Consider the following 72,089-nt stretch of genomic DNA (forward strand, 5'->3'; position numbering starts at 1 on the left):
GGAGAGGCAGAGATGTAGTGAAATGGGCCTTCAAGATGAAATAGTCAAATTCCATCAGGTGAGAAGGGGCTGGCAATAATGAATTCATGGTGGGATATTTTTGGAACTTTTTTCAGGTAAATGGTACCTACTCAGAGGTTGAGGAATCAAAAGTCAAGGCTCTTCTGGCCCGAGATGGGGGTACTGGAAGGGAATGGAGTTGGAACTTGGATATAGGGGTCAGGAAGGAGCCTTGACTGAGCCAATGGCAGGGGCTGGAGGGTTGAGGGTGATTTGAGGTCCATCAATGTGGGACAGTTATCCTTGCGATTCTGTTCCTTGCTCTAACTGACAAAAGGGCATTTGGGGAGCAACCTGGAATCATACATCTTATCATTGGCATGCCGATCTTGAGTCCTGGAGAGATGACTATTATAATCTGCGCTTATATCATTGGCCTTGAATTGGATCAGTCTGTGACTGAGATGAGGTAAGATTTTAGGAACACATATTATTGAGCCCAGCTGTGGTCAGCCAACAGGGCTACAGAGAAAGAGGGGGACACATGTCTGGGATTTGTGAAGGGCAACACGGACCTATCTAGAGGGTCCCTAGTCCAGAAAAATAGGCCAGTGCCAGCGGGTACACTGGGAAGTACCTGGTGGGCCCTCAGATAACATGTGAATTAATTCCATAGCTGCTCCTTTTTTCCATTTGTCCTCTATCTTTTGCTTTTCTTATTTTTAATGCCATTCCCCCTCTAATCTTGCTTCTGTCCCTTTCTTTTCCCAGAACCCTTTTTGACTTTTGATTTTTGACCTTTCCCCTGGTGAGTCATCTTCATTAACTAGATGTAGATCTAAGACCTACATCTTCATTAACTATTTGATGTGGATCCAAGACCTCCCGTAAACATTTACTGTTTTCTCATGCAGACCCAGGAGGCGGGACCCAATTCTGTAAATGGACTTGGAAAGGTAGTGGTCATTGATACTGGTACTTCTAAAATGATCCCATTGTCTCTGGGCCATTCCCATCCTGGCTTACACCCAATATACTTGACAGAGCAACATTTCCTGAAGTGTGCTCCTAGAATGCTAGTTCCATGAGATGTTCTGTGAAAAGGGCTCTGTGACATTGGGAGTATGTTGTATCCTCCTCTTGGAGACCTACCATGAATATTAGCACACTAAAGGCTCTGAGACATCCTGCAGCAAATGAAACCCTTCAAAAACAAAAAGTGTCCCAAAGTTACTTGTTTTAACCTATAAAAGTTATGTGGACATAGTGTTCCAAAGAACTAATTTTGGGAAATACTGTCACAGAACACAGCTCATGTTAGGTTTTCTGTTTGTTAGGCTCAGATTTACTGATCAGTCATCAGGTCTAGCAGAGAATAAAATGTACTTTGCAAACAAACATTTTCTCTTGATAGTGCACTCCCATGACCACAAAATCCCTCTTGCATCTGTAAGGGATACTTCCTAAAGTCCTTTTTTGTGAAGTTTATTTATTTATTTTGAGAGAGACAGTGCCATCGGGGGAGGGGCAGAGAAGAAGGAGACAGAGAATCCCAAGCAGGCCCCACACCTTCAGCATGGAGCCTGATGCAGGGCTTGAACCCAAGAACCGTGAGATCATGACCTGGGCTGAAACCAAGAGTCGGCCGCTTAAACCGCCTGAGCCACCCAGGGGCCCCAAGATTTCCTAAAGTGCAATTTGTGATTATTTCACATTAGGAGGAGAAGAAATGAAAGGAAGCACCTTCAGAACACTATTCAAAGATGATTTCGTCACAGGAGAGGAGAGGGAGAACACGTGCTGAATTTATTTTAATTAGAAATAGATAATTAGAAATAAAATAAAGTAGAAGCAATAAAGTAGAAGTTATCATGACCTGGTCATAAAAATGCTGACTCTTAGAACTGGTGGCTTCAGCCACTGCTAATTAGGTGCCACTTCTATCGGAGGGTCATTGGAGGCCAGGGAGAAGGAAGCAGTTCAGGGGAGGGAGAATATTGGGGCTCTGGTGGGCAATAATGCAGGATGTCTGGGGAGCACTGTAAAATACCTGAGCGGCATCTTGTAAGCTTTTAACTCTTAGGTATCCAACCAAACTCAGCAAGCAATCTGAAAGTGGGAGGAAGTAGGGCTCAGGAGAAACACGGTTTCAGTGTTGGTGATTCTGCTGTCCATGGTGCTCACTGAGTATATGTCCAGGCGAAAGAATGAATGGAAGACATGAATCTACTTTTCCCTCGCCTCCTCCTCTTCTTCTTTTTCTCCTCCTCCTCCTCTTTCTCCTTTTTTAAATGTTTTTATGTTTATTTATTTTTTAAAGGAGAGAGACACAGAGCCTGAGGGGGGCGGGTAGGGGTGGAGGGGTAGAGAAAGAGGGAGACACAGAATCCAAAGGAGGCTCCAGGCTCTGAGTTGTCAGTGCAGAGAGCCTGACGCGGGGCTTGAACCCATGAACCACGAGATCCTGACCTGAGCTGAAGTCGGACGCTCAACTGACGGAGCCACCCAGGCCCCCCACCAAGTGCCTCTTCTGGCATGAGTGTGCCACTGTGTGGAGAGGGATTCTCCTGTCCAGTGGTTTGCATTCCTTTCAAATGTGCCTGCAAACACAACCCAATGACTTTAACTGGAGCTGGGCTGAGGGATCAGTGATTTGTTCTGTTGGACTTAAGAAGAGATTGTACATCAACAGGGTAATGCCTTTACAATGGATTTTCAAGGGCAATTTGACGATACACAATTTTTACCCCGTGAATGGGCTTCAGGACCGAACTCCACAGGAGAGGACACCCTGTTGAATTCAGGTATCTCATTCTTTTGCTCCAAGTCTTGATCCTATGTCCCTGACTCCCCTTCTTGAGCAGGAGCCTTGTGGGGGGAAACGGAGTTAGGTTTCAGGAAGGGTTGTGAAAGATACATTTGTTACCAGCCCTGTAGATTTCTTTAAGTTTATTTATTTTATGAGAGCAAGCGAGACGGGAGGGGCAGAGAGAGAGGGAGAGAGAGAGAATCCCAAGCAGGCTCCACACTGTCAGTGTGTAGCCCGAGATGGGGCTTGAACTCACAAACTGTGAGATCATGACCTGAACTGAAACCAAGAGTCTGAGGCTTAACCGACTGAGCCACCCAGGTACCCCACCAGCCATGTACATTCTAAGGAAGAGAATGTCCTGTCTGTACAGGGACCCTTTTCTGGGACAAGGGTGGAGTTATGGTGAACATGGGAAGTTGGTCTCACTTTCTTCTTTGTTTATTACACATGACACATGAGAATACTATTCTTTATAAACTGCTCAATTCAGTTATGAGGCTTGGATTAGGAGGAATGTGGTAGACGGTTTTCACTATAATAATTCTTCCAGCTAACTTAAGTGCCATTAAACAAGAGCTGGCAGTATAAGCCCATTCATTTTTGTGTAGAACTCTTTATGGGAACTAAAATAAAATTTTAATCCTATTAATAAAAACAAACAACAAATGATAACATATTTGTCCAGCACTTTGAAAATGTCAAGTTGATTCATAGCTATAGCCTTAATGTAATTCACCCTGGCAGTGTCTGCTTATAATAGTAAAACAAATTACAGCAACCTGAAATAGATGGTTATGTGGGTCTGCATATAACCACAGCCATGGGCACAGATTGTTGTATCATTGTGTGTAAAATGCAGCCATCTCTTCTGATTATTAAATGCTTTAAAGTATAAAGTTTCTCTGTACAGATGCATAAGGAACCGTGGTGATTTCTGGGGAGGAAAACCAGGAGGATTGGGGGAATATTTTAGTTTTTTTATTATATGTACCTTAGTTAAAAAAAAAAAAAAACCAAGAGAAAAAAAAAGAGAACTATGGATGGAGCCAAACTTTCTGTGGTGCTAAGCCACCACCATAGGGAGGGGAGGTGCAGAACCTGGACGCCAAACAATTAGATGATTCCTAGAGAAACAGACACAGCCCATCATGGCTGTCAGAGCCCGGAGAAGCTTAAGTGGGCCAGAGAAATGTGATGTCAGAAGGCCTATGAACAACGGGTGACAGGGCTCTCTGCTCCTGGACTCCACCAAGCAGAAGATCGGAGGACTACCAGGAGGGAAACCCCTTTCTCTTGGCTTTGCCTTTGTCCTGGTTAACTGGAAGTTTGGTCCTTGCCTAAAACTGCATTGAAGGACTCAAATTTTTTTTCAGCCCTTTTATCGCCTCTTTCCTTTCCTTGTTCTTTTTGAGATGGAGCGTTAGCATCTAATGGGTGCTGTGTAGTCGGGGAAAGAAGCACGAAGCGAAAAAAACAAGGCGCCCAGGCATTCCTTGTGCCGGGGGAGCTGGGTGATCCCTCCCTGGTCGGGCAGCTCTCTTGGCCAGTCTGCTTGTATTCATTGCTTCTGGAAGAATAGAATCTCGCTCACTTTTCACCTTGATAGATTTTTCTTTCTGCCATTTCTGCATGTCTACCTTCACTGAATGTCTGTGATATTAACTCTATTATTTCTTCAGACACATTATTTTTTTTTTTTTCAAGACTTCAGGCAGAAATACAGGCAGCTGCAATTTTGACTCTGGCCTTTTTGATGATTGATGGAACTTGTCTTCAGATTCCACTCTTGGTTTCCCATCTATTCTCTTGAAGGCTTTGGGGGTGTTTCAAGGAGAAGAGTGTGAAAGATATGTCTATGTATTTTATGGACTGAATTGTGTCCTCCTGTTTCTCTGCCGAACCCTGACTGACACAGGCTCTTACCAGCCCACAGACACCAGGAGATAGGGGTGCTAGCTCTTTCCATGATTCCATTCCAAAGGGATTGGCTCCCAGGTTCTTGAGAAAGATATTCCTGGGTTGTAAAACTGGCAACAGGCTGGGAGAAGATATATATCTCAAAGAGCCAGAAAAAGAATTTACAATTGCAAGTTCACCAAAGTCAGTGCCCTAAGAAAAAGGAAGTTAAGGGCCTGCAGTCATGAAAAAACCTAAAGGTTAGTCAAGGTTGTGCCTGGGTGGCTCAGTCAGTTAAGCCTCCGACTTCGGCTCAGGTCATGATTTCACGGTTCGTGAGTTCGTGAGTTCAGGCCCCACATAGGGCTCTCTGCTGTCAGCATGGAGCCTGTTTTGGATCCTCTGTCCCCCTCTCTCTGCCCCTCTCCTTCTCTGTCTCTCTATCACAAAGAAATAAACATTAAAAAATAAAAAAAAAAAGTTTTGTCAAGCTGAGGGGAGTAAATCCGTCCTTGTCTTGTGCCAGGCACTATTCTGTGCCTTGAGATTCAGAACTATATCTGGGCATAAATAACAGAGGCATATAATTTTTTTAATACGATATTTTAAAAATACCTCACACTTAAGAATGTTGTTACATACTGCCATGAACAAGAGCTTAGTTTCTCCTTAGCAAGAATAATTAACCTAAATGAGAGGATAAAAGATTTTATTAACACCTACTGAGAACCAGGCCTTGTTTATAAAACTGACCGGACTGGCTTGCCCTGGGTATCAAGATCTCAGTTTGTGGCTCAGACAATGTGATAGTGAGTAAGCAGATGAGCTGTGTGGCTTCACAGTGGGATTATAGGACATAGTGCATATGAAAACATCTGGCACAGTGTCTAATATGAGGTGTCCTCAAAACTGTTAAAGTAGAAATTGGACTTGTTCCCATTTCCTGGTCCCAGTCCACCTGCCTAACAGTACCTCTCCCTTTGGGTGTTGCTGCCAGAGGTTTGTAAGCCTGTGTTTTTCCTCTGAGCATCTTCAGATGAGACCCTGCTGTTCCTCCTGTGCCATCAGATCTGCAGAGGGTCCGTGTCACTAGGAAGAACTCAAGGACATTTGGCTACTGCCGGCAACTTGTGGGCAGGGTGGGGATGAGGGGACATGTGAGGGAGTAAAGATTTGATGGGACAGCAGAAGGTGTGAAGGTCAAAGTTGCCAAGAGTAGGACTCATGAGGACAACAGGAATGACATCAGCTACCCGTCCAATGTGCAGAGAGCTAGTTGCTGTGTCTGAGGGTGTGGGGGTGAGGCTGAATCTTTCCATTCCAGGCCCTGGGGGACCAAATGCTACTGAAATCACAGAGGGAGAGCCTCTGACTATTCAGGTTTGCACAGTGATTAGAAGCAGGGGCTTCTGGGAGTCTGGTTGGAACCATTTATTTGCATTCTGACCCCATCAGCTGGCTGTGTGACTTTGGGCAGATTACCGAGCCTGAGTCTCACTGTTGACGAAAAGATAATTATATATATCTCATTTGTGGGAATTAAATGGGGGTGTGTGTAAAGTCCTGAGCCCAGTGGCAGGTACAGTTGTTGGGCCAAAAACACACGACAGGGACAGAGCAGGGACACAGGTAGGAAAGCCCAGCTCTCCCCTTCAGGTTTTCAAGGGCTTCCCTGCCAAGCCCTATGCTGCTTCTACTTCCAGGCTCTGGGCTAAGAATAAAGCTCATTAAAGCCAATTCTCTTGCGACGGTGGGGAGAGGAAAGTGTTTTGAGCCAGCTAGTTGACAGTGTTATGAGAAAGCAGGAAGTGTCGCCTGCTGCAGCCAAGGACTGGCGGAGAGTTTGTTTTGCACCTCTTGCTTATTCATTTTCTGTGATCCAGAAATTGCCTAAATGTTTTAATTATGTTCCTTTCATTGTATTTTAATGAGCTAATGAATTCCTTTCACTCACTTTTTTCCTACAACGGGCCAATAATTATAACACCCAGAAAATCTTTTTAAATTGCCAGGAATCAAAATTCAATGGAGCTCTTTCTTGGGTAGTAAAATGAATGTGCTAATTTTGTTAGCTAACAGGCATCTTTGAACACCCACGGTGCATAGAGCCCCTGCGCAGGATGGGAGGGAAGTGAGATACAAAAGTACCAGAAGTCTACCTTAGCCTTAGTTTTATTTTAGAATGAAAGTAAATAATCTCCTCTAGTCTCATTTATTCCTTCATTTACTTACTCAGTAACCACTGGGAGAGCGCATACCGCATGCCAGGCACTGTGCCAGGCATGTTGTATTTGGATGCTTCTGGAGCACAAAATGGAGGCCAGGATTAGCAAGAGAAGAGCTTACGGTAAGTGGGACCAGATCACAGAGACTTCATCTAGAATTAGGGGAAGGGGAGCCATCAAATGGTTTTCCACAGAAATGACAGGGTCCGATTTACGTGTTACATATGTGACTCTGGCTGTAGTGAGGAAAATGGGTAGAGAAAGAGTTACTGGCTATGATGAGACTACTGTGGTTTTGCGGGAGAAAATGAAGACAGTGGGAGTAGGGATGGACAGTGGACACCTGAGGGTTTCTCTTTTCCTTCTTCCCCTTTTCCAGGAGACTTTGATTTCACCTGGGATCTATTTGGTTCTGGGGAAGCTGACTCCACCTGTGACTCCATGGGGGTAGAGCATGTGATTTTAGTTAAGCCAATCACACTGGGTGTAGGAGGATGACGTGTACTGATGAGCGTAGACAAGTCACATGCATTACTTATAAAGCTGGGGGCTGGTTTAGAGGTGAACATGTTACCTAAAAGAGTCCAAATACGGTAAATCTCAACTTTTCTGGGAATTCTGTGACCAGATACTCTTGTTCTAGAAAGAGTAGTACACAGATACAAGACGGGATGCACCAGAGATTTGGAAGACAGAAGAGAAGAGGTCATTACTTCCCAGAGCCAATTGCAGGCAGATGTTAGAGGAGATGTGAGGTTCAAAACAGCCCCCGGAGAGCTCTTTAGAACTACTCACTCAGGTCAAAATAGCCAAAATGACCACTGAGAACATCTGTGGTGGCTTATCTGAATTTCACCACCCATAGCCCTTCCGAGATTCATTATTTCCTATATTTAAGCCCTTTAGATTTGACATACACAAAGCGGTTTCTTTTTTCCTATCCAAAGCCTGATACAAGATGGTAGTTAAATGGATGAGAGAAATTGATATTGCTCGAGGAAATTATCTCCAGTTGCAAGGAGATATGGTTACATGCGAAATGTCAAAAAATACCAATCCTTGGGGCTCAGTGGAGGAAGATCAAAAAGGAGACCAAGAAGGAATTGTCTGATACAAAGAAAGGGAACTAGTCAAGTATAAGGTCATGGAAACTGAAGCACTAAGTTTCAGAGAGGAGCAGGAATTACCCGAGTAAAGTGAGAGGACTGGGCAAGATAAAGGCTAAAACGTGGCCAGTAGATTTGGTGGATATAAGGGCAAGTGGGACCTTAGTAAGAATAGTTTCAGTTGAGTGGTAAAATATGAAGCCATATTGTAGGGTCACCTGGGAGAACTAGCCAGCCAATTTAGTCATATGAAATGATAGCATGAGTTTTGGCCAGCTGGGACTTTTTAAACACATTTCTACATTGGGAAATTCCCCCCCACCCCCTTACCCCCATATATCTCAGTGTCTCAAGGTAGAAACTAGACAGTCACTTCTCCAACTTTCCTTGCTACTACAGCAAAGACATGTAATTTGGGCTCTTCTAATGAAAGGCACTCATTTGAGATTTCAATTCAAAAGATCTGAAGAAGGAAGCACAGTGCAACTCCGGTACAGGTAGTTGAGGTCCCCATTGAAAATATTTATGGTACTATTTCTTTTTTTTTTTCAATTTTTTTAACGTTTATTTATTTTTGAGAGACAGATCATGAGCGGGAGAGGGGCAGAGAGAGAGGGAGACACATAATCCAAAGCAGGCTCCAGGCTCCAAGCTGTTAGCACAGAGCCTGATGCAGGGCTTGAACTCAGGAGCTGTGAGATCATGATCTGAGCTGAAGGTGGATGCTCAACCGACTGAGCCACCCAGACACCCCTTATGATACTATTTCCTAAGAGCCTTCAGATTATCCTTATCCATTGACCCAGAAATCTCACTACTCAAAATTGGAACTAATTATCAGAAGCCAAAAGCCATACTTATGAAGGTGATAACTGCAGCATCTTTAATCTATAAAAGGAAAAAATGGAAAAGAACTAAACACCCATTCTTAGTGGAATGGTTGAGCAAACCATGATATACTTAATTGATGGAATATTAGTCAATTTGTAGCTTTCACATTAGTGCTTATCACATAGTAGGTATTTATTAAAAGAATATGTTATTAAAATGAAGAGTACGGAAAAACTTCTATGGTTTGTTGTGATAATGTTAAGACAAAGCGACAATTTGTATATATGGTTACAGTGATGAAAAATAAGAACGCATGGGTACCTGGATTCTAAATAAACTCAAAACTCAAAATGAAAATATTTGAGGTAGAGAAAAGGTACTTTTTCCTTCACCCTTTTAATATCATTCCTACATTTGTTACTTATACCAAAATAAGTTAACTTTAAAAAAAACGTCAAGTAAGTCCAGTGTGATTCCTGTTTTGCTCTGGGCTGTGACTGTCCTCATGCCATTCTTTTTTTTTAATTTTTTTTAATGTTTATTTATTTTTGAGAGAGACAGAGACAGAATGCAAGTGGGTTGGGGCAGAGAGAGAGGGAGGCACAGAATCTGAAGCAGGCTCCAGGCTCCGAGCTGTCAGCACAGAGCCTGACGCGGGGCTCGAATTCACGAGCTATGAGATCATGACCTGAGCCGAAGTCAGATGCTCAACTGACTGAGCCACCCTCATGCCACGTCCTCATGCCATTCTGCCATCTTAAGTGATCTCATCAACAGGCTTCAAAAGGAAGTTTCTATTGATTAGCCCACCAACCCAGGGAAATTATGACTCATGTCGCAGGAAGTTGGCTACTTCTGTGACACTGCAATCCACCAATACTTTCTTGGGAGACTCCCACCTTTATGCACCTTCAGAGAGAAATATGAAAGAACATCTACAAGGGAGAAATCTGTGCTTGGAACCATGCTCTGCCTCTTGACAGTTTTAATTGGGCACCTGAGAAGCAACAGGATCTGGGAAAAAGAAGGGGCTTGGAGCCTGTATCAGCTGGGTTGTGTTCAAGTCTGTGCAATAGTAAATCTTACTAGAGTAGCTTATGTATTTTTAAACACTTTTATTTTCCTTACTTAACAAGAAGTCTGGAGGTAGACAGTCCTGAATGGCTTGGTGGCTCACTAAGAAGGTCTGCGATCCAGGCTTTTTCCAGCCTTCATTCTCTGTGTGCGGCTTGTATGTTCCTTATGCTAAGAAGGCTGCAGCACGTCTATGTTCCTGGTAGAAGGAAGTGCCTGCAGACTTTTGTTTACATCTTCTTGGCCAGAACTGTGTCACTGAATCACCCATAGCTTCAAGGAATTCTGGGAAATTGTTTCTTATTCTGTTTCAGGCTCTGAATTTCCCTATTTGAAAGGAGAAATTCAGTGAACTTGCTCATATGGTTGTTGTGAGGGTCCAATGAGTGAATGTCAGGAAAGTATCTCGTCCAGCACCAGGAGCATGGGGCATGTTTAGGATACAACTGATGAAGCTGGGACTCCAAGGAGGCAAAGGGTGGAGTCACGTTCAAATGAGACACATATGTGATTCCTAAACTGCTGAAGAATAATATGTATGTGTTTTTACTTAAAAAAAAATTAGAGTTTCTTTTAAAGAGAAATAAATGCATATACAAAGCCGAGAGACAAATAGTCCTATTTGACTAGAAGACATAATGGAACCAGGGGCGCTTGGCTGGCTGAGTTGGTTGAGCGTCGGAGTCTTGATTTCAGCCCAGGTCATGATCTCACAGTTGTGGGATTGAGCCCCATGTCAGGCTCTGTGCTGGGCATGGAGCCTGCTTATGATTCTCTCTCTCCCTCTCCCTCTGCTCCCCACTCCCCCCCCAAAAAAAAACCCATAATGAAACCAATAGTCCCTTATCCTCCACATTTCCCTCAATTTTCAGGGGTGATTCCTCGGAAGCAATCGCTATGAAGTCTTTTGGGAGTGTATGTTCTGGAATCTATTATTTCTCAACATCATGTTTCTACTGATATCTATTGATATCAGTATCAGATATCCACTGAGCTCTATTGATATTTCAATGTTATTATCTATTAAAAAACTACTCTGACAAGTGAGAATTTGCTGTCTCATGCTCTACGTGCACCACACACACTTCCCTGACCCCCAGGTAGTGTGTCATCATTTTGGTCAAATCATTATTCAATGTTTACCTTATTATTCAGAGCTGAGTCATGCAGTTCCTGCAATGACTAAACTTTGTTTTGCCTACAGTTACCAGTTGCTTCATTAAAAATTTTTTTTTTTGCTGAGTGGCTACTATCAATCATTCATGCCAAACTTTGCACTGGAAGAGGAAACCCCATCTCTGCATGTTAAAATACCCCCAGTGTCTGGAGCTCTCTGTCATCCTGTTTGAATCTGGGCTCCTGCGTAGTGTTCATCCTGGGATTTTTCCTTCTCTACTGGCCTGGGAATTCTATTTAATACTCTGCTGGTAGAGCACCCGTCTTCTGGGTGCTCGGTCTTTCCCATTGCTGGATTGTACCTTCATTTTGGTGTCATATATCTTGCAGTGGCTTCCTGACAAAGAGTTCTTATGAGGTAAATTATTTGAGACCTCGTATATCTGGAAATGTTTCTTTTCCTACTTCTGCTCGCAATTTATGGTTTAGCTGCATAGAGACATGCAGGGGGCATCTTGTTCCTGAAGCCTCTGAAAGCGTGGCTCCATTGCCTTCTATGTTGTCCTCTACAATCCAGCTTCTTACACGGTGATTGAGAAATCTGATGAAATTCTGATTACTTATCCTTTCAGGTGACTATTTTCCCCTTGCTGAGAGATCTTAGAATCTTCTCTTTACCCTAAGAGTTATAAACTTAAAAAAAAATCTGTTATTCCTTTTTATAGCCTTCTCTTCTCGTTTTATGGAGATGGGATCTTCTTGCATATTATTATTATTATTTTTAATGTTTTTTATTTATTTTTGAGACAGGGAGAGACAGAGCAGGAGCAGGGGAGGGGCAGAGGGAGAGGGAGACACAGAATCCAAAGCAGGCTCCAGGCTCTGTGCTGTCAGCACAGAGCCTGACACGGGCTCGAACTCAGACTATGAGATCACGACCTGAGCCGAAGTCAGACGCTCAACCGAGTCACCCAGGCACCCCTTCTTGCATATTAATTGTGAGTGTGTTGGGGTAAATTTTCTTCTGCTTCATGCTTGTCTCTTCATTATACTTATTTCTGTTTAATATCTGCCTTTCATGTGGAGTATTTTCTTAAACGTCTTCTGATCCTTGGCTGTCGTTTCATGTTTAAGATTGATGTTCTGCTCGAGGAATAGCGCACAAGCATACATGCATGGGGTTAAGTGGTTGGCTTTACTACAGGTTTATCAAGCAAAGACTTGCTGTTTTGTTGGGGATCCTCAAATATCAGTTAAACACATTCTCCTCTGAAAAGGCGACAGCGAAGAAAAGGAACTCAAGTCTCCCTGTGCAGACTTTCAACCAGTGTCTTTCTTCTTCCCTGTGCCTGCCATACTTCAGAGGTCTTTGGAACCTCCAATTTATGAGACTTTTGGTGTTCCATATTATAAATTCTCTTGCTTCTTGGCTTTGCTCTTCATGCAGTTAGCGTTCTACTCCATGATTTGCCAAAACAGTCGCCCCATCTCCATGTGTCTCCAAGTTCTGAGCCTGCTATCTTTGCTGTTTCTGGTTTTTTGTTTTTTGGTTTTGTCCTCATGGCTGTATGTCTTTATCCCTTTTTTGGAATATAGCGGTGGTTTAGGAAAGAGGAGAGGTAAATGTGAGTAGTTAATCTGTAAACATTTTAAACAGAAAGTCCAAAGTGTAGGCTTTTACTAGGTCTCCTCCATTATCCAATTATCTACTTTTACACCTTGGCTTTGATTTCGGAAGAAGCTTTATAGTTCACAGGGCTCTAAAGCAGCAATAGACAAATTTCTGGACAAGAACAGCAAATACTGGTTTTTCCATTTCCAGTTAATCTGGCAGCACCAAAGAATGAGAGCCCAGCTTTTCAAATAAAACACTTTTCACAGAATGGCTGCTCTTCAGCTTTTATACAGAAGGGTTTCTGGAAATTAACCAGCAAGGATTTATTAAGTGCCTAATACTTGTTCAGAATAACAGTGTTAAGGATGTGTAGAGGTAAAAGAACTTGGTCTCAAGTCTCAAGGAGCTTGCTGTTTAGCAAAGGAGACAATAATACATTTGAAATGAAAACAAACTCTACCTGGCAGGTTGGAAAATATATAAAACATTTTTTACATTAAGAAAAAACCCTCCAGAAGTGTTCGATTGAGAAAAATCTGACGTATGGATTAAGTCCAAATTGAGGAATATTTACTGATGTTTGTTATCTTTAATTAAGCTGGTGCATTTTACGAGTAAAGATTAGAAAGAGACACTTTCTCTCATGTTTTCTCCACATCTATTTCATCTAGGTCATTTCTGTCCCACAGAAAGATAGTACAAATCATATCTGTAATTTAAAAAAAGTTTTTTTAATGTTTATTTATTTTTGAGAGAAAGAGTGAGACACAGAATGAGTGAGGGAGGGCCAGAGAGAGGGAGACACAGAATCAGAAGCAAGCTCCAGGCTTTGAACTGTCAGCATGTCAGCACAGAGCCTGACGCGGGGCTCAAACCATGGACTGTGAGAACATGACCTAGGCCAAGGTTGGGTGCCCAACCGACTGAGCCACCCAGGCGCCCCATATGTGTAATTTTAAACTTTCTAAGAGCCACATTAGCAAAAACTAAAATATCACTCTATGTTCATTCAATATACTACTGGAAGTCCTAGATGCAGCAATTAGACAACAAAAAGAAATAGAATGCATCCAAATTGGTAAGGAAGAAGTAAAACTTTCACCACTTACAGATGACATGATACTATATATACAAAACCGTAAAGATTCCATGAAAAAACTAGAACTAAAATATGAATTTAGTAAAATCACAGGATATAAAATCAATATACAGAAATCTACTGCATTTTTTTTTTACCTTTTTAAATGTTTTTTTTTAATTTACTTTTGAGACAGAGAGAGACAGAGCATGAGCAGGGGAGGGGCAGAGAGAGGGGGAGACAGAATCTGAAGCAGGCTCCAGGCTCTGAGCTGTTGGCACAGAGCCCGACGCGGGGCTCAAACTCACGGACTGTGAGATCATGACCTGAGCCAAAGTCGGATGCTTAACTGACTGAGCCACCCAAGCGCCCCTACTGCATTTCTATATACTAATAATGAAGCAGCAGAAAGAGAAATTAAGAAAACAATCCCATTTACAACTACACCAAAAACAATAAAATACCTAGCACTAGACTTAATCAAGAAGGTGAAAGACCTGTACTCTGAAAACTATAAAACACTGATGAGAGAAATTGAAAATGACATAAACAAATGGAAAGATATTCAATGCTCGTGGATTAGAACAAATATTGTTAAGATATCCACACTACCCAAAGCAATCTACAGCAATCCCTATTAAAATACCAACAGCATTTTTCATAGAACTAGAACAAACAATCCTTAAATTTGTAAGGAACCTCAAAAGACCCTGAATAGCCAAAATAATCTTGAAAAAGAACAAAACTGGAGGCATGACAGTCCCAAGTTTCAAGATATACTACAAAGGTGTAGTAATCGAAATAGTAGGATATTGGTATAAAAATAGACACACAGATCAATGGAACAGAACAGAGAGTCCAGAAATAAACCCACAGTTATATGGTCAGTTAATCTTCAACAAAGGAGTCAAGAATATATGATGGCAAAAAGTCTTTTCAACAAATGGTGTAGGGAAAACTGGAAAGCTACGTGCAAAAGAATAAAGCTGGACCACGTGCTAACACCATTCACAAAAATAAACTCAAAATGGATTAAGAGCCTAAATGTGAGAACTGAAACATAATAATCCTAGAAGAGAGCACAGGCAGTAATTTTTCTGACATCAGTTATAGCAACACTTTTCTACATGTCTCCTGAGGCAAGAGAAACAACCAAAAATAAACCATTGGGACTATATCAAAATAAAAAGCTTATGCACAGCAAAGGAAACAATCAACAAAACTAAAAGACAACCTACTGAATGGGAGAAGGTATTTGCAAATGGCTTAAGTGATAAAGGGTTAGTATCCAAAATACATAAAGAACTTACACAACTCAACACACAAATAAACAAATAATCCGATTAAAAAATAGGCAGAAGATGTGAACAGACTTTTCTCCAAGGAAAATATACAGATGGCCAACAGACACATGAAAAGATGCTCATCATCACTCATCATCAGGGAAATGCAAATTAAAACCACAATGAGATGTCACCTCACGCCTGTCAGAATGGCTGAAATAAAAAAGCCACAAGAAACAAGTGTTGGGGAGGCTATGGAGGAAAAGGAACCCTTGTGTACTGTTGGTAGGAATGCAAAGTGATGCAGCCACTGTGGAAAATAGCATGGCAGTCACTCAAAAAATTAAAAATAGAACTACCATATGATCCAGTAATTCCACTACTGAGTATTTGCTAAAAGAAAATGAAAACTCTAATTTGAAAAGATATAGGCTCCTCTATGTTTATTGTAGCATTATTTACAATAGCCAAATTATGGAAGTAGCCCAAGGGTCCACTGCTAGATAACTGGATAAAGAAGATGTGACATATATACACAAAGGAATATTACCCAGCCATAAAAAGAATGCAATTTGCCACTTGCAACAACATGGATGGATCTAGAGAGTATAATACTAAGTGAAATAATTCAGAGAAAGGCAAATACTATATGATTTACTCACATGTGGAATTTAAGAAACAAAACAAACACACAAAATAAAAAGAGACAAACCAAGAAACAGACCCTTAACTGTAGAGAACTGATGGTTACCAGAGGGGAGGTGGGTGGGGGGATGGGTGAAATAGGTAAGAGTACACGTAACATGATGAGCACTGAGTAATGTATAGAACTGTTGAATTACTATATTGTACACCTGAAACTAATATAACACTGTATGTTAACTATACTAGAATTAAAATTTTAAAAAGAAGGAAAAATAACAAAGCAATTCTATACATATATCACAATGGATCAGATTATTCAATAAACCAATTATGTGCAGAAAAATAAAATAAATAGGTATGATTAATTTTAATAATGTGTTACAGAATCCATTATATCTAAAATATTATAATTTCAACATGTAATCAATATATAAATTAATGAGATTTTTACAGTTTTTCCTTTGAAATTGAGTGCGTATCTTATACATACAGTGCATCTCAATTCAGATGCTACATTTTTTATCAGGAATACTTGCTTTGTATTTAGGATTTTTCAATACAAACATTTTATACTTACTTTGTGTTAAAAAAGTAAGTTCACATACCACACACTCATTTTTTCCCTAATAAGTATGTTGAGGATAAGTTTTAAAATTAAATAAAAACTTGAAAACAGTTTCTCAGTTGGCTTACCCATATTTGAAGTACTTAATAGCCATGTTGAAGTGCTCAATAGCCACATGTAGCTAGTGGCTACCATAATGGACAACTCAGGTCAAGGTTATAAGGTCATGCTCAGGAAGCTAATATTTGATATTTTTATAATGTGGATCTAAAAAGAACTTGTGGTTTTGTATAAAACCTGTGGCTTTTACAGGTAATTCAAAAATACTCCTTAAAGTATAAAATATATACAAAAAAGTATATACCTCAATGAATGTTTTCAAAACAAACGCATACATGTAAAACAGGACCCAGACCAAGAACAGAACATTAACGGCACTCCACAAGACATGGGTCAAGATTTATATCCCCTCCCCCCCACTATAAATATCCAATTGACTCAGCACAGTTTATTGGAAGATAATCCTTTCCCCACTCTATTGACATCATTTTTATGATGAATCAAATATCTGTGTATGTGAGGGTCGGTTTCTGGACATTCTATTCTATTCCATTGGTCTGTTTGCTTATTCTTGTGCCAATAACTCACTGCCTTGGTTACTACAGCTTTATAATAAGACTTTCTGGTAGTAGAAGCCCTCAAACTTTCTTCTTTCCAAGATCTCTCCTCATATTATTTCTACAAATTTTATACATAAATGTCCAGCAAGCTTTTTAAAGACATAAAAATAAAATATTTGACTAAAAAAAACCATAGAAACGAAAAGAAATAATTCCAGAAGGCATCCAGATAATGAAGTTCTCTATCATGGGATTTCAAATTATCATGCTTAATATGTACAAAGATATAAAAGATAGAGGAAAACAGGAAACCATAAATATTCTATTTCAAATGGAAATTTGTAGAACAGGAAATATAATAATGGAAATTAAGATTTCAATGGATAGGTTTAATAGGATATTAAGTTTAGCAGCCAAAGAAAAAAAGTTAGTGAACTGAAAGATCAGAAGAAAATATTCAGACTAAAGAAAAGTGAAAGAAAAGGATAGGAAATTCCAAAAAATAGATACAAGGCAGATAGAGTATAGTAGGATGTTCTAGTAAGTGTACAATTATAGTTGCAGAAGAAGAAGTGAAAAAATAAGGCAGAAGCAACAAATGGAGAGGTGAGGACTGGATTTTTTCTAAGTCTAATTATAGACATAAAGTCACAGATCCAGGAACTGTGAACTCAAATAGGATAATAACAAAGAAAATCAAACCTGCACACATTATTGTAAAATTGGTGAAAAGCAAAGACAAAAAGAAAAAAAAATCTTCAAAGCAGCAAGAGAAGAAAGCTATATTATCTTCAAAGGAATTATAGCTAATGTGTTGTTAAAAAGAGTGGAAGATAAAATAATTATGCATCAATATTTTGAAAGAGAAGTAACTGTCAACCTGGGTTCTATGAAAAAAAAAATCAAGCAAGCACAAACTGACAAAAAATGTCATCAGTGGACCTGTAAGAAATAGCAAAGGATGTTCTTAAGGTAGAAGGAAAGTGATGACAGAGAAAGCAAAGACATGCAGGAAGAAATGAAGAATATTGGAAAGGAAAAACATGAGTAAATATAAATGTATGTTGACTGTATAGAAATAGCAATAATGAGAGAGAATTTAAAAACACAACAAAAATGAGAAAAGGTGAGAGAAGTCTTTGAATTGTCTAAAAATGGTAAAAAAAATACTGATTTATATTATACTATAATATGTCAAAATACTGGTTATAATCTCTAGAGTAATCACTAAAAGAATACTAAAAAAGGGGCACCTGGATGGCTCAGTAGGTTAAGCAACTGACTCTTGGTTTCAGCTCAGGTCATGATCTGTGGTTCATGAGATGGAACCTGGTGTTGGGTTCCATGCTCACAGCATGAAGCCTTCTTGGGATTCATTCTCTCTCTCTCTCTCTCTCTCTCTCTCTCTCTCTCTCTCTCTCTCTCTCTCTCTCTCTCCCCCCCCTCCCCTTTTTTAAGTTTTATAAACTTAAAAAAGATAGTAAAATAAAGCATAGTAAACAAGTTGATGGAAGGAGAGGGAGAGTTAAAAAAAAAAAAAAAAAACCTTAGTGCAGGGGCACCTGGGTAACTCAGTTGGTTAAACAGCCGATTTCAGCTCAGGTCATGATCTAGCACTGACAGCTCAGAGTCTGAAGCCTGCTTCAGCTTCTGTGTCTCCCTCTCTCTCTGCCCTTTCCCTGCTCACTCTCTCTCTCTCTCTCCCTCTCTCTCTCAAATAAACATTAAAAATATAAAAAGTTGGTGCAAAAGAAAACAAAAAGAAATATAAATGTAAAGGAAATGGAGAAACAGAGAGCAAATAATAAGATGTTTAAATCCAAAGACTTCAGTAGTTCTATTAAATGTAAATGAACTAAATACTTCAATTTAAAGACTAAGTCTGTCAGACTAGATAAAAGTAACAAAATCTATATTCTGCTTACAGGAAAATACTCTAAGTAAAATCATATAGAAACGTTGAGGGTAAACAAATGGAAAAAGATATCACGTAAACCAAAAGAACGCTGATATAATTATACTAACATCAGAAAACTGTTCTTTAAGGCAGGATGCACTCTCGGACACCCCAAGAAGGGAAGAGAGGTGTCAAAATATCCCTGCTCTGTTCTTTACTAAAAAGTTTCCATTTTGAAAATAATGTTTTTCCTGATTGTAATAAGATTGGTATGTGTTTGTTAAAGAGAGTCAGAATATAGTTCACCTATAAATCCCCAAATTATCTTGGTTAATATTCTGGTGAATATTCTTCTAAATATTTATCCATATCTATATTTATATCTAGCTAGCTAAACACTCATCTATATACATATTTTACAGAACGCAATGCTATTCTTCATAGTCAGGTTTTGAAAAATTATTTTAATCTTTATTTATTTCTGAGACAGAGGGAGACAGAGCACGAGTGGGGGAGGGGCAGAGAGGGAGGGAGACACAGAATCCAAAGCAGGCTCCAGGCTCTGAGCTGTCAGCACAGAGCCCGGCAGGGGGCTCAAACTCATGAACCACAAGATCATGACCTGAGCTGAAGTTGGATGCTCAACTGAGTCACCCAGGCGCCCCTTTCATAGTGAGTTTTAAACCTGCTTTTCCACTTAATACACTGCCATCATTTTTCTAAGTTAGTTTATATAGATTTATAGAGACAAAAGATTTTAGGGCATCAGTAAGAGTATAATTAAAATGATAGACTGTTACTCTAAGTTAATTAAGAAGGGAAAAAGGAAGCGGATAATTAATTGGGGGAAATCAGAAGGACTGATGGACACATAGGGGTCACACATAGGTCACATAGGGGTCAAAGAATGGTCAAAGTGGGAATCATTGTTAAAGCAAAAGAAAGTGGACAAGTGGTGGAATGCATGGTTAACGAATGAGTGGTAAAATAGTTTTTACGAGTCTTGTGGCCATGGGACTGAGTCACTGAAGTCACTGGAGATGAGGAAATCAGGAAATGGGAGAGCAGAATGGGATGTTCAAGTGGTTACTAGACTCAGGATTCCGGAAGGCCTCGATCTGGGAAGAAAGGCACTGACCCAGCTGTTCTGTTCTGTTCTGTTCTGTTTGATTCGATTCGATTCGATTGCATTACGTTAATTATACTATACTATATTTTTTTTACCAGGAAGGAAATAGCCAACCATTATCCTTACACAACTTTACTCAACAATGAAAAAGAACCAACTATTTTGTTCATGTTGTGGAATTCTCATTAGGCTCATGGACTGACCAGCTTGTAGAAGAAAGAATAAGTTGCTACTGGCCTGACAGAAGCAGTGTCAGTGGACTTTGAAGTAAGACAAAACTGAATCTGAATGCTGAAGACATTAGGTAATTTACCTCACCTCTTTGAGCCTGAATTTCCAAATCCCTAGAATGGGATTTTTTTTTTTTTTTTTTTTTTTTTTTGAGAAAGAGAGCAAGGTGCAGAGGGGGAGAGAGAGGGAGATATTCTTTTTTTGTTTGTTTTTAATTTTTTTAATGTTTATTTATTTCTGACAGAGACAGAGCATGAGCAGGGGAGGGGCAGACAGAGAGAGACACACACACACACATAGAATGTGAAGTAGGCTGCAGGCTCTAGGTTCCAAGCTGTCAGCACAAAGCCCGACGCGGGGCTCGAACTCATGAACCACAAGATCACGACCTGAGCCAAAGCCGGACGCCCAATCAACTGAGCCACCCAGGTGCCCCAAGAGAGATACATTCTTAAGCAGGCTCCATGCTCAGCATGGAGCCCAGCTCTGGGCTTGATCTCACAACTGGCAGATCATGACCTGAGTCGAAATCAAGGGTCCAATGCTTCATTGACTGAGTCACCCAGGCATCCCTAGAATGGGATTTTTTTTTTAATTCAATGTTTATTTATTTATTTTGTTTTGAGAGAGGGAGGGAGAGAGGAGAAGAGAGAGACGGACACAGAGGATCCCAAGCGGGCTCTGTAGTGACAGCAGCCAGCCCGACTTGGGGCTCAGACTCACCAACCATGAGATCATGACCTGAGCCGAAATCAGACACTCTACAGACTGAGCCACCCAGATGCCCCCAGAATGGGATTCTTAATGCCAGTTTATGGAGGTGCTGTTAGGAAGAAAGCAGATGAAAGAAGTGACATTAGGATCACAGTGCCTGTAATTTAGCATGGGCTCAAGAAATTGAAATTCTTCCTCTGTGAGGAGTCCTATGTAGGAAAATGCCAGTTTTGAGGGGAAAACCTGGAAGATGTCCCATCGGGTTTTGGTGGAGAATGGTTTTCTAGATTATAATTTTGTGCAAAAAGACAAGCAAATGAATAGTTTGACAAAGGTGTCAAGATGCCTCGCTTCCTAAATTTCTTTCTAATATAGAAATTTAATTCCATTCTGTGGTGATTACAATTCAGTCTCTGGAGATAATTGCACCTGATTGTCATCTTGTTATGAATAACTTTGTAGAGAGAAAAGCAACTAAACAATGAGGTTGATTACCTGAGGTTTACAGCATTCAGAGAAATGACAAAAATAGGCCAGAGCCCTTGGCTGAATATTGAGTAATGAAGGAAATCCAGGATTTCTTTGAGATTCAAGAAGTGTACTTTTCTTCTAGCTCAATTGAGGCCTAGACATGTTAGTGACAAGTGTACGCACTGAAGGGTAGAAAATCTTATTTTTACTCATTAGTAATGTTTAAATACCTGTTATTGAGTGTCTATTATGTGCCCAGAATCTTTCCAAGCGTTGACTGATTGTTACACACACTCCCTGGGTGAGACATAGATTCTCATTCTGCAGATGAGAAAGTTGAGGTTGGGGGATTTGAGGGAGATTTGAAGTGACTCACCCAAGGCTAGTCATGTAGTAAATGGCACAACCAGAATTTTAAACTCACATCTTTAAAAGCCCAAGTCTTCATGCTAGGTCACCCTGCCTCCAGGCAAGGCTCTGGATAGCGAAGTGTTATATATCTGGATTAAAATATATATATTTTTTAATTTAAGAGAGAGAGTGGGGGGAGGGGCGGAGGGAGAGAGAGAGAGAATGAGAGAGAGAGAGAGAGAGAGGAGAGAGAATATCCCATGCTAGGTGTGGAGCCTGACTTGGGGCTTGATCCCCTGACCCTGGGATGATGACCTGAGCTGAAATCAAGAGCCGGACACTCAACTGACTAAGCCCCCCGGGGCACACCTAGATTTTTCTAAAAAGGAACATAGATAACAAAGTTTCTCAGGAGATGATATTGGTGAAGGGTCTCCAGAGAAACAGAACCAATAGGATGTGTATATGTATAGAAAGAGATTTATTATAGGGAAATGCCTCATGTCACCATAGAAGCTGGTAAGTTCAAAGTCCTCAGGGTGGGCTTGTAGGTTGGACACTCAGGAAAGCCAATGGTGCAGTTTCAGTATGAAGACAACCTCCTGGAGAATTCTGTCTTGCTCAGGGAAGCTGGTCTTTTTGTTCTAGTCAGGCTTTTTTTTTTTTTTAAGTAACTTATTTAAATTCAAGTTATTTAACATACAGTGTAGTACTGGTTTCAGGAGTAGAACCCAGTGATTCATCTCTTAAATATAACACCCAGTGCTCATCCCAACAAGTGCCCTCCTTAATGCTCATCACTTAATAGCCCATCCCCCCACCCCCCACCTACCTCGCCTCCAACAACCCTCAGTTTGTTCTCTGTATTTAAGAGTCTCTTATGGTTTGCCACCCTCTGTGTTTGTATCTTATTTTATTTTTCCTACCCTTCCCCTACAGTCATCTCTTTTGTTTCTTGAATTCCACACACGAGGGAAATCATATGATATTTGTCTTTCTCTGCCTGACTTATTTCACTTAGCATAATACATTCTAGCTCCATCCACATTGTTGCAAATGGCAAGATTTCATTCTTTTTGATCTCCAAGTAATAGTCCATTGTGTGTATGTGTATGTAATATTCCCTTGTGTGTATCTTCTTTATTTATTCATCGGTCGATGGATATTTGGGCTCTTTCCATAATTTGGCTATTATTGACAGTGCTGCTATAAACACTGGGGTGCATGTGCCCTTTCAATTAAACATTTTTGTATCCTTTGGATAAATACCCTGAGTAGTGCAATTGCTGGGTCGTAGGGTAGTTCTATTTTTAATTTTTTGAGGCACCTCCATATTGTTTTCCAGAGTGGCTGTACCAGTTTGCATTCCCACCAGCAGTGCAAAAGGGTTCCTCTTTCTCTGCATCCTCCCCAACATACATTGTTTCCTGAATTGTTCATTTCAGCCACTTTGACTCGTGCAAGGTGGTATCTCATTGTGGTTTTGATTTGTATTTCTCTGACGATAAGTGATGTTGAGCATCTTTTCATGTGTCTGGATGTCTTCTTCTTTGGAAAAGTATCTATTCCTGTCTTCTGCCCATTTCCTCACTGGATTATTTGTTTTTTGGGTGTTGAGTTTGATAAGTTCTTTATAGGCTTTGGATACTAATCCTTTATCCAATATGTCAGTTGCAAATATCTTCTCCCATTCTATAGGTTGCCTTTTAGTTTTGTTGATCTGGTCAGGCTTTCAGCTGATTGGATGAGGCCCACCCATGTTATGGAGGGCAATGTGCTACTCAGACTTCACTGATTTAAATTTTAATACCATTCCAAAAAACCCTCCACGTTGATACATAAAATTAAACATGACGAAGACTTCGGCGAGTCTGCATTTTAAACTCATTTCTCCAGGAGGTGGAATTTACTAGGTGGTAACAGAATTTTCGACCTTAATAATTAGCAGAGCCCACTAAATGGGGCTTGTGGCAGATTACAGCAGGTTAGGTAGTGCTGTCACATTTTAAGAATGAACTACGGTGCACAGATTCATAGAAAATAAAATTCTCATTTGCAAAAATTCAGCCCCCGAGATTTGGTTTTAATAAGGATTTAAAAACTGTTTTTTAATGTTTATTTAATTAATTTATTTATTTATTTTTGAGGGGGGGGAGGGGCAGAGAGAGAGGGAGACACAGAATCCAAAGCAGGCCCCAAGCTCTGAGCTGTCAGCACAGAGCCCAACACGGGGCTCAAACCCATGATCCGCGAGATCATGACCTGAGCCAAAGTTGGGTGCTTAACTGACTGAGCCACCAGGCACCCCTGAGATTTACAACTCAAAGCTACGACTGTAGGAATCACCAATAGTCCCTTCAGACTAGCCTTTGTAATTATAATCATCTTCTTCAATACTAATAATTTTAATAAGAGTTAACATTTGCTGACTGCTTCTTGCGTGCTGGGCCCAGTTCTGAGTGTTTTCTGTGTGTTATCTGATGTATCTCAGCACTAGGAGAAGGGTACTATTATTCTTTTATACCTTCCTTTACATGTCTGGAAATAGAGTCTCAGAGAGGCTAGTAAATTGGCCATGGTAACACAGCTAGTAAATGGTGGATCCAGGATTCAAAGGAGGCAGTTGTTTTCAGCACATGCTGTATATAAAAAGGATTTGGGGCACCAAAGCACATATGCCTGAAAAATCTCTCATTATTTGTCATAGTGTCTGAAGTTGTCACTGTTAGAAGAATCAAAACTTCGGAAGACCAAATACTCAACCCTCAGAACTAACGGTTCATCCAGTGCCCATGTAGGTGCCGGCGGCGGCGGCGGCGGGGGGGGGGGGGGGGGGGGGGCGGGGAGGTGGGCAAAAAGAATAAAGTAGACTCCCTACCTATATTCACAGGGTTCCAAGAATCAGGTCGTGGATATCTTTGGCGGGGGCGTTATTCTGCGACCATACCCTAGAAGCATTTTCTGACCCAGATAGGGTTAGGTACCTCTCTCGTCAATGCCCACAATTGCCTGTTGACTTGTCTGTCACATGAGTCAAGATGAGATGTTCCTTAAAGGCAAGTATGTGTCTTCTCTGCCCCTGAGTTCTGACACTAGCACATTGCTGTCCAACATGAATATACTTTGAGCCACATATTTTAACTTAAATTTTCTAGTGGCCACATTAAAAAAAAAAAAAGTAAGAAGAAACTGGTGTAACTCATTTTAATACTGTACTTAACTCGATGCATCCAAAATGTTATCATTTCAACCTGCAATCCATATCAAGTTTACTAATGAGATATTTTACACGCATTTATTTGGACTCAGTCTTCAAAATCCAGTGTGTGTTTTTATACATACAGCACATCTCAGGTAGGACTAGCTACAATCCAAATGATCAGCGGCCACGTGTGACTGGTGGCTGCCCCCATCGGACAGCTCAGCCTCAGCACAACCCCTGGTGTCAGAAGCACAGATGTGTGCATTTCCGAATAACTGGGTGAAGGGACTGGCGAGGAGCCAGCGTGACTGTCGAATCTTAGATGTGAGCGCCAGCTTCAGGGCACTCCATGGTTGTGGCTTGTTTCGTTAGATTTTGCATAGAAACCAGCAACAAAATCAAACGCCTCATGGACAATCTATTTCCGTTTCTGATTTGGCAATGTGCACACTTGGGTGAGGCACTGTCAGTTCCCTGTGAAGAGGGAGCACCCACTGCAGTAAACATTTACCGGGAGCCCTCTCCCTGGGCTCCCATGAGTGGGAGGTAATTAGCTGGTGAGGCGGAAAACATATTTTCACAACATTTCCCAAGGTTTGCCTTTCCTTTCATGTAGAGCTCCTTCAAAATATTATCCTCAAACTGCAGTTTGAAAGCTGACCCTTCTAACTCTGCCTTCCCAGATCTCTTTGAAGTCACAGAACAGTCTGAACACAAAGCATTTACACAGTCCTGCGGCAGAAAAATAAACACACATCCCTCCTGAAGGGAGACCCTGGCTTCCAAGTTTCAGAGCGGAGGTCTGCCAAACAGAAGAGACTGACTGGCATCCAGGGCTCTTGTTTCCATCAGGATTACTCCAGGACGCTTTTTGGTCCTCTGCCTTGCTAGTTCAAAAAAGTCACTGGAATCCCCTTAATGCACGCACTGGTTTCTGTGCAATCGGCACCCACACAAAGTTCCTTGAATTGTGCTTACGTGTAGAGCATTGTGATCTAGCAGGATGTTAAGTAAACTATCATCAGAAACAAGTTTAGGTTCCGCATGCCAAGAGATGGACTGTAAACAGACAATCACATAGCCACAGCATTCTGTGTTGCTTTTCCTCTCTGTACACCCAGCAACCGGGCAAAGAACCAGTCACGTATCAGGTTGCTAAGTGGTGTTGAGTAAATGAATGCATGAACAAACAAATGAATGGCACAAACTCTCCTCTCTCACGCTCAGACTTGCAGAGGGAAGCGGAGGGGAAATCTGCTAGAGCTCATGCCCTCCTCGGAATACACGTGTAGCAAACTCGGAGGAAAAGAAGACTGCATCTCCGGTACAGCCCATTATAAGAGAGGAGAAAGGAACATGCGCCCCACAGGTGAGGATGGAGGCTTTTGCATTGTCTAAAACTGGGACAAGTCTCAGGGTAAACTGGGCACTGCCTAGAGGCTGCAGATCACTTTGTGTTCTCCAGGGCAGGACTGGCGGGTTGCACCTAGAACCCCCCAAAGGCAGTGAAGGCCCGAGGAAGCGGAAGACAAAACTGAACTGATTCAGGCTGTGTCGACATGCACACCGTGTAATAGATTTGGGGGCATTAAAGTTAATAGTTTACAACTTATTTCTGTTGAGCTCGCCTGCATGGCTCAATTTATCCAAGCGTCCTTTGACCCAATGCACTTAAAAACAGGAAAGGAACCCCATTTATTGGAAACATAAAAAAGGAAAGATAGGGATGGAAACAATGCCCGGTGTCAAAGGCTCTCACAGGTGTGGAGGACACATCTTCTTGTGAATGATACAGGCTACGGGAGTCAGAAAGCCAGTGTTTCTTCTAGAAGGGCAGGTGCTCATATTTCCAGTCATGGGGAAGGAGGGTGGTCCTAGGGCATAGCCTTGATAAGAAGCCAGCAAAAGCAACTGTAGAGCCCAACCCATATCTCCCCACCCCAACTTCTGTAGCCCGGCTTCTCACTGGCCCACACTTCCAAGGTTGCCACATCAGGGAGGAAATGTGGGTATGCTCACGTGTGCATGCACAGGCTTTATTTTTCACTGGCTTATCTTCTCTTAAGACCCAGACAGAGGAGAATGTCTGATTACTTTTCATCCGTGATGTGTTTGAGCCACTGTCTAAACTTTAAATTGCATTACGTCCTTTAAATTCTTTCTTTTCTTCTTGTCTAGCGAGAGTGGGGAATCATTAGTGAGAAACAATGTACACACAGTCTCAAACGCATCTTCTTTAAATCCTAACTCTCCAAGTTTGATAATTAAAACAAAACCCAAACTTGGGCACATATGCATTGTAACAGAAAAAAATTGTCGGCCAATTTGTTGAGGCCAGATGGTGGGCAGTGAAGAATAAAATTAGGTTTAGGAATTGGGGGAGGCTGGGATGTAGTAGATTTTGCAAAGTATTCATGAGTAGAGTTATTTATTTTAGGGACATGTAGGCCTATGTGATGTGGGCCAAGTTCAGAGTCCAAGGTTTCTATGCCAACTGGGGGAAAGATCAGGTCGGGAATGGATTTCAATTAAACCAAATGACAGGAATAGCCAGAAAGCAGATTTGGGGCAGAAAGAGGTCAGAAAACTGCCGTGAGATCCGTGAGTAGGGACAGATGGGCCAAAAAGGAGGGGAGAACCACGAGGCTGCTTTCCCGCTTCCTGTGCTGGTTAGCCATTGTCCTTCAGTGTAAGCAGGTTAAGTGTGCAGCTATGTGCTACGAGCTCCAGAGGAAAGCACACTAATAAGTAAGGCTTCTTTTTGGCTACTGGAAGCTGAAATTTTGTTTGTCCAAGTGTTTGTTTGGTTTTTCGTTGTAATCATAAAATTCCACCTACTTGAACACTCCCAAGTTTTGGTAGGAAATTAAATGTTTGGACTGGTGATTCTGAGGTTGACATTTTAAATATTTTCTCTAAAATTAGAAGCTTCCATAACATTGCGATGGCCAAACAAACTTGATTCCCAGGTCTTTACCCTAGACTTATTTTGCTAAGTGCTTGGCTGTGGTATTATCATTTCAGTTTGAGTATACGGCTCAGGAATGAAGAACACCTCTCTCATATCATGTCCCAAATTAGTAAAAATGGTCGATGCTGTAATGAGGTGCGTTGGCATGGGAGTGAAGCAGGAAAGTGCTGGCTGTGTCTTCATCACTTACGGCAAGCCTGCTCCCATGGGCCTGGCACCAGCAGCTTCTAAGCAGATGGTTTTATATTTGTGTTCTTTTAGTGGCTGCACTTCATTTTTTAAAAAATGAACCTCAGGTGCACAAAATTGGGTTACTTGTAATTCTGGGTGTGTGGAAAGCTATCATACATTCATCTATATCTCTTTTTATTTATTTAGCTTCCTTTACTAATCATCCCCGGTTCCAATTTTCATGTCTCCCCATCAAAGGCATCCACTCTCGTGTCTTTACTTACAATAAATGTTATTGTGTTAAACATCTTATTCTGGTTCATATTTTTTTACATTTAGTATTGCGACCCCGTCCATTTACATATATCACATTTTGGTTTTCATGTCCTATCGGTGAACATCTAGGGGATGTCAGACTTTCGATTACAGAGTGCTGCAGTAAATATTTTTAAAATTAATTTTATATTTTTATCATGTCTCTTTGTGCACATGTGTTTTCTTTTCCTGGGAGACATAGGATATAAACATAATGAATTTTCATTAAGTACTTTTAAATGGGTCCTCAAAATGAGCACACAATCCTCCCCGTAACATTTAAAAGAGATCCAGTAAAGGAAGCCATTCAATGAACTGACAGGGTATGCCTCCCCCTACCCCCAGCTTTATTGAGGTATAATTGAAATATAACATTGTGTAAGTTGAAGGTATATAGCATGTTGATTTGATACACTTATATACTGTAAAATGATGACCACAGTAGGGTTTAGTTAACGCCTCCATCACCTCACAAAATTACTATTTTTTGTGTGCGTGCGAACATTTAAGATTTACTTTCTTAGCAACTTTTAGGTATACAATTCAGTATTTTTAACGACAGTCACCATGCTGTTTATTAAATCCTCAGAACCTATTCACTTATAATTGAAAGTTTGTGTCCTTTGACCAACATCTGCTATTCCCCCCCCACCCTCCCCGCCCCAAACCCAGCCTCTGGGAACCACCATTCCACTCTCTGTTTCTATGAGTTTGGCTTTTTTAGATTCCACATATAACTGATATAGCATTTGTCTTTCTCTGATTTATTCCACTTAGCTTAATGCCCTCAAGGTTCATCCGTGTTGTCACAAATGGCAAGACTTCCTTCTTCCTCAGGGCTTAGTAATATTCCAGTGTGTGTGTGTGTGTGTGTGTGTGTGTGTGTGTGTGTGTGTGTGTGTGTAATCTCAGTTTTTTTAAAAAAATACTTTCATCTATAGATAATCACTTAGGTTGTTTTCACACCTTGGCTATTGTGAATTGCAATGAATATGGGAGTGAGTGCAGGAATCTCTTGGAGATACTGATTTCCTACCTTTAGATACCAACCCAGGAGCGGGATTGCTGGATCACATGGTAGTTCTGTATTTAATTTTCTGAGGAACTACCATGCTGTTCCTGATAATGGCTATGCCAATTTACATATCCACCAACAGGGTATAAGGTTTCTTTTTCTCCATGTCCTTGCCAGTTTACCTCTTATCTTTTGCAAAATAACCATTCTAACAGGTGTGAGGTGATACCTTAAAAAAAATAACTTATGTAAAGCAAAAATAGTTGCCTGGTAAGAAGTGTGGGATCTGGGTGAAAGGTATTTGTGAGCTCTTTGTACCTGCAACTTTTCTGTAATTTTGAAATTATTGTAAAATAAAAAGCTAGGCAAGAAAGAATTGACAATCAGGTAAGAAGTCATAAAACATGTTGAGATCAATGTAAGTAGGCATTAATAATAAATAATAACCATTTTCGAAGTTAAAAACAGTGCGACACGAAAGTATTACATATTGCATGGCTTGTATGGCAACAATGACTTTGTATGCATTGAACGGTACATCTTAAAAATATATAAAGCAATATTTAACAGAACTGCAAGACAAAATTAATGTAGCTACCAAGTAGAAGATTTTAGAAACTGAAAGACCAAGATGAGGAAAGACCAAGATGAAATTTTGGTCAACAACCAAATTGAACAACACAATTAGCAAGTTTTACTTAATAGATACAAACACACAGATTCCTTCACCCAACATATAGAAAATTTACATTCATTTTTTAAAGTTTATTTACTTATTTATTTGAGAGAGAGAGAGAGAGAGAGAGAGGGAGGGAGGGAGAGAGAGAGAGAAAGCAGGGGAGGGGGGCAGAGAGAGACAGAGAGAGAATTGCAAGCAGTCTCTGAGCTATCAGCGTAGAGCCCAACACAGGGCTCCATTGCATGAACCGTGGGATCATGACCTGAGCCGAAACCAAGAGTTGGATGCTCAACCGACTGAGCCACCCAGGCGCCCCCACATTCTTCTTAAGCAAACATGAAACAGCTTTTATTTTTTTATTTTTTAGAGGTTTTCTTTTTATGTTTACAAGACACATTAATCCATTAAATTTGAGGATACAGTACAAAAAAACCCCACTTCAACGAATTCATCTGACAATGCTGTTCATATTCATGATGCCATTTTTTGTTGTTTTATTGGGTTTTTTTTGTTTCCTAATATATATATATATTTGGGGATCCCCACTCCCCACCTCACCCATATATTACCAGGGTGAACAGGAGGAGGAGAAGGAAGGCAGGGCCCACAGCAAACATGAAACAGCTTTTAAAAAACTGACCACATTTGGGACACCTGAATGGCTCAGTTGGTTGGTGCCTGACTTCAGCTCACATCATGATCTCATGGTTCGTGGGTTCGAGTCCCGTGTCAGGCTCTTGTGCTGATAGCTAAGAGCCTGGAGCCTGCTTCAGATTCTCTCTCTCTCTCTCTCTCTCTCTCTCTCTCTCTCTCTCTCTCTGCCCCTCCCCCACTCGCTCTCTTTCTCTCTCTCAAAAATACACATTAAAAAACATTTTTTTAAATAAAAAAAACTGACACACATGCTAGGCAACAAAGGAAGTCTCAACAAATTCCAAAGAATATTTTACTTAACTATATATTTAAATCACAACGTAATAAATCAGAGGTCAATTTTAAAAATGGCCAGAGTCAGAACTTTCTCCCTCACTGAAATACAACTGGAAACCCAGCACCCCAGTTCAAAATACTTAATGGGTTAAAGAAAACTAAGTGGAAGTTATAAAATATTTAGCATGGACTGGAATGCGGGCACAGTAAACTGAGAATGCAGCTAAATAGGTATTTTAGGAGACATCATCATAGACTTAAAAGCCCATATTCAGAGATAAGGAAGACGAAAAATTAATGGACCAAGCATCCAACTCAAGATGATGTGAATAATTACAAAATGACCTCAATCAATCAATCAATCAATCAATCAAGGCAAGAGGCATAGAAAAGCGTGAGATGAACGCACTCCCTAGAACTCTGGAAAGATTGGGGCTCACTCCAGCTAGCGAACGTGGTTAGCCAAACTGGAGACTGAACACAGATGGGCAGCAAACACCTGTCTTACACAATAACATCCACAGAGCGCTTTCCCGTGCTTGATTAGATATTGACCTCTGTGACTGCAACTGTCAGGCGAGGGCACTAAAGCTTGTTCCTCAGGAGATCTTCAGGTAGGATCTTAAACTTGGGTGCCCTGCCCAGGTCAGAGCTGCTTCTCAGCTCTGTTTCTCAGCCCTCTGCCAGCACGCTATTGCTGGAGAAATGTTATCAATCATTTGTCATTATTTCCCGCGGGTGTCTTGACTCTGGACTCTAACAAAATAGGAAATTCTTACCTTCTCTGAATAATTATTTCAGAAAAGACACCGTTCTGGTCCCTGCCTCCAGGGCTAACCATAACGTGAACTCAAGGTGTGAGGCTAACCTGATGGCCACGCATGTTTGGTCACCAGAGTCCGAGAATCCCCCTTAACATTTGGAATTCCTGATTTACAAAGCTATCTTGTGACAAACCTACTACACTTTAGATAGTAAATATTTGAAGTTTTGATTCACACTGAGCATCATCTGCTTTGTCAGCTGAGAGCATTATCTTAATAAAATACATCTGGTTTCCAATGGTAAACCTGTATTTCAGGATTGGATTTCTCGCTCATGTCAGTGACTGAGGGAATACAGCAAACCAGATATTAGGTTCAAATCGGTTATTACATTTTGTTGATAGCCTTTTGTGTTTCTAGTGCATAAGGAATAAATAAGTAACTGAATCAATATATATTTATTTAGCAGGGCTATGTTTCCACTACTTTTCAGAAATGTATTATCTAGCACTGTTGCCTAATTTACTCTGAGACTATTGTTTCCCTCTGTGTTTTCTGATATAATCTCAAAAAATAAAAACCAGAAGCAAACGTAATTCTGTCATTCTATTTTTGTTGGAAGCAAGGCGGTTGCTGTTATTCGGTTTGGGGGAAATTAAAGGCGGCACTTGAGATCTGAAAAATTTCCTGGACTTAAAAATAATCTTTGACAGTGTGAACAGCAGGGCCAGTGTGGCATCCTTTGTGTAACAGGCAGAATAAGCCAATTTATTTGCAGTAAGATTTTCTCTCTTTATATAGTCAAATAAATCCCATTCATGTGTGGAGATAATTGCAGGGACATGGAAAACCACTGTCAAAGCACCACATTTTGATGGGAAGCTGCTAGGAATGAGCACTTTAAGAGAACCAAAAGGGTATAGTGATCGGGTTCAGCTTTTGAAGCAGACACACCGGCTTTGAATCATCTCTGATTCTCACCAGCCGTCTGACCTCACTTTTTAAATCTCCGAAAGGAGAATGGTGATAGTATCCGAGTGATTAGCCCGTTGTGAGAATTAAAAGAAGCCAAACTTACGAAGGCCGGCAGCTCCGTGCCTGACCCACGGTGAACCCTTCCCTGTCTCCAAGGAAACTATGAGCACAGCAATTCAAGGAAACAACAAAAAAAACAGGGAGTTTTTCACCATTCATGGGAGGCATCCAGGAGTTGAGAACTATGGTAAGTGTGAAAACAGAAAAGAAAGGCAATGATACTGCTGCTGGTGGGGAAGGAAGCAGAGCTGTCTGGCTTTAAGAAAAAACACTGTTACCGAAAGGAGCAACTGAGGGCAAACCAGGGCCATCCAGGTCTAACAAGGCTTTGAGGATGACTGTGGTCCCCTATAGGCCATTATCACGCAGGATGCTGTGTGCATCTGGGTTACGCCCGGGCTCCTCACTCTTTGCCCTGACATACGGGGCCTCCACATGTAGCTCTAACTTTACCCCCACACTGTCACGGCTGCTCCCCACAGACCACCCAAACTTTCTGCTAGCCAGACCTTCCTGAAAAGATCCTGCACCTTTTCTGACTTCTCCGGCTTTGTTCCCTGCTGTCCCCTCTGGTTAGTTTTTTCCTTTCTTCCCATCTTCGAATTCCTAGCCATCCTCTCTATTCCATTTAAAAGCCACCTTCTCCTTCCCATATTGCAACAATGAGGTACAATATCTGTTGCCTCTTTTGAACTCCTGCAGCACTTCTTCTGTACGTCTTTCACAGCATCCACATTATTCACCTTGGATTATAGCTGCTACAATGGGCTTGTTACTCCTAAACTTGTGAATAGCTTGAGGGAAGAGAGGGTCTTACTTATGCTGGTTTCCCCCTGCACCGTGGGTAGTACATGACAGGCGCTAAATGGCTGTTGACAGGATTAGTAAGACCACAGATGTATTTTGTTATGTTAATTTTTGAGAGAGAGAGAGAGAGAGAGAGAGAGAGAGAGAGCGAGCGAGCATGGGGGTGGGGGGCAGAGAGGGAGGGAGACAGAGGATCCGAAGCAGGCTCTGCACTGACAGCCGTGAGCCCAATGCGGGGCTCAAACTCACAAACCATGAGGTCATGATCTGAGCCAAAGTCGGAGGCTTATCCAACTGAGCCACCCAGGCGCCCCCCACAGATGTATTTTTAAATGGACTGTTAATGTGATCCAGCATTTTTTACCATCACATAATGGTAAAAACCACACCCAAATGTTTAGCAAGCATCTACTGTGTACCAGGCACTGTGCTAGAGTCTATGAACAAGACTGATTTGATTCCAACTCCCTTGTGCCTTATAGTCTAATGAGGAAAACAGATTTTAGACAATTAGAGCTGCAGTAAGTGTGAGGAAAAAGGTAGGAAGAGAAAGGTTCTAAATGAATAGCTCATTTATCACTAAGGAGAAAGCTGTTATGAATACCGAAAAAGTTAAGGGGATTAGTCTCCAAATTGTGAAGGTCCCATACCTGTGACTGATTTAGGTGTGAAGCTACAACATATTCTGGGCCACAGGAGCTGCTCTGTGCTCTAGGAGAAAACTGTTGCCTGTAAATTCAGATTCATTAATGAAGGAGGTAGGCTGGGAAGTCAGGATCATTAGCTGGCTGAAGCAATGCACTAATGTAGCGTAAAATATACTGAGGTCTGCCATTTATGGTCCCCTCAGCTGGCATAAAGTTATTATTGAGTTATTGGCTGTAGCAAAGACGGTAAGGTAACAGGAGGATTATATATTATATACAAATAACAGGCACACACACCCTGAATATATAGACAGACGCTTCCATTTTATCTCATTCTGTTAATTTAACTTGGTGTTAGGATGTAGGACTTAAAGCACAGTAAATCACTGGAATCATTTCAGGACACTTGGCTCGGAGCAAAGCTCTCCCTTTGGCTTAAAACCACTCTGATTACTCCCAATACTTCCTACAGAAAACACTCAACTAGATGTTCCACATTCTCTTGAGAGTCATCTTTCCAAAAGTAGATGACAGAAAAAATTGACTTGGAATAAAATAACAGTGTCTCAGGATTCCAATATTTAATTTCAATATTTCCTCTAAATGAGGACAGAGTTTGTCCTGCAAACAATAATGGCCTTTTGAATCTTGTTTATTTCTATTTGGCCTGAACATATATCAACCTGCAAAAACCTGGGAACCCCTCTGGGCCAAAGTAAGGGACTGCGTATTGGTTGGTTGGTTGGTTGGTTTTTTGTTTGTTTTGGTAGAAGTTAAAGAGAAAGGAATTATGCAGCTAAAGTGCCACCCCAACTCACTGAGGTTCCTTTCCTGGGGGTTGCTACCATACCTACAGAGAACGATTCAAACTTCTTCATATTATTAACACTAGAATGATGGGACCACCGCACACAGGCGCCTTGAGTGCAGTATAAAGTAGTAGTTGGACGCCAAGGCTCTGAAATGAGGAATATCTGTGTTTTAGCTCTACTATTTGTGAGCTGTATGAACTTGAGTAAGTTAGGGAACCTCCCAAAGCCTCAGTTTCCTTATATGTAAAACGTAATTTATAATATTACCTACTTGGCAGAGCTGTGGGGATTCAAATGTGCTAATACATGAAAGTGCTGATCTATGGTAAGTTCTCAACAAATGAAGAGTCATTAGGATTATTAATGTTATCTTGATTAACCTCTACCTCTATACCTAGCAGGTGCATAGGTGAATCTTCCTTCCAATTAGAGAGAACCCACCCTTAGTTCCGTCAGAGTTCGAGAAGCCATGAGATCACTAAAGGATAGGTATGTCCACCAGGATTCTTTTGGTTGTAAGTGACACAGACTGACTTAATCTACTCCAAAGCCAAAATGGGATTTCTAGGAAGGGGTATGTGTCAGGCAAAGGACGTCTGTTGCCTGTTATCAGGAGCAGAAACCCCAATACTGCTACCAACTGCATTTTGGTATTGGAGTCTCCAAGGAAAACAACATCCAGCACCGGATGGAACATCACTTCACTCCCCAGAGAAGAGGCAGAGCGAGATGAGCTCCAATAGTTGGAGCTAGTCCCCCACGGCCAACCCGTCCCCCACGGCCAACGGGGTCCTCCTAGCACCAACACAGGGCAATTGGCTTGTACTCACTCCTGTGCTGTGGTAGAAGGATTCCATCTCCTCCCCAAGGTGGACAGATGTAATAGTGGGGTTGGCCAGGTGCCATTTAACACACATGCTTAAGCAAGACAAAGGAGTACACATTCAGTCTGAAACAGGGTAAGTTATTCCCACACAAAGTGATAAATCCAGCACAGGCTGTGGGGACTCTTTATCTCTTGGCAGGGAAGTGTTCCAGGACCAAGGCCTATTCTTAGGTGGCTGGATTGGAGTTGACAAATGACATGCATGAGACTGCATTTCTCAACACCAGGAGTAGCTTGTGGAGCTGAAGAAAGAAATCAAAGTCATTTCTATCAATAAATAAAACTTAGGCCTTGAAAACCATCAGTTTACCCTTGCCTGTCTCTTCTCTCTGCGTGTTGGTCTGATTTTCTTCTGTTGTCAAATGACTTTCCCTTTGTGGCACTGATCACGGCTACTGGCAACTTCCAGGACCATATTCTAACAGCCTGGAAACCAGTGAGGAAACAGTGCATCTCTCTCTTTCAGCTTCTACTTGAAAAATTTCAGGGAAGGGCTCTGGGATTGGTCAGGTGGCCTCTCCTTGGACTGCTCATGTAATCAGGGATTGGGGTACTATGATTGGCCTAACCTGGGCCATATGCCCACCTCTGTCACCTGAAGTAGGTGTGCTATGTACATATGCTGGGGGTGGGGGGGATGCGCGGTGAGAAGGGGTTGAGGGTAGACTCTCTATAGCACAAATGTGAGCACTTAGGGAAGAGATCTTAGAAAAGAATTTTCCAGACTCCTCATTTCACTGTCAAGAGACTGGAATCCAGCCACAGCCAAAGATTGTTCAAGGTCAGCTGGACATGGCCTTCCTGATGAAGTGTTCTCGGCTGGTTAAAAGGCTTATTATCTTCATTACGGTGGTGGAATGCAATCAGTCTAAAGGGCTCAAAATTTCTTAAGTGTCCATCAGAACTTTAGTGGGAAGTTTTCCTGGTTGAATTAAATACATTTGAATAGGGAGATGGAGCATAAGAGGGCAGGGAGGGTCTTAGATGTTACAACTTGCAGCTTTTGGAATTATTTCCTTCAAACCCCAATGGGACACTATCGGGATTTGTTTCTGAGGACAAGCTGTGTGAACACAAGCTTCAGAGGTGTAAGTGGCTTCCACAGAGGTCCCAGGCGTGAATAAGTGGGAGCTGAAAATAACTTCTCAAACTCCTCATAGGAGAGGACCCAGTTATCACTTTGCCTCTGAGCTTTCCTTTCTGTCCTTATCCCCATGGGATTCTGCCCAGCCTGTGAGTGGCCTAGTCCTATTTCTTCTGGTTGTTGGTTCCCACACTGGGGTACACTGGGGTGCACGGAGAGGTATTCCAGGGGGAGTGCTGGGAGTAGGGGAGCCACAGGATAAACAAAGAGCATTTTCTAGGTTTGACAATTAAAAACATGGCTTATAATTAAGACAAACATCTGAATATTATGGAATGGAATTTTAATGGTATTTCACGGTTTACAACGAATCAGGAGATTCTAAAGTCTTTTTGATTTTACTGCCCTGGCTCTGTGTCCTTGGTTCTCTTTGGGGTGGGCTTTCATTCTTGTCAAGTGCTAGGGGTACCTTAGACGGAAAGTTCAAGGAGCCGTGGGGAACCAGTTGTACCCAGAGCTTAACTCTTCAGTCTGAGGATCAAATAACTGTACTTAGAATTCATTTCTTCCTTGAGCCTACACACTTCAGAAAGCCCACTTTCTTTTGCTATGGTGATTTTGGAAATGGAAGAATGCTATCAAGGACAGTTATCTTACCCTTTCGTCTTCCTATTCCAGGCTAAACAATGTATCAAACAGATTTCCCTCTCTCCTTTCACTTTGCTTATTGCCTTGCTAATAATGTTTCTTAGTTTCCTTTAAATATAGAATTTGGAAATACACCATTTAAGAGCTAGAAGAGATCTAAGAGATTTCCTTACAAGTGAAGAGCCTGAAGCCCAGAGAGGGGAGGTGACCAGCTGAAGATCACACAGCTCAGCAATGTAGCAGAGGCAGAACTGGAACCCAGGTCCTGATTCTCATTCCAGTGCTCCATCCATGACCCCTAACCTACATAGACACTACCCCAAAAAGGGTTTGACTCATGCTAAGGCTTATGAGATTTTATTTCCCTGCACCTTGTATGCCTTGAATGCAACTTAGACTGGGTTTTGTTTTGTCTTGAGAGAGTACTATATTGAGATTCAACTACCTCTCAGAACATATTTGCTCATTTTTCCTTGTATGTGTTGACTTTTGTGACTTCTATGATATCTAGAAGAGTTTTAGATGATTTTGAATTCACTTTTTAATTTCTAAAGTGTCAGCAACCTTTTCTCATCTTGGTGATACCTGCAGAGATCTGTAGTGCTCTCCTCTGATCTGAATTCTAGAACGTATATTCATAGGACACTAATTTGGCAAAGCTTCACCAGCAACACAAAGGTCCTTCATCACCTGTGGAAATAGGTGTTCTCTTTCTTTCTATTAATATTGCCAATTATATTAATGAATTCCCTTATGTCAAAACCTCTTTGTATTCTGAAATTAATTCCACTTGGTAATGACTTATTTTTTTTTATATGAAATTTATTGACAAATTAGTTTCCATACAACACCCAGTGCTCATCCCAAAAGGTGCCCTCCTCAATACCCATCACCCACCCTCTCCTCCCTCCCACCCCCCATCAACCCTCAGTTTGTTCTCAGTTTTTTAAGAGTCTCTTATGCTTTGGCTCTATCCCACTCTAACCTTTTTTTTTTCCTTCCCCTCCCCCATGGGTTCCTGTTAATTTCTCAGGGTCCACATAAGAGTGAAACCATATGGTATCTGTCTTTCTCTGTATGGCTTATTTCACTTAGCATCACACTCTCCAGTTCCATCCACGTTGCCACAAAAGGCCATATTTCATTTTTTCTCATTGCCACGTAATATTCCATTGTGTATATAAACCACAATTTCTTTATCCATTCATCAGTTGATGGACATTTAGGCTCTTTCCATAATTTGGCTATTGTTGAGAGTGCTGCTATGAACATTGGGGTACAAGTGGCCCTATGCATCAGTACTCCTGTATCCCTTGGATAAATTCCTAGCAGTGCTATTGCTGGGTCATAGGGTAGGTCTATTTTTAATTTTCTGAGGAACCTCCACACTGCTTTCCAGAGCGGCTGCACCAATTTGCATTCCCACCAACAGTGCAAGAGGGTTCCCGTTTCTCCACATCCTCTCCAGCATCTATAGTCTCCTGATTTGTTCATTTTGGCCACTCTGACTGGCGTGAGGTGATACCTGAGTGTGGTTTTGATTTGTATTTCCCTGATAAGGAGCGACGCTGAACATCTTTTCATGTGCCTGTTGGCCATCCGGATGTCTTCTTTAGAGAAGTGTCTATTCATGTTTTCTGCCCATTTCTTCACTGGGTTATTTGTTTTTCGGGTGTGGAGTTTGGTGAGCTCTTTATAGATTTTGGATACTAGCCCTTTGTCCGATGTGTCATTTGCGAATATCTTTTCCCATTCCGTTGGTTGCCTTTTAGTTTTGTTGGTTGTTTCCTTTGCTGTGCAGAAGCTTTTTATCTTCATAAGGTCCCAGTAATTCACTTTTGCTTTTAATTCCCTTGCCTTTGGGGATGTGTCGAGTAAGAGATTGCTACGGCTGAGGTCAGAGAGGTCTTTTCCTGCTTTCTCCTCTAAGGTTTTGATGGTTTCCTGTCTCACATTTAGGTCCTTTATCCATTTGGAGTTTATTTTTGTGAATGGTGTGAGAAAGTGGTCTAGTTTCAACCTTCTGCATGTTGCTGTCCAGTTCTCCCAGCACCATTTGTTAAAGAGGCTGTCTTTTTTCCATTGGATGTTCTTTCCTGCTTTGTCAAAGATGAGTTGGCCATACGTTTGTGGGTCTAGTTCTGGGGTTTCTATTCTATTCCATTGGTCTATGTGTCTGTTTCTGTGCCAATACCATGCTGTCTTGATGATGACAGCTTTGTAGTAGAGGCCAAAGTCTGGGATTGTGATGCCTCCTGCTTTGGTCTTCTTCTTCAAAATTCCTTTGGCTATTCGGGGCCTTTTGTGGTTCCATATGAATTTTAGGATTGCTTGTTCTAGTTTCGAGAAGAATGCTGGTGCAATTTTGATTGGGATTGCATTGAATGTGTAGATAGCTTTGGGTAGTATTGACATTTTGACAATATTTATTTTTCCAATCCATGAGCAGGGAATGTCTTTCCATTTCTTTAAATCTTCTTCAATTTCCTTCATAAGCTTTCTATAGTTTTCAGCATACAGATCCTTTACATCTTTGGTTAGATTTATTCCTAGGTATTTTATGCTTCTTGGTGCAAGTGTGAATGGGATCAGTTTCTTTATTTGTCTTTCTGTTGCTTCATTGTTAGTGTATAAGAATGCAACTGATTTCTGTACATTGATTTTGTATCCTGCAACTTTGCTGAATTCATGTATCAGTTCTAGTAGACTTTTGGTGGAGTCTGTCGGATTTTCCATGTATAATATCATGTCATCTGCAAAAAGCGAAAGCTTGACTTCATCTTTGCCAATTTTGATGCCTTTGATTTCCTTTTGTTGTCTGATTGCTGATGCTAGAACTTCCAACACTATGTTAAACAGCAGTGGTGAGAGTGGGATGACTTATTTTTTTTAATTGTAATTTTGGATTCTCTTTGCTAGTATTTTATGTAAGATTTTTTTTTTTTTGTATCAGTATTCATAAGTCAGATTTGCCTAGTGCCATCTTTATCTGGTTTTGGTAGCAGTATTATAGTCACTTGTTTTCTTTTAACGTTTATTTATTTTTTGAGAGAATGAGAGAGAGAGGGAGGGAGAGGTGGGGGAGGGGCAGAGAGAGAGGGAGACACAGTATCTGAAGCAGACTCTGTCTCTGAGCTGTCAGCACAGAGCCTGATGTGAGGCTCGAACTCACCGACCATGAGATCATGACCTGAGCTAAAGTCAGACACTTAACCGACTGAGCTGCCCAGGCACCCCTATATTCACTTCTTAAAAAGAATTTGGGCCCTTTCCCTTTTTCTCCTCTCTAGACTCTAGAACAATTTAAACACCTTTAGGATTAATTTATTCTAATATTTCACAGAATTTTCCTGTGAAACCATTCAGGCCCATGTTTCTTTTTTTCTTTTCTTTTTCCTTCCTTTTTTTTTTTTTTTTTTTTTGGAAAGGAGTTTTTTGAAAACACTCTCATTTTTTAAAAATGAAAATTGGTCTGTAGTTTCTGTCTTTAGTAGAGTTTCATTTGGGATTTTTAAAATACGTATCAGCAGTTGTATCTTTCTGTTTCTTATTTTTGTACATTCTTCACTTTACCATTAAAAAAATCAAGTCAGAAATTGTTACACATTTTGCTGATTTCCCCCTCCTCCAACACTGATTGATTGATTCACCAACTGACTGTCAGTTTTGTTTTCTAGCATTAAATTCTTTTATATTTATTAATTACTTCTTTCTGGTATCTTTTGTTATCATTTGCTGTTCTGTGTATTGTTTTTGAATTATGTGTTTAGCATAATTAAATTTGTTTTAATTAAATTAAATGTGTTTAGCAAAATGTAAATTTTTTTTACATTTATTTAGTTTTGACAGAGTGAGACAGAGCATAAGCAGAGGAGGGGGGGAGAGAAGGAGACACAGAATCTGAAGTAGGCTCCAGGCTCTGAGCAAGCGTTCAGCACAGAGCCTGACACGGGGCTCAAACCCACGAACCATGAGATCATGACCTGAGCGGAAGTCAGTCACTAAGCCGACTGAGCCACCCAGGCGCCCCTCCTCAGCATTTTTTTACAGCTATACCCAACAAGTTCTTTTATTTCTTTAATTATTTTTTTAATTTTTGAGAGAGAGGGGGACAGAGGATCCAAAGCAGGCTCTGTGCTGAGAGCAGAGAGCCTGATGCGGTGCTCAAACTCACCGTGAGACCATGACCTGAGCCAAAGTCAGATGCTTAACCGACTGAGCCACCCAAGGGCCCCTATACCCCACAAGTTCGGATATGTTTTGTTTTGTTTTGTATCTCTCCTTTGTCACAAAGGTTGTTTAACACACATTGTTTATTTATTTATTTATGTAGGCCAGGTGGGAAACCTTTTTGTTTTGGGGTCTTAAATTTTGTTACTGTCTACTAGTTTCATTGTATTGCGTTGAGAGCATGGTAGTATTATTTTTGCTTTTTATATATATATTTTTGCTCTTTTTGCCGCATACCGATATGGGCCTCTGTTTAGCATTATGATTAGTCACCCGAAATTCCACACGCTGAGTCTGTAATTACTTTGTTCCCCACGGTTCCCACCCCACTACACTCAATGTGAAGTAGATTTCTATGTTGTACTCTTACATTATCCTGTGTATTTCATTTTTGATACTTATCACAAATTGCAACTATATAGTAATCTGTATACTGCATTAGTGTCTGGGACAAATGACCTCCACTTTGGTGGCTTAAAACAAGAGCAATTTTTTTGTCACAGTTCTGGAGGCCAGTGTCTGAAAATCAAAATATTGACAGAGTTGCACTCTCTCTGTAGGCTTTGTGGCAGAATCTGATCTGGGTCTCTTCTAGTTTCTTGCAGTTATAGGCATTCCTTTGTGTTCCTTGGCTTGTGGCTGCCAGTCTAATCTTTGCCTCCATCTTTCTTTCTTTTTACTGTTTATTTTTGAGAGAGAGAGAGACAGAACATGAGTAGGGGAGGGGCAGAGAGAGAGGGAGACACAGAATCTGTAGCAGGCTCCAGGCTCTGAGCTGTCAGCACAGAGCCCAACATGGGACTTGAACTCATGGACCGTGAGATCATGACCTGAGCTGAAGTTGGATGCCTAACTGACTGAGCCACCCAGGTGTCCTGTCTCTGCCTCCATCTTTACATTATCTTCTCCTCTGGGTATCTGTTTTCTCTTTCTCCGCCTTGCTTTAATAAGGACATATGTGATTGCATGTAGGCTTGACTTGGGTAATTCAGGGTAAGTTCCTTCTCTCAAGATCTTTAACTTAATCACATCTTTTGCCATAGAAGGTAATATTGACAGGTTCCAAGGATTAGGACCTGGGCATATCTTTGGTGCTACCATTTAGCCCACTATATGTACCATCCCTCCTATCAAATACCTGGCTCTTTTACTGTCTAAGATCCATGAAGTGAAAAATCACGTCTTTTTCTGTCTCTGTGTATCCCTAATTCCCAGTACAGTACCCAGTTCATAGTGGTTAATACGTAAATAGTTGCGAAATACATAAATCCATAAATTATGCATAATTGCTTCTCTATGTTTAGAGTTAGTTTGCAGTCTTAGCCTCAAATGATCTGTTCTACCTATAATTGAATGGAGAATATCTTGTGGATTCTATAGGATCAGACCGACCTTTGTATGAAGATATGACATTATGCATGGAACAGCTCATTTTGAGTTGTTTCAAGTAGTGTCTAGAATTCTGGAAGATTTCTTCATTTTACCACACTTGATAGCTCCATGAATTAATTTCTTACATGACCTATAGCAACTATCTCGGTGTGCTATTTCATCCATTTTTCTTACTTGTTCAGCTTGGTGGAGCTGTACTAAGATGAGTATTGCTTCAGGGCTGATGGATTGACTATCTTAGTGACCAGATCATTCTACCACTTCTGCTGAGCATTTATTTAAAAATGAATGTGTACCCTGCATACCTCCAATGCAATTTTGAAATAACTTCCACGCTTAGTTTGAATAAGCAAGACAATAAAAATATTTTTAAAATACAAGAAATAAGATACAAAAAGGAGAGGTATATATGTAGATACTCAGGATGAGATAATTATTGTAATCATATTCTAAGTTAAGGGATGATATTATTGGTGATGGAAAAAGAAAAAAAATTATTTCATTAACCAATTAAAAGAAAAATATAAGTTCATTAGAGACTGCAAAGTTTTTCTTGACTTTGGGCTCTAGAAGGAGGAATTTAGTGTATATATTTTACTTTCAAACTGTCTTTTGTTATTAATCAAATTCAACAACTCCCCCCCCCCATTCCCTCTGTTCTTTCTTAAGCTACTGTCAACTGTAAATTTCTTTGTGACTTTGTGGTAGTAAATAGGAGTCATGAGGAGGGTGAATGATAGTAGTGGAGTCATTAGGATTTTCCCCAAATTCATTTTGCTTCTAAATAATGTATATTTAAATAACTAGAGTGAGGTTTAAAAATTTTTTTTAAAGACTTTATTGTTAAGTAGTCTCTGCACCCAACATGGGGTCAAACTTACAACCCCGAGATCAAGAGTTGTATGTTCTACCAACTGAGGCAACTGGGCGCCAAGCTCATATTCGTTTTCTCTTTTGTTTTGTTTTGTTTTCTTTCAATATAATTTATTGTCAATTTAGCAGGTTAGTTAACATACAGTGTATAAGGTGTGTTCTTGGTTTTGAGGGTAGATTCCCATGATTCATCACTTACATACAACACCCAGTGCTCATCCCAACAAGCGCCCTCCTCAATGCCCATCACTCATTTTCTATAATCAAGTTTGAAGAGTCCTTTAAAATGTTTGGGGACTGATAGGCTCACTCCACTATTGGTGGAAATCACTAGCACAGTGCTACATCATGTGTACATAGTTGGCACAATGTAGCGATATTGAATGAAAAATCACCGAAGAAATTAGGGAATTTAGAGCTAGAATGCAGGTCTACTTTCTTCCCATATTTTTCATTGTTTCAGGGGATCAGACATCAGACCTCATCCCCCAGTTCTTCCCTCTCTGCTCACAAGCTTATCTCTACCACCCACAGCCTTTCCTTTCTCCTTCGTATGCTACTGGAGATAATTCTCTTTCACAAGGCCAATTCCTTCACCTTGTTTTGGATCCTATCATTCGGATCTCATAAAGAACGTGGCTCTACCCACCCTCCGTTCTCCTTATAATTTCAGTTTCTCTATTAGCTCTTGTCTTTCTGTATATGCTCAAGTGTATTTCATTTTGGTAAATAAAAATGTAAAAAATCTCACAAATTGATGTCACTTTCACAGTTAAACTTTGTAAAGGTCAGCTTACATTCCTTGTTTCCTTTGTTCACCACTCACTCCTTCAATCAGTTGGTTATTCAACATTCATTGACTCCTAATTAGTAAGATACAGCAATGACCAGGACACCAAAAACAGCGATACCCTGAAAGAGGTGATAGTGTAATAGGAAAGAAGTTCAAGTAAACAAGCAATTGTAATACAAAGTACCAAGTGTTTTGATAGGTATAAAAGAAAATGTTACAGGTTCTTTGCTATCCCTTCATCTAGGTAGAGTCTAGATGAAGGGTAGAGTCTAGCTAGGTAGAGTCTAATTTCTCTACCTGTGGATATAGGCTGGCCTTAGTGACTTACTTGGCCAACAGAACATAATGGGAATGATGTTCGGGGATTTCAGCTTAGGGCTTAAGAAACTGAAGGGGTTCAGAACAAGTCTTCCCAAAATTTGCCACTTTGGCATGAGGATTATTTTGAGCTAAAGGTAACCAACACCCAGCAGACTCAGGAGAAGCTCTTTACCTCTTGCTTAACTGCTATTACAAAGGAAATTTACATTAAAAAGGGGGCCTGTGCCAGAAAGACACTTAATACCAGAAATAACTTTTTACTTAGGAAACTTATCTGTGTAATTGGGAACCAGAGATGTTTTCCAAACATTTCCTCCCCTTGCCTTCCTGTGAATGGCCTTCCTTCCATTTGCGGCTCCAGAGCCCTATCCCTTTTCTTAGCTCAAGATTTTAGATAAGCCTCAACTGCCCGGCTCCTTTTGAGCCTCATAACTTTGTGGGGGATTTCGGAAGTATGTACATAATTCAATTTGTTTTTCTCCTGGTACTCTGTCTCACGTTATTTTAATGGTTAGACCAGTCACAAAACCTAGAAGGGTAGAAGGAAAATGTTTCCTCCCCTATAAAACCAGCTTCTGGCTGGATTTCTTAGACGATGTTCTCTCACAGATCACAGTCACCGTGCAATGAGAAACCCAAGCCAAGTGGTGAAATTACAGGTAGGTAATCTGGTTGACAGCCCTAGCAGACCTTTCATCTGATGAGTAGCAACTTCCAGTTAACTGAAGGTATCATTTTGGACCTCCACCCAGTCAAGTCTTCAGATGATCCAGCCCCAGCTGCTCTATGACTGCAACAGCATGACAAATCCCAAGAAAGTGCTGCTCAGCAGAGTCCAGTCAACTCCCAGAGCTATCGGATATAGTAAGTTGTTTCCAGCCACTAAATTTGGTGATGATTTGTTATGCAGTGGTAGATACCTCGGCAGGTGTCTCTGCAGAAGAGAACCTATCCCAGGCTTGGGTAAGGGGAACCTGAGTGAGCTCTCTGCAGGGGACGTGACCTGGTGCCATCCTGTGCCCTCGAGACTTCAAATGAAAATAGTATGATCCATGTTAGCCATAACCTTATACACTAACACCACTGTCAAAAGCTCAAGAGTCTATAAGGCAATAATAGCATGTGTCTGGGCAACAATCGCAGTGTTTCCCCAATTGGTGTCCTTAGGATATACATACATACATACATACATACATACATACATACATACATACATACACACACACATAGGCATGTCTTCAAAAAACTGTTCCATGTTCAAATAAGTTGGGAAACTATGTTAATCAAGGTGAACTATGACTTCAATCCTCCTAAATTTATCAAGACTTGTTTTATAGCCTGAGATATGATCTATCTTGAAAAATGTTTCATGTGTACTTGAGAAGAATGTATATTCTTCTGGGCGGAATATTCTGTAACATATGTTAAGTCCATCTGGTCTGATGTGTCAGCTAAGGCCAATATTTTCTTGTTGATTTTCTGTCTGGATGATCCATCCATTGATGTCAGGAATTAAAGTTGCCTACTATTATCATGTTGCTGTCTATTTCTCCTTCTAGGTATGTTGATATTTGCTTTATATAATTAGGTGCTTCAATGTTGGGTTCATAGATATGTACAAATATACATGGATATGTAGATCTTCTTGTTGGATTGACCCCTTTATCATGTTGAGTTAGAAACCTGCCCTTCTAGCCACAGTCATGATGATTACCTAACAGGCCTCCTTCACAGAAAGACTGAGTTCCTGGGTCTGCTGCCTTCTGCTATGCCTTCGGGGTGGTAGCTGTTTGAAAATTCTGTTGGTTACAGTCCTGGGGGGCCCATGGAAGTACGCCCCACTGGCCATTAGAGGCAGGTGATGTGGAGGTGTCCCCTGATAGCAGTTGCAAAAATTGGGGTACCAGACAGGGGTACGAGCTCCTTTCTGGGTGACATTGATTACTGCAGACTCATGGGACCAGAAATGCAAGCTTTCTTGGCCTCCAGAGCCAGGAAGTCAAGAGGCATCCCCTAAATGGAGGCCACACAAATCAGGCCAACAGACGCATGTAAAAGTACCCCCCCCCCCCCACCAACCCCTGCCGGAGTGCTGGCACTCTGGAGCACAGCAAAAGGAGAGCACAGAGATGTTGCCTGCCAACCTCCCTCCCTGAAGAGTGTTCCACCAGGCTTCTAGATGCATGTGTTAAATTAGATGCCTGCCCCTCAGGATAATGTTTTAATATAAGCAGGTGAGCCTCCTTCACTTTAAGCCTGGGAATGATGATCTGCCTCTGAGCCCAGAAGTCCTGTAAGAGCAGTTATGCAGATTGTTAGAGTTTTGTAGGTCTTAGAACACAAGCCTCACTGGTTTTGCAAAGTTAGATGTTTTGGGGGATTGTGTCTCAAGTATATGTCTTAAAAGTTGGGATGCCCCATATGGGGTTCAAACCCTTTGTTCCTTAGGGAAGAGCCTTGTGTTTTGAGATATCAGGAGCCCTTAGTGATGCCTACTTACCCCCATAAAATCTTATAATCTTTCAACAACCAACTGGAGTAGGTATGAACTCAAGGTTGTCTTCAGCAAGCTTGGTCCCAGTGATCGTATGGCCTACAATATGGTAACAATATGTGGGTCCATATACATCATATCAACCATGTATGATGGCGGGGCGGGGGCAGGGGGGTGTGAACTGCTGAAGTGAAGAGAAAACAAATATGGTTCAAGTGAAATTGAACAACCTTGTAGATCTGGAATGGTCTGATGTTACAAGCCAAGGTCTGCTTGTCCTTTAAAGCCATATACCTGCGCCTGCAGAGGCAGGGAGATAGTTTCTCTTCATTTACTTTCCCATCTGCAAAATGAAAGTGGGAATGGATGACAGTCTTCAGGCATTCCCAAGTTTTTAATGCTATAGATGTTTCCTTCTCTTCATTTTGTTTTTCTTTTATATTAGGCCTTCTAAATTCAGCCAGAGTCTCTTTGATGTCACTGTCTTCTGTAATCCCTAACAGCAGAACGACTTCATCATGTTTGCTTTACATAACAGGAGAGGGGGATGAAGGAGCAGTTACTGCAGAGCTGAGAGGGCACTGAGTCCCAAATGCAATTGCTCGTATACAGCATTTCTGTGCCCCTTCCCAGATTCCACACCCCTAGAGACCTGAGACCAGAGATAGCGCATCTGGGCACAGAGCTTGTTTGCAAGATGAGAAATAGTCTACTTGTTTCCTCTGTTCTACTGTAGACATTGACTTGTGAGTTAAGTGACTTCAGATACACACAAACCATCAGTGTACCCTTCGGTTAACATCGGACTGCATGACCTCTCAGACACCTTTGGGCTTCAACAATATATGATTCTAAGTCAACGTCATCCTTTCTTGAACTCTTTTATTCTAGCTGCGTGGGATATGGCAATACTTCTGAGTCCTCAGAGCCAGAGGAAGAAAGGTTCACCCTTTGGGTGATGCTTTTGGGAAATTTGGGCCAAAGGTTTGAAGCAGGCTTATCACAGACCAGTTATAGGGTCAGAAACATCTGCTTTACTCCAATGGATGTGAACTGAGATCAGGAGGGCATTTATTTTTCTGTAAACCCATTTCTCCAAAACCATCACATCCTTCTGTTGGAAAACAGGGTTTTAGATTTTGTTTTGTTTTTGTCTTTATTTTTTTTAAATCAGCTGCCTATATCTGAATGATGTAGGGACAAGTACAAACTAAAAATAAGTTTAATTTCCCCTGTTGAAAAGAGAAGAGACTTTTCCCCCAAACTTGTTACCTGGAGCATTTACTTTTTAAAAAATGTTTATTTACTTATTTTGAGAGAGAGAGAGAGAAAGAGAGAGAGCAAGCGAGCAGGGAACAGGCAGAGAGGGAGAGAGAGAATCCCAAGCAGTCTCATGCCATCAGCACAGAGCCTGACGCAGGGCATAATCTCATGACTGTGAGATCATGACCTGAGCTGAAATCAAAAGAGTAGGACCCTCAACCAACTGAGCTACCCAGGTGCCCCCAGAATATTTAATTTTAAATAAAACACGTAATTAAGTTTTTTCTGTTTCTTTGAAGTATATATAAATCTTTTTAGAAACTAAATAAACCTATTGTCAACTTTGTGATCTAGGAAGTCTTTCTCAAGAATTCAGGACCTAGTTTTTGAAATCTAAACATCAAGGGAAATAGACCCCCCATTTCCCAGTTTCTGTGGGAGGATAGGAGCCTAATTTCAATGAGCACCTTGCACTAAGCTGTAAGGTAGGAGCACATAAAAATAGGAGATGTTTGCTCTCCCTCTGGATAAAGCCAATTAACTAACGTGAATAGTCACTCCAGTTAACAGGTGAATTTAGAATGAACTATTTGTGACCAATGGTGCTGTCAAGACTTCTTACCTGAGGACTAGTTATTATTTGTCTTGAGACCATGTATGTAAAGGGTGGTATCTGCTTGGCTATATCAAAGGCTGAGGTTTCTTTCTGTCTCCGCAATGTCTTAGCAGCCGCCTGTGATGTGCATCATGCCCAGGTTTAATACTTTTTCAACAATAAAATTGTTTTCCTTCTCTTCTACCTTTTGTGGAGAAGTTTCTGGATTCGGAGAAAAAAATTGTTTTGAATTCTATTTCCCTAACAACGGATATTCTAGATCAATGGCTTTCAAACTGTGTTCTCTAGAGAGGCCTCGAGGACTGTGGGGGGCTGAGGAGGACAGAAGACTGCTGGGGGCTTGCTCTCTGGGCTCTGCACTTGCCTCCCCCCCCACAGTATCCTTTCTGATATGTTGATATATGATATTAGTGTTCTAGGTAAATTTTGCCTAAGGTCAAAGTGTCTCTGGTAAAAAATAAAAATGATTAAAAAAACAGGTATCTATTCTGTACATACATTTTCATTCTCTCTTTCCCTCCTTCCTATAGAATGAAAACTCTGTGAGGGCAGAGACTTTGTGTGTCTCAAAACTTCCTCAAAACTTAGCAGAGTCCCTGGGACGGAGTAGGTACACAATTACGTTGAATTCACGGATGGCCATAGATAATGAACAACGAATGCGGGGCAGAAAAAAAGCGGAGAATGGACACACGTGTTTATAACAGAATTGTGGCTTCCTGTGACTCAAAGAATGTGTGTGTACAGGGATATAAAATGCAGTAATAACCAGTCAGGAGCACCTAAGGCAGAAATATTACAAAGCAGCTAAAAGCACAGGCTCCTGGATAACACAGCTGGGATTATAAACCTTGTCTCTGATTAGCGATCTGTGTCACTCTGAACACAATTCTTAATCTTGTGGCTCAAGTTCTTTATCTGCAAAATAGGAGATAACAATATTCCTGAACTCCAAGTCCATCCTTATGCTTGAGCAAGAGGGGCCCCTGCCCTGTGTCCCATGCTCTAAAGGACCCTACAGGTCACAAACACAAAACACATGCAGTGTTTTTATGGAATCCATGGACACCTCTCTTACTGAGAAATCCTGTGCTCCTCCTGGGCACAACACGACCCACGGCCCTAAGTGTCTGCTATGGGATTAAGACAGGTCATACCCCAGGAACACTCTGCTTCATACTCTATGCTTTAGAAACAAAAGAGTTCAAATAACTTCTTCAAAGTGCTCAGAATAGACAGTGACACTTGATAGCTATTATTTTCATTGTCCTTGAAGCCAGGAGCTCTTCCCCTGCTGGACTCAGTCCTGGGGTCCGACTGGATTAGAAAATTCGATTTGTGGATCTGCCCCGCTGAGGACCAGACCCCAAGCTCCAGGGACCTCCACTGAGGCTCAGTCACCCCAGTGGACCCAAAGAAAGCCTGTTCACATCCCTGGCTCTCAGTTCAAACATATTGAAATTAAGAAAAACAGAGTTAAGGCTCCAATGACCTAATTAATCAGACTGTGTTTAGGGAGCTGTATTTTTAAATATCAATGAAATCACACACACAAACTCCTTAAATCTTTATTAGGACTGAGACATTGAAGATGTCTTTTCTGTAAGATGACACAGGTCAACCTTTAGGCGGAGACCTCAGGAACGGTTTTCTGGCTTCTCTTAAGGCCCCTGTCTCACTCAGTGTCAACTTGTCCTCTTTCCGGGGACATCTCAATGAAGTAGTCATTATGGTAACCATAAATTTTATTGTCCAACCAGAACACTTTAGTGTCAAGGGGGCTATAAGTAATGATGCCAAGACAACAGGCATGAGCCCTGACTGGTCTGGGCAGAACAGATATATGATTAGCCCATCCGCTCAGAAGTTTATCTGAGCCATCTGCCAGTTTGGGACACTCCCAGTTCCCATCCCTTGCTGAAGTCCCTGATTCTGGTTCAGTACAAGAGGTGATTTTGTGACATAAAAATACAACAGTCCATCCCACAGGCAAGGGTCATTCTCTATTTCTGTGGCTGCCACGCAATGAACAGATTAATCTATAATTTACTCTTGCCTATTCCCAAAAGATGAAAGGTGGCCTGTGGCCACTTAAAATGGAGTAAGATAGCAAAAATTGCAAGTAAGTAAAAAAAATTGCTAATACTTACAGAGTGGTTACTTTGGGAAAGTTACAATGCCAGACATTTTGTATACATTATCTCAATGAAGCCTCCTAGCACGATAGATGGGGGAAGTAGGGCATGGAGAGATTAAGCCCCTCGCCCAAGGTCACCTATCTTGAAAATGTCAGAACCTGGAAGTGTTTTATTGTGAGGAAAGTGATGTGTTCCCTAACGATAATTTCTAATTTGGTTATCTTTATGTTCTGTTTCATTTTTACCTGTGTATGAAACTGGATGTGCTTTTACTTCTAAATACGTCCTTCTCCTCCTTGAGCTGAGAAACCTTACTATGCTTGAATTAAGCAATCAGGTAACATTTTACTTCTTTCACTGACACAAGGGCCCGTGGGATTTCTGTACTTAAAGATCAGTAATGATCTTTGGTGGCTCCTACGTGACCCATGTTGAAATACCTCAAACTGTTTTAGAAAAAAAGAAATTCCATTAAAAAAATTTCAATTGCACAAGCTGTCCTTAAATTTCGCAAACCTCTCAAATTGCTTTCCTAAGCTTAAGAGCATACTCAGAGGTATGCATGTTCAATTTAAAGAGTTTATATAACATAAATCATAGTCTTCCTTTCTGTTTTCCCGAAAGTCAGTAATTTTGTTGATGTCCATAGTCTCCAAAAATGATGACTTTGCACATCGTGTGTTTATCCCTGTGACACAACCTAATTCATCCACAATACTGAAGAAGAAAAGTCATTAACCTAACGTTGGAAGGATGAAATGGGAAATAGGAAAGGTTAAAAGTATAAATAAACCATCCTTCCTTTCATCAAAGCACCAAACAGTCACATCAGAGATATGCAGAGTCCTCAAGAGCTGTCCTAGCTGTCTGAAAAAAATGACATCCTTTTTCCAAACTCCAGTCTCCTGGAGTTGAAGTGTCACCTCATCCATAAATACCTCAGGTTTCTAATAACCTTCAGTCCTGCCCCTGCAGCCTGGTCAAGGTGATTGTTTTTTCCTCAGCCTCTGAAAGAGTTTATCTGCACCCTGGATGTGTATTAATCTTGTTACAAATGTCATCTGAGTTAGTGAGGCATTGATCTGGGGCTACTTCAACCCTCTTTACCTCAACGTGGCCTAATCAAATTGAACATTTTAAAAGAGGAAAGTGGACAGCGAAAACAAGCAACACCATTCATCTACCTCTCCCTATTCTTTTGTGCTAGTCTCAGTAAAGGATATACCAGTGATCTAGGCCTTCTATTTCTTAAGATGAGGATGGCTGGTGATGGATGCGGTAATGGCCTCTCTAAACTGTGATGAGGCTGTGCTGGGCTCTGCCTCACGAAGCACTTGGTTAGAGAAATGCTGGAAGAATAGGGCCGGGTCTCAGGAAATCAGAGGACAGATTTAGTTGACCTCCAATCACCATCCTATAGTCCTCGCATGATCTAGTCCATGTTCTCTGCCCGCTGGCTCTTTCTATCAGAATAGGCCTAATTCCTTTGTCCATGCCCACTAATGTGAGCAAAACCAAGGTTTACTTCTCAATGACTTCATTTCTCAGTGACTGTTCAAAGAAGGTCTAATGATGATCAGTTCAACTGTTTTACGTTGCTTAGAAAGACCAGGTCTATTAGACAGTGAAACCTAAACCATCTATGGTCATGATTTGCTGACCAGTTAAAATCTGTATTTACTCTAGGTACTCAAAAACGTGTGAGATAAATCCAAATGTATTCAACAAGTAAACCTAAACATATGCAGAGGGATCTCATTTTACGTCTCCTCAAGGTGTGATTAACCCCAACACTTTGGTAGAAATATCCCTCTGTAGACATTTAGGATTTTCTGCTTTATCCTAAAGCTTAAACCACACATATGTATATACAGTGGCATCCTAAATGGACAAAGATGGGATATATATCAATGTTTCTTTTTCCCATGTTCAAAAGCAATGGCTCACAGATGTCCTAGATGTCACTGTGTGGAAGAAGGATGTCCTTCAGATGGAGAGAAGAGTTCGCTGCTTTTCATGAGCTCTGAAAGCTCACATGTGTGCCAGACCCACTGTATAGCTGGAGTCTTTTCATGTCATTTCCCTGCCCTGCCGAGATATTGTGAAAAGCCTGTAGTGATTCATAAGAAAGCCTTTTGATTCTAGGGACGGAGAAGACATGGAGTCCAGCTTTGCCACAACTTTTTGAAACCTTAGTTACCCCATTACTAAAGGGGCTAGATTGTACAACAACAGCTAGAATTCACTAAGTGCTATGTTTTATGGCCAGATCTGATTTTTTCTTGGCATTATCTCAGGTAAGCCTTACAAACAACTCTATGAGGTTGCCCTTACTATGAACCTGTCCTATGATGAAGACGACAAAGACAAGAGGAATTGAACAGCTCATCCCAGGTCACACGGCCAGTAAGTGGGAGAGCTAGGATTGGAACCCAGGTGATCTGAGTCCATGGATGGGCTTTTGAACTCTGTACTCTATGTCAGTAGTGGTTCCTGCTAGCAGAGTCCATCTGAAAGTCTAAAAAAAATATCTGCTATCCTGTGCCTTTAAATCTTGAAATTATTCTCTACATCTTCTATTATCACCAGGTAGGTATTATTTGCCTGCTGATGTTGGTTCTTTGCCCTGCTGACTTCTCTTCCTTGGTCCAGTCCTGCTCACTGACCACATATATGATTGGGATCCCTAGCCTTGGAAAGTCCATGAGCATAGATTTATTGGAACCCAGCAGCACCTCAGAACCCAAAGAAACCTACTTGCTCCCAGGAAAGCTCTATATCCCAAAAGGTTGAAGACCTTCCAGGGAGAATAAGCTTCTCACTCTAGATCTGAAAAGCTTGTACTCCCCCCACCCCCACAGTTCAAATATTTGAAACTGGTTTCGCAGTCTTAATTGCCTCTTACTCCAAGGCAATAGCAAGATTAGTCAAAGAGCTAATTATGCAGATTTCTCTATTAGATTTCTTCAGCCTAACAGATTCTGAAAGCACTTGCCTGTCTACCGTAGAGAAAACATTGATTTCTGTGGCCAGACACTCACTGGGCAGAAATTTCAGATCAGGTCCCACTGTGTTACATGTGGAATTGAATAATAATGCTAGCTGGAATGGACATTGAAAAGTTCTAATCCAAGGCTGTCTGGTGCTGTTTTATTATAGTCATGCAGCTACCTACCCCTTTATCTACTGGCCCACCAGCAGGACCAGAGTATGCTAGTAATAGAACAGAATTCTCACTGGATTGTTTGGCTTTCTTTCTACTTGTTGGTGGAAAAATGGGCTGGTAAAACATTTGGGTGGGTTGAAATGCTTTTATACATAATTATAAAGCAGTAACAACTCAAAGGCCTGTTTCTTTCCAATGTTAAGAAACCGATTTTAAAATCTCAGTATGTGTTTCAGAGTTAGTTGACAGAAGTTTAAAGACCCCCTTATATTCCAAATCTAAATAGTACAAATAAAGGAGTACCATTCGACAGAGACAAGAAGAAACTTAAGACCAGCAACACAACTATGAGTTCACTTTTCATTTATCAGCTGAATTTCTACTTCTTATGATCAGCTGGTTTAAGGATGCCTTGCTTATAGCCCCATCTCTGCTACAAATTAATTGTATGATGTTGACCAAATCACTTAACTGCTGCTTATTCATTAAAAATGACAGAGGCGATTGTAATATCAAAAATATCACTCACCTGAAAACAGAGGCTTAGGTCAATACAGATACGTTTAAACCCTGGCTTCAACATGTATTAGCTTTGTGACTCTGGCCAAGTATAAGCCTCAGTGTTTTCATCTGTGAAGCAGGTACTAATACACACGCCTTATAGGGTATTGTAAAGAATGAACTAGATAATGCACATAAAGGGTGTTACACAGTGGTTCTCACTGGGGATAACTGTGCCCTCTTCCCCAGGGTATATTCAACAATGTCTGAAGACATTATATTGGTTGGCACAACGGGGTGGAGGGATGTGACTGGCATCTAGGGCGTAGAGGCAAAGGATGGTTTCCAACATCCCACACGCACAGAACAGCATCCCACAACAAATCCGTTAATCTTGTAGAGGTTGGGAAACCTTGGACATAACTAATGGCTCACTGTCAGCACTCAATACATGGTGGTGGTGGTGGCTTTGGTGGCTCCAGAGACCGACACGTTGAAGAGAGTACAACAATCTTGGGGCATGTAAGCGCTCTATGAGAATACATTTTTCTCTTGGAAAAGGAAATCGTTTTTCCTTCAGGGCTCTTATCTGATCAGATCAGAAAAGTTCTAGGTCCAGCATGAGGCCTGTGTCTTTACACCCAAGACCTACAGACACCAACAGAATGTTTATCCCACATCTATCTCAAGTCCAGATTCAGCCAAATAACATAAGACCCTGGGATTTTCCACTATTCTATCAACCTAAACAGAAAGGGCTCCAAACTTAATTAATTTGCATTCAAATTCCTCCCTTTCTCACTATTAATTCCAATAATAATTTACTGTAGGTCAACCATAAATCATTTACTCCAAAAAGTCCTAAGCAGTAATTACTCCTTTCCAATTCAGTGCACTAAATTAGATTATAATTATTAGTCACACTTGCAGCTTTTATTTAGACTCCAACTTCAGCCAACACAAAACAAAATGTTTGGAATGTTTATAAGTACTTTCTTTCTTTTTAACTTGACAGGTTTTTTGTTTTTGTTTTTTACATTCAATAGAAACCATGATATAAAAATTGGGTTTGCTTGACATCATGCATATTATAAGAATGAGCAACCTGGCAGACATCCACACACACAGTTCCACAACCTCCATGGACCTGGCAGGCCAGAGGAAGGTGATGTTATCAAAGCATAATAAGAGGTCCACTGGCCCTAGGTGATTTTTCCAAGGGGTCTATAAGGTAGCCTGAAAATCTCATGTATTTTTTAGGGTTTACTGTTAGTGTCCTTCTCACCTACTAGACTTCAAGCTCCAGGAAGAAGCATAGCACAATGACAGGAAAAATGAACTTGGGAGTCAGATTTTGTGAATTCATATACCTGTCCTAACCAGTTCACGTACCAGCACTAGGATTTGGGGAAGGTTCTTTCAAACTCAATTTCTCATTCAAAATTGTATATTCTGTTAATAGTGTCTGTATTACAAAGTTGTGGCGAGAGTAAAACAAAATAATGCCGAGGACCTAGTAGGAGCTTAATAAATATTGCCCATTACTATGTCATCATTAGGGTAAAGACTGTGTCTGTTCTGTTCACCAGTGTAGACTTAATTCCCAGTACACTGCTTGAAGGGATTATTGGCTTAAGAAACAGTTGCCAAATGATTGAAATGTAGACTACTGGCTAGCAGGATAACTTTGGGCAGTTTACTCAACCTCCCTGAACCTTACCATATTGATCTACAGAGCGGAGAGGGTTGTTATGAAAATTAAGTGAGATAATGTTTGTGTCAATGCCTGACATAAAGCATTTGCTTCATAAATGTTGGTTGTTATTATTATTAAGATGGCTCCTATGGTGGGGTGCCTTGCTGGCTCAGTTGGTAGAGCATGTGACTCTTGACCTTGGGGTCATGAGTTCAAGCCCCATGTTGCATGTAGAGCTTACCTAAAAAAAACAAAACAACGAGATTGCTTCCACGGTTAGCTATATGTGCCTTGAACAGATCTCTTAATTCTAAACTCTGGTTTCCATATATGAACACATAGGCATTGATTCAATTTCTTGGCTGAAGTGGAGGGTTTGTTGTAGGCAGTGGTGAGGGTTTACCAGGAAGGTGAGATGGAGAGAGGGTATTTATAATGGACTGATCATAATGGTGAGCCATGAAGAGCACAGATGGAAGTGAGGACATAAGAGGGTAAATGAATAAGGAAAAAACTGCAGACTCACTGGAATGAAGTCCTCCTATTCTCTGCTGGAGCAGAAGTACCAGAATAAAGGAGGCAGCAGTGTGGCAAGACAGAGCAGGAGGTTTGAAAGGACTTTTTGGAAGAGGTGTAGGTATAGGTGTTAACGTCAATTCCTCACATAGCACTTTATGCACATTAACATACAAAAAAATATTTGCAACAGAATGGATACTTTGAGCCTTCTTTTCCCTGGAAGAGGCTTGTGAGGAAAATTTCAACCACAAATGAAACTATTTCCCACATATCCTTTTCCTGTTGTCCTATTGACATGCAGAATCGGTGCTACTCTCTGTCATTCATGCAGTAAATATTCACTGAGGGCCTACCACGTAGCAGGCACTGTTCTGTAATCTTGGGACATAGCACTGTATTAACCTCCCAGAGTGGGAATTTCTTTCTATACAGTTCAACTGAATTTTCATGAACCAAACAAAGATCTCTGATCTCTGCCTGTGTGGAGCTTCCATTCTGATGGAAACACATGATGATGAAAATCAATCCTAAGTCATTAAAAAAAATTTTTTTTTAATGTTTATTTATTATTGAGAGACAGACACAGAGCATGAGCAGGGGAGGGGTAGAGAGAGGGAGGAGACACAGAATCCGAAGTAGGCTCCAGGATATGAGCTGTCAGCACAGAGCCAGACGCGGGGCTTGAACTCACAAACTGTGAGATCACGACCTGAGTCGGTCGGTCGCCCAACTGACTGAGCCACCCAGGCACCCCAATCCTAAGTCATTAATAAGTTAATCGCAATTTGTAGAAAAGATAAGTGCTGTGGGAAAGGGAGAGTGGAGCAAGAAACGGAGGCTCAGGTGTATCAGTGGGTCTGATTTTAAATACTGTGTTCAGGTTAAGCTTAATGAGGTGACCTTTACGTAATATTCAAAGGAACAATCCCCCTCTGTCTTCTCTTGGGGATCAAACCTCCTTTTGCTGAGGTGGCTGAGCAGTTGTCCACTCAGGATGTCCTTCTAGATCCCAGCATTTGAGGGTCTCAGATCATCACCACCTGCTCCCCCATTTCTAAACATGATTTTCTCTCTCCAGCAGGACAAAACCCCATCATGAAGAGGATTTCCCACGATACAACCCATCATCTGATCCCCCAACACTGCTGAAAGACCACCGGCCCTAGTCTGTCAGGGCTTCAGATGGCCAGTTCCCCCTCTCAGACTCCTGGGATGGGATCACGTACCTGGGATGGGCCCAGCAACCCAAAGCTGGTGCCAGTGCAACCAGCAGCTACTGATTATGCCCATCCCTTTTAAAAACCACTGCAGTGTCTCTAGCTCCTAAAAGAAGATAATTAAGGGGGTAGAAGGCCATCAGGTGTGAAAGCATACTTTTCAGGAAGACACCTGGGTCAGTTTCTCATCTAATCGTATCGACCATAGAGGAGACAGGAAATAGGTGACTGTTATCCCTGTGGTTCCCATTGGGCCTCTGCGGGAATAAATGCAGTCTATTTTCTGGGAGATCAATAAAAGTAAGATCCCGTAGCTTCACCTGAAAGGGATATCAGTAACCGCTACTAGCTCAGTGGAATGTTAAGATCAAGAAAGGAGTGGAGGACCTGAAACAAAAAGTGATAAACAGTGGTGTCAGGAATATACACGAATCCATAATGCTGTCTGGTATGTGGACACTCTGATCCTGTGTACTGGCTACTCAACTGGATGACAGAGAAGTAACGGTCAGAAGCCTCCAAAAATGACCCCTCTGGCCAGAGCCTAACAAATGAAGAACTTGAGTTTCCATAGAGAAATATTTCTCTACCCAATCAATATAGCTTATCTGTAAATGGTTAGAAGAAACATCTGTAAAAGTATCTATGTTAAGGTCATTGCCATGAAAGAGTAAGGTAGAGAGCAACTATTTATTTGTCTGATTTAACCAGGACAAACAACCCAACCAGACAATTTGAGCCCCTAAAGAAGAAATCATTTTTGTCCAGTGCGTAATGAAGACAAGTGTTTTGGTTAGCTAGTTCTTATATATTTACATCATTGCTTCAATCCTTTGCTTTCTGGTCACATTGTGAATGCTTTTTGAGTTGGAAAGATTCTTCACTCATTCAACTTGGTATTCTTCTTCTTAAACAAGGCTTAAAATGAAATCAGCTAAAAACTCAAGAGTAGAATCACTTTCAAATTTTCCATGCAACCTCAATTCTAATTTGAGAATTCAAAATCAATTCTGCACTCATTGAGATAATTGTTTGAGCTTTGAGCTTCCTATTACTCTACCAATCATGCCAAATCTGTTGGGAGGTTTTTAGCATGAAGGAGAAAATGAATTTTATCTTTTTAAAATCTTTTAAAGAAAACAATTAAGTTTTTTCTTTCAATTGAACTATTCATTTAAGCTAGTGGGAGCATATGGCTTAAAAATCAACCAATAAGATAAAAATCAAATAAACCAATTTCTTTTTTGAATGGTTCTGGATTAATATTCACCTGGGCTAGGCTTTGAAATAATCTAGTCTGATAGTTCTTATCCTTTTTTGGGTCAGGGATTCCTTTGAGAATCTAATAGAAGCTATGGATCCTCGCTCCAGAAAATCTGTATGTGTATAATTTCAAGGGCTTTATGGACCTAGTGGCTATATGGAATCTATATTCAAAAATCTGTAATCCAGATCAAGCCTCTCCCTTTTTGGGGCGCCTGGGTGGCGCAGTCGGTTGGGCGTCCGACTTCAGCCAGGTCACGATCTCGCGGTCCGTGAGTTCGAGCCCCGCGTCGGGCTCTGGGCTGATGGCTCAGAGCCTGGAGCCTGTTTCCGATTCTGTGTCTCCCTCTCTCTCTGCCCCTCGCCCGTTTATGCCTTGTCTCTCTCTGTCCCAAAAATAAATAAACATTGAAAAAAAAAATTAAAAAAAAAAAAGCCTCTCCCTTTTTGATTAGAAAAAAATCTATGAAGTCCCAGTTCAAGATGGCAAGTAGGAAGATCCTAAGCTCACCTCCTCCCACAGACACAGCGAATCCACAGCTGCATATGGGACAATTTCCTCTTGACAAGACCTAAGGGCTGGCTGAGTGATAACTGCACATTGGGTGGGCAAATAAGAAGAAAACCATATCAGAACAGGTGGGAGAGGCAGGACACAATCTCACCGTAAACCCTACCACCAGCGCAGGGTCCCAATTAACATTGTTGGTTTTCTCATTTTGTCAGTAATTCATAGTGTGGTCTGCTTCTAGCACACCACATTTGGAAAGCCAAGGGACACTTTTTTCTTCTGTATCCTTCCAGTTTCTTCAATTCACGTATTGGGGAAAATATTGGTTTGCTCCCCCAATTCTTTAGCTGCTGTGTACTGCAATAAGCAAGCTTGCATTTCTCAGGTTGTATTATTTCTTTTTTCTTGCCAAGATAATGGAAGAATATAAGCCCTCCCAGGCACATCACACTGAGAAATACTGGGGGCGGGGACTGGACAAAATAGTTTTTGTGAAGGAATTAATGGCTGACATTTACAGCATACTTACTTTGTGTTTGGCGCATAGATGTATTTTGGGTTTTAACACAAACTTTGCCTCCTCAGTTATTCCACTTCTTTACTCTAGAAATTCATCAAACCTTTCACAAACAAGACTCCTAAAACTTGAATTCTTCTGAGCTACTTTTGAAATTTGCACATCATCTCCTTTTCCTTAACACAGTCTTAAAATCTTCTCCCCTCCCATTTGCTTATGCAGAGTTGAATACCTCCGAAATTCCTGCTGAGTTATTTCTGTTATGGGATCTGACCTGCTGTTGAGCTAGCCGACATCTCTTCTCTTATTTGGGTATTCTCCCTTCCAAATCAGCCCTCCCCTGTTACTGTGTCAGCTTACATGCCCTCTGATCCTCTGAAAGGACCAAGAAAGGGAGAGAGGGAGTAAGGGAGCCCCAGCTGATGTTTATTCTGATCAATCCTGGCAAGCCCTTCTTCCCTAAACATAAAACTCCTTATCACCAGTATTTCCTAAAATGGATCTCAATGTTAATAGTTTAGGAAAAAAAAAAAAGTTCTGGTCCAATAAATTTGGGAACTGCTGACTTAAAATCAAATGAGTTTCTTTATTGCAGAACTTCTTCAAGCTTTTAATATGCTAATATGCCTTGCGAATCTCTTAGAGGGTGATATAGTATACATGTTTCTCAAACTCATTTTACTGCAGAACAGAGTTGCCCCCACCCCGCCCCCATCGGAAGCATATTTTGAAACTAATGTTTTATGGAACATAATTTGTTAAAACTCATTTTAATTTTTTCTCTTCTCTTTAGCTCAGTATTTCCCAAACTTCAGCCATTCAGTTATGACCTTCATAATTTCTGCCAACAATTTTAAATCAACTCACTTTTTTACTTAAATTTGAAGAGGAAATGAATGTAAATGGAAAATAAGAATCACTTGCCATAAATGGAAAATAACCATGAAATTAAGTAGAATGAAGCAATGTTAAGAAATTTTAAAAGTGTAATCAAAACAGTATGGAATTGGCAGAAAAATAGACACATAGAACAATAGAACAGAGACCCAAGAAACAAACCCATAATTATATGTTCAATTAATCTAAGACAAGGAGGGCAAGAATATACAATGGGGAAAAGACAGTCTTTTCAATAAATGGTAGTGGGAACACTGGACAGCTATATGCAAAAGAATGAAACTGAACCACTAACACCATACACAAAAAGAAGCTCAAAATGGATTAAAGGGCTAAATGTGAGACCTGAAACCATAAAAATCTTGAGGGGAACACAGGTAGTAATTTCTCTGACATTGGCTGTAGCAATATTTTTCTAGATATGTCTCCTGAGGCAAGGGAAACAAAAGCTAAAATAAACTATTGAGACTATATTCAAATAAAAAGCTTCTGCACAGCAAAGAAAACAATCAACAAAGCAAAAAGACAACCTACTTAATAGGAAAAGATGTTTGCAAATGACAGATCTGGTAAGGCATTAATATCCATAATATATAAAGAACTTTACAACTCAACACCAAAAAAGCCAAACATCCCATTAAAATATTGGGAGAGGACTTGAATAGACATTTTTCCAAAGAAGACATCCAGATGCCCAACAGACACATGAAAAGATGCTCAACATCACTAACCGTAAGGGAAATGCAAATCAAAGCCATGGTGAGTATCACCTTACACCAGTTAAAATGGTTAGAATCAAAATGACAAGAAGTAACAAGTGTTGGCAAGGATGTGAGAAAAGGGAATCCTTGCACACTATTATTGGGAATGTGCAAAAATTAAAAAATTAAAAATAGAAATACCATATGATCCAAGAATGTTTGCACTAATTCAAAAAGGTATATGCACTCCAAGTTTATTGCAGCATTATTTACAATAGCCAAGATATGGAAGCATGTCCATCAATAGGTGAATAGATAACAGAAATGTGGTACACACACACACATGAACATTACACAGCCATAAAAAAGGATGACATCGTGCCATTTGAGACAACATGGATGGACCTAGAGGGTATTATGCTAAGTGAAATAAGTCAGACTGAGAAAGACAACTATCATATGATTCCACTCATAAGTGGAAACTAAAACCTAGCAAATAAACAAAAAGCACAATCAGACCTATAAGCACAGAGAATAAACTGATGCAAGTTGCCAGGAGGCAGGGGTGGGAGAATGGGCAAACTGGGTGATGGGGGGAGGGAGGTACGGGCTTCCAGTTATGGAATGAAAAATCATGAGAATAAAAGATACAACATAAGAAATATAGTCAATGATATTGTAATAGCGATATAATAATGGTATAGATGGTGACTACACTTGTGGTGAACATTGCATCATGTATAAACTTGTCAAATCACTAAGTTGTGTACCTGAAACTAATGTAACAACATGCGTTAACCATATTCAAATTATTATTATTATTTTACTATTTATTTTTGAGAGAGAGAGAGAGAGAGAGAGAGAGAGAGAGAGAGAGAGAGAGAGACAGAAAATACAAGTGGGTGAGGGGCAGAGAGGAGACACAGAATCCAAAGCAGGATCCAGGCTCTGAGCTGTCAGCACAGAGCTGGATGCGGGGCTCGAATTCATGAACTGCAAGATTATGACCTGAGCCAAAGTCAGATGTTTGACTGAGCCACCCAGACACCCCAAGCATATTCAAATTAAAACAATAAATTAAAAAAATACATTAAAAACAAAGTGGTATTCAGGCAATAATGAAACAAATTGGTTTATAAAAATACACGCTTGAGAGAGAATAAGTCTCTCTCGAGAAGAATGGAACCAATAATAATTGAGTAATAATGGAGGCAATCTGGTCACTGTTGCTTATTTTCAATGATTATGAAGATTCACCATTTAGAGGACTCTGTTTTTTGGTTGACAGAGAATCTTGATTTCTCTGTGCATATAAAACAGGCCAAAGTTGTTTAAACACTTTCTGAGATAGGGTTGGAAGCTAAGGGCTGATTTCTTTTTATTTTTCTTTTTACTAGGCACTCGGTTTCTTACCTTATTTTTTTTGTTGGTTAATGAAAAATTTCAAAACAGGGTATCTATCTCCTACAGCCAACAAACACTAGCAGTTTTTACATAATCATTTCCAGGCTGACTTATTTTTATGTAAACTTTTAACATGATATACATGTTAAAACTTTTGACACGATATACCCTATTGCTTAAAAGTAAATTAATGATATCATGATACTTCATCCCCAAATTTTTCAGCATGCATCTCCAAAAATGTTTCCTGCATACCCACCATATCTGTCATACCTAACACAAAATAGTAATTTCTTAACATCATCTAATATCTACCTCATATAAGCACTTTTGTTCAAGAAAATTTTAGTTTCAAGGAGCTGTTGAATGATCTTCAGATGGTCTTCTTTTGAGAATCTCAGGTTATTTTGTAGTGTCCAGAAAGTGACGAAAAATATATTCTTTATCAATTTTCCACTGCCATTTAATTTGGGGAAATTCTGATGAAATCCTCTTATAAATATTTCCAGTTTTATTTTATGACATTCAGAATATTTTCAGTGAGTTTTTTAGATGAGCTGATAAATAAAACCTTCCACTTATAGGAAGGTTTTCAGTATTTGTTCATTGATGAAATGGAGGAACGAGATGAGAGAAGATAGAGAATAGGGCAATGCTTTGTCTGACGGATAGAAATAATAAAATAAGTAACTATACGTTGAGTGCTTGCCATAAACCAGCCACTGGGCTCTATCTGGTATTTTATATCTGTTACCTTATTTCACGCTCAACGCATCCTATAAAGCACTATATTGTCTTCAGGATGGCTGCTACAGTTAGGCAAGAAGTAAGGAAAGCCTGGAACCCAGCTTTGCGCCACTCCCCAGACTGTCCACCAGGAAGTTTGAGGATCTTTCCCCAATTCACGATGGTCTCCAGCGGGGGCTGGTGTAGCCATGCCAGGTTTTATAGAGGAGACATCCGAGGTGCAAGGAAAAACCCAAATCCAGGTCTTTTTGTAACTAGAATTATACTCCTAACAGCCTCCTGCTGCCTTCCACATAACAGAACTGGAATCAAAATTGTTTATGAGGGCAATGGGAAGAAAGATCACGAAAAAGATCGGGGGAAATACAGTGGGCCATGCTCCTAAATATAGCTGTAGCAAAATGAGCTTCTCTGTCATGGTGGGCAAAGGGCCTTTTACGTGCACCATAGCCAGGATGTCATGCAATGAGAGGTGAACAGTTTTAGCAAAGAAGAGATCCATCTTTGTCTTTGCTCTACGACAAAGGACATGAAGGCTTGGGACAAATGGGATCACCCACGTGGATCTGAGAACAGCCTAGCGGATGAAGAAATGGCAGTCTCCTCTGTCAAGCGGCTTCAGAAAGGGAGGAAGAGGATCTGAGGGACGGGGGAGACAGACGTTCACACCACGAAGCATGCTGTGTGGAGTAGTCAAGAAGTGTTGGCACTGCTCTCTGACTTCCTGGGATCATGACCAATGAAGTCAGGGCGCTTTCAGTGGAAGGCAGATGTTTTGCACTTTCTTGGCCAGGGCAGAACACATCACAATCTAATTTATTTTGGTCAAAACTCCAAAACACTCAGAAGTGTTACATTCTGTTGTACTCCAACAGGATGGGATGCTGTTTTTGCTTACTTTTAAGTTTTTGTTCTTGTTCATTTAAACAATGTCTGTTACTCTTTAACACAGCCCATGGGCCAGGCATTCCATTGAGAGCTTTACTAACATTATCTGAGTTTATTTGCTCTTCCTGATAGTTACACGAGAGAGATAGCATCACCTCAATTCCCAGAGGAACCTCAATTCTTCAAGGTCATATAATTGGGAAGTAATAAGAGCCTGAGTACAACTCAGATCAGCCTGACTCAAGTCTACCTTCATGCCTGCCATGTTACATTGCCTTCCTTTGGGATATCTAGGGGAAAAGCACTCTGTGGTTTTCGTTGGCAGTGTGGTGGTGGTGGTGGGGGCTCTGAAGCTCAGGAAGGCTGTGAAATTGCCTACAATCATGGTCTGTTGATTAAGAAGCAGGTAGGAGGCGGCAAGTCAGGACTGTCTCTTTTTAAAGGGAAATATAAAGAGGAGGGTCATTGTGACTGGAGAATTCTACAAATGATATGTGAGCCTTGCAACTGAAATAACACTTCTATTAATAGAGTCCAGTAGGAGAAAGACCCAAGAAAAGGCATTCTGACCTGCGTGAACAGATGTTTAGCAGGCAGGAGGTGTCTGGAGGATTTATATTTTAATTTTAACCTAGAAGGAAAAGCAGACAAGTCATGAAAGGCTCTCCCTCCCTCCTTCCTCCACTGTCTTTTCTGTATTTTAAAAATTCTTTATTGAAGTATAATTGGCATATAAAATTGTAAGGTATTTAAAGTGTACATCGTGGTGGTTTGATACATTGTGAAAGGACCCTTCCACATCCTGTTAATTAACACATCCATCACCTCTCATATTTATCTTTTTGCCCCCTTGGTGAGAACATTTAAGTTCTACGATCCTAGCAAATTTTAATGATATAATCCAGTGTTCTCAACTCTAGACAGAAATCATGTTTTACATGAGATGCTCAGACCTCATCTTCGAGCTGAAAGTTTAAACCCTTTTACTAAACTCTTTCTATTCCTTTCACCCCCGACCACTGGAAACCACCTTTCCACTGTTTCTGTGAGTTTCACTTTAAAAAAAAAAAAAGATTCCACAAAGAAATGACATCATGCAGTTTTCATCTGTCTGGCTTTTTTCTAGCATAACGTCCTCAGGGGCCATCCATGTTGTTGCAAATGGCGGGAGCTCCTTCTTTCTCATGACTGGGTATCTCCTCCCCTCCATTTTCAACTGTGGCATGAAATAAGCCTCAGGAGGAGTTTAAATCAACTTTTTGTTTGGGGGGGACCGCTTGACACCCTATTAAAAGCATTAGAGTTATAGGAGTCAGAGTAGGCAGTTATAAGAAGCATTCTCTAAAAAAGAGAATAAGTCTCAGACAGAATTCCAACCAAATCTTAGTACCCATTCTTTTGACCTTGGGAAATTGCCTGACTGGAAACCTCGTTGCATCAACTTTAAATGTTATAACGATGGTACTTAATTCTTGGGGCTTTTGTGAGAATTAAATGCTAATCAACATGAAGCACCTGCACGACATTTGGCAAATGTTGGCTGTAAGAAAGTTTTCTGGCTTCCACCCTGTGGTCATAAGCAATCCCTCCCCCCACCACTAGATGTCAGCATATCTAAGCGTCCAGGGATGCTTCTTGAGATTTTAAAGGGTTTATAACAGGATTATAAATTCTGGCCAAATTGTACAGGAAGAATTGTTTTATTTGGCTGGCATGTTTTTGTTTAAATAGATTTAAATGTCTTTAGGTTTGGTCTAAAGGCTGTGCTTCACGAACCTCAACACCCACTCCCAGCTTCCTCTTCTCAAATTATTCTCAGCCTAAACATGTTACCTTCCTGGACCTGGCAAACATGTGAGACGGAGACCCCTGGTCTACTAAGGGGTTAAGTGAAGAGTAACGCAGACTAGGCGAAATGATATCTTGAGAGCTAAATCTACGTAAATGCACACTGACAGGAGGAAGATAAACTGGGTGAAACGAATTTGGCCCATTTAATAGTTTTGCTGAGGCCTACACGGATCTATCTCTGCTATCTGCTACATAAAATAGTTTCTTGTTCAATTCCGTCAAACTCCAAAAAAGTTTCAAAATAAAGAAAAAAAAAAAAAACACAAACTGCTGATTGGTTTCTAAGGCCTTCCAGATGAAAAGGCTTACAAAATGAAGCCTCATGTGGGAGATATTAAAAAGCAGGGATTGCTATAATGGGCCGGACCATAATGTTGCAAGCCTGGAGCTCTAGTTCTGATTTTGACAGCTGCCGGGGAGAGACTCCACCTTTAGAGTCATAAAATCTCAGCACTGGAAGGAAACAGATTCTGTAAATGGGGAAACTGAGTGAATAAATAGCTAAATGACTTGTCTTGGGTCTTAAAGACTGTGGGAAATGGCAGTGCAGAAACAAGAGCCCAAGTGCTAGTACTCTTTTCGCACTAGATGATGGAGACAGATAACATTTTTGGTCTGAATAATTCAACTTCTTGATCTATATGACCTATAGTTACCAATAATTCTCGCTGCATTTCTTTCTGAGACATGTTTTTGGACCTTGGAATTCTGGGGTGGTGTGTGTGCATGTAGCGAGATGTGACTTCCGTGAACACTTCCACAGGAAGAGTGAAACAGAAACTTCACCTTGTCAGGTGAGCAATTCAGGGAAAAATACAAATAATCTGCTACTGAGGGGAAGAAAAAGGCATACGGAATTGATTTTTGACATTGATTCAACCTATTGGGCCTTTGCCCAGTTCCTCTCCTCTCTTTGTATAAATGGAGCCAAGAGTAATAAAGATAAATCACGATCAACTGGTTCAAACGATATGACTCAATTCAGAGATTTCATCTCTCAGTAGAAAGCTTTAGAATAAATAAATCCATTCTCTAAGCTGCTCTTCTAGTGGCCTCCAATTTAATTTTGTGTTCTTCCAAAACCAGCTACATCATAGCACAAAGTATGGAAGGCTGGGGTTATCATTAGAGGACTTACCACTCTTCGAAGTTTGTCCCCAGGTTCATTCAGTCTTTAAATAATTGCTGGTGTTAAGGGGGTGTTTATGGATGAAGATGAACAGGATCAGAACACTGCTCTTAAGGAGCTTATGATTTACTAACTGGTGGGAGATAAAATAAGCATAGGCATTACTTACATACCAAGTAGACCATAATAATGGAAGAAACCAGTTACAAATAATATTAGGGGAATTAGATCTTTGTAGAAGAGACTGCATTGGTGTTGGGTCTTGAAGGATGGAGATAATTTCTGTACTTTTTGATTACTACAAGTCTCTCTACATTTTGGTCACTCTACATTTTGGCTGATAAAAAGGAGTGAATGAATAATTCTTTTAACATGTACTATTTGAAAGCCTACAATGTTCTGTGATAAACTATTCATCCTTTACAGCTCAGTTAATGCTACCATTTTATCCGAGTTTTATTATGAGCAGATCAGCAGAGGTTCCTTCCTTGTTTGCATTTCTTTTTTTTACTTAAAAAAATTTTTAACGTTTATTATTGAGAGACAGAGAGAGACAGAGCATGACCAGGGAAGGGATAGAGAGAGGGGGAGACACAGAATCCAAAGCAGGCTCCAGGCTCTGAGTTGTCAGCACAGAGCCCAATGCGGGGCTCCCCCTCACAAACCGTGAGATCATGACCTTCAGCATGAGCCGAAGTCAGACCCTTAACCGACTGAGCCACCCAGATGCCCCCCTTAATTTGCATTTCTGGTCTAGTTAATTCATGTTGATTATTTTGCATGAATCACAGACCTAGAATATATATTATATATATAACATATTTCCTTGAGGGCATGGTTTTGTATGTTATTTTAATTCAGCACTGCACTTAGTACAGAGCAGGAGTTTAAGAAGAATTTATTGAATAAAATGAGGTCAGTGATTGTCCAATCATTACCTTCTGTATGTGTGGAAATAGTCTATGTCTGTATCAATCATTTCTGTCTTCTTCATGACAACTACCACCACCATGGTCAAGACTACAAGCCATATTTCAGATGATTGAAAAATAAAATGGTCAGCTGGATAGATCTGGAAGTTCTCTATCCTCTGTAATGTCTCCTGGGCACAGCCCAGTCTATTCTAATACCTAGTTTTTATAAATGGTTTTGAACTTCATATGAAACAATTTTGTAAAGACAATGAAATGTAATCTTTGTAGAAAATTATATAAAGATAAAGATATATGATTTTGAACTCCAGAGGTTAAATTTTTTTTGTTACACTGTATGTGTGTTAGCTTTTAAATCCTTTTAAAATCAGAAAGCTTTGGAGATTAAAAACTGAGAAAGTTTGTGCAGAGGACTGCTCAGGGGCTGAAATAATAGAGCACCTCATCATTTTCTACACTTACCCATCAGTTCAAGCCTTTTCTTTTGTCATATAAAAATTACTGAGGTTAATAGGCTGGCTTCAGCCCTGTTCCCTAACTTGCCAGAGGGGTTGAAAGTCAGAATCTGAGGGATGCATAAGACATACATTATTGAGTCTGTCTAAATTGTCTCTACACAAAGACCCACCATGAAAATAAGACAGCTTCACAGGCGCTGCTTCACTGGCCCAGAATCTGATGGGATGCCATTAAGCATTTTGAAAAATAAAAGCTAACAAAACTTAAAAGGCATGTGGTCATTTTTCATGCTCAAGAATCTTAAGAGGTAGGTACTTTTATTATCATACAAATGAGAAAACTGGAACTCAGAAAGTTTCTGCAAGCTGCCTAAGGCCACTCAGTTGAGCAGTAGAGCAATGATCTAGACCTGGGCACTCTAACTATATGCCCACAACAGTAATCTTCAAGCTATTTTGCCTTTCTTGGAATTCCTCCTCCCTTCATATGACACTTGGCGAATATGCCCACCCTCCTCTAAGAAAACAGACTAGCCACAGAAATAGATTCCATGCTAGGCTCTAGATTCTACTGCAAGTTGGCTCTTGAACCTGCATGAAAGAGGGTCTGGTATAATTTAGTACTACATAAACATTCCCTGAATGAATAACATGCCCCTCAGTAGATCACTTTGTTAGTAAACTCTTCAGTGAAATTTTTATTAAGTCCCCAGTAGGATTCAGGATAGTATAGTCAATGGAATCTAAGAGAATATTCCACCCTTCTGCTCAAATGCTGTCTAGATAAGGAAATTGGCAGAGTATTTCCTACATACTCTATTGCATTTGTGAAATTTGCTATTAATTTTTCTCAACCCACTGCCATTTTAAGAGCTACTAGGCTGTGATTATATAGCAATTTACATGCTATCTTTCCCTTTTGCATCAACAATGCCAATGCATAATTAAACCATGTGCTCTGGGGGAAAAAGACACTTCTGAGTACAGAAGTAAAAGCAAGATAGTGTCTCAGGGAAAGAGGACAGAAACCAATTTAAATACTAAGTTAATGTTGGTATATTAATGTCAGTATATACTTTGGCAAGGGAAACTAACTTAATTTGTTTCCATAATGCTTTTTAATTTATAGTGTGTTGCTGTTGAAGTCTAAAGATATGGTTCTCAGCCCTAAGATCATAACATATTATGTAAGATAATTAGAAAAAATTATCATTTTATTTAGATGCAGTTAAAAAAGTGACAATACTCTCTCAGGAGGGCTCAGATAGATAACCTACAAAATACCTTAATATAATTTTTAGTTGTTTTTCTTTTTTTTTTTAACTACAGATAAGACACAGGCATTCCCAGTATATAGCAGGGACAGGGGGAGTAGATGCAAATTAATCTAAATCCCCTGGAAGTTATTTTTGACACTAGGGTTTTTGGTTGTTAGTTTGTTTTTTGTTTTGGCAATTTCCCATTTCATAAATAAATGCATCTGGTTGCATTTATTTACATTTAGCTGCAACCTAGTAGAAAAAAAAAACCCATTTAACAAATACCAGGCTAAACTCTGCCTTATAATTTGGCAGAGTACATCTTCACAGGGCAAGGCAGTTACAAGCCATAAACATGAGGCACAGAGAAACAAAATACATCTAAAACACCATCTAGGACTCCACTGGCTTGGCTCTATTCAAGAGATCATGGGCTGGATGGAAATTTTCAGGAGTTTCCCCATTTTCCTTTCTTCACAGCTTTCCACAGTGAACTTAGGTCAATATTGCTTTCCCTTGTAAGGCAATTTACCCTTAGAAATGAAGTGATTGGTCACCAGGAAAGGAGAATGGAAGTTATTCTGGGTAGGGTCTGCTACCCAGACCCTTTACATTCCAAGACCCTTTAAATTAAAGAGCCCTTTAAATTCCTCACATTGTAACCTGCTCCCAAACGGCAGAGATTGCC

General features: G+C 40.6%; 2 long non-coding RNA genes across 2 annotated transcripts; both read left to right on the top strand.

Moving 5' to 3' along the window:
- Positions 1 to 25,957: 25,957 nt before the first annotated feature.
- LOC111557106 lies at positions 25,958 to 60,369 on the top strand. Its single transcript, XR_002736877.2, has 3 exons — positions 25,958 to 26,230; positions 45,987 to 46,098; positions 58,706 to 60,369. It is a non-coding gene; the product is annotated as an uncharacterized LOC111557106 (long non-coding RNA).
- LOC123380844 lies at positions 30,971 to 36,329 on the top strand. Its single transcript, XR_006587143.1, has 3 exons — positions 30,971 to 32,928; positions 35,406 to 35,496; positions 36,033 to 36,329. It is a non-coding gene; the product is annotated as an uncharacterized LOC123380844 (long non-coding RNA).
- Positions 60,370 to 72,089: the final 11,720 nt, after the last annotated feature.

The sequence above is a fragment of the Felis catus genome, chromosome D2, assembly GCF_018350175.1.
Source record: "Felis catus isolate Fca126 chromosome D2, F.catus_Fca126_mat1.0, whole genome shotgun sequence".
Classification (NCBI taxonomy): Eukaryota; Metazoa; Chordata; class Mammalia; order Carnivora; family Felidae; genus Felis; species Felis catus.